Here is a 65056-nt window from a genome sequence, read left to right as displayed (position 1 = left end):
ATGAGACATGTCAAATCATGTATTAACTGATCATAGAGGTAAATAAAATAATCATTCTCTACCAGAGTCAGCTAATAAGAAAAGAAAAGCCCGATTTTAATTCAAATGGTGTTACTCCCTGAGGTTTCATGCTTAGGCAAATCATGTGGCACTCCTTAAAATGAATGTGAGAGTTCTTATTTTGAAAACCGCAGAAAGCGGGCAATAAATTAATTAAGCCCGATTTTAATTCAAATGGTGTTCCTCCAGTCAAATAAGTTATGTATAGTAGTTGTTGCTCGTCTACTGCTGCAACGAACTGTTGAATTGTTTGATTCGCCATTTCTTCTTGTTCGCTAAGTGTATCGTCAATTTTTTTACGTGTAAGATAGTGTTTCGTATTTGGATTCCTTTACTTGCTGTTGTTTTTCTCGTCAAGTAGCTTCTCTTCATAGTGATCGAACTAACTTCTCAATTTCTGGCACAAACTCTAAGGTCCCCAGTTTTGACATGGTCATAAGTAAAAGAAATGAAAAATTAGTATTATTTCCAATCCCCGGCAACGGCACCAAAATTTGATGGGTGTCAAAACCAAAAAATATAATTTCCTACACTCTAATTGAATTAAACTGTAGTATAGAGAAGTAGGGTTGATCCCATAGGTACTGGGACTCCTAATTTTCCTGTTTGTGTGACTAGATTCCTGAGTCTAGGCAATTGTCGTGCCCACGACCTGTACATACAGAGTTGAAAAGTAAATAATGGGGAATTTTAGTTGATAAAGGAAAAACAAGTATAGAATAAAATGAAATAATAATAGAATGATAGTTGCAAAATAAAATTAAGTAATTTAAATTAAATTGATAAATCAAATATGTGAATGCTTAGCCTTAGCCTCGGTAGACTCCGAACTCGAACCGATCCTTGAAAGTGAAATTTTCTCTTCCAATCCAATAAGTTGGTTATAGTGATCAAGGACGCCTCAACCGCCAACTCTTTCTTGTGTAGTTAGTTCTGGTATGACCTGCAAACCAACTATTACCGATTATCTAACCATGTAATACGCGTCCGTAATTTAAGATCTGGACAGGCTTGCGATCTAGAAAAGCCTAACTCAAATTAAAGACCTCAACCGTGTGGGTCGTTTAAATTCGACCACTATCTCTCTTGACAGAATCCAACTAGCTTTTTCCAACTGGACACACCAATTTGTTCACGGGAACTCGAATACGGTAGATGACCAGCTCGCTTTTCCAACTGTATGCCAAAACAACTTCCTCCCAATGTACACTTTGAGCTGAAATTGGATTAACTTTGAAGGATGAATGTGACTATCCCATATTCCGGAGAGATAATAAATATCGTGTTGTGAGATTTTAGTGCGGATTTATTTCTTACAATTCTCGATCAGAACGATGATAGGGCTAAAACTAAATGGGGATTAGTTGAGCATGAGATTAATCATGCTTTATTGGATTATGAGAATGAATTTAAATATAATAGTGATAGGTGAAAAGAATAGGGGACTTAATGAACAATTGCACCAAAATAAGGGAACGAAAAAAATAGCAGTAAGCTTGATAAGCTACAAATGCATGAAAAGGGAAAATAAAAAATTGTTTTCAATTCAATTTCAAATGTGTCATTCCATGCTACCTTTTTCAAGCTTTTATACACTTCTCATATGCTAATTTTAGCATGATTCCCTCTAAAATTATGCCTAACAACCAACAAAAATCCACATAATTTTTTGCATTAGGCTTTTATAAGTTTTGATTAAGGTAGTATTTGGAAAGTCACCTAATAATTGGATTTGGGTGTAATTGCTTGCAATTGCACAAGAGTGGCATGTTTGGATAACTATTTTAATTGATGGGTCTTACCGAATTGAGTGTAATTGGAGTACCCCAATTACACCTTTAGGGGGTGAGAATTGGAGTGATTATGCAAGTAATTACACTCAAATTCAATTCTAAAATAATTATTTTTATACAAGTTATAAAAATTATATTATAAGCATGAACACACATGAATATTTGAAATGATTATGGCAAAATATTTCTTATATTATAAATCTTAAAAAATTATTATAAAAACAATTGGTATATTTTATAAAGTTATAATAAAGAAATATATATTTAAATCCTAAATAATTTAAAGATATGGTTAACAAATTTATTATAAAAAATAATTTACATGTAATAAAATTGTTATAATATGTTTATTTATAAAAAAAAAGTTATGACTAAGAAGTGTGGACATAACTTATTTATATGTCCATGCTATATATTATAAAAATAATATATTTATTCATAAAAAATGTTATAGTTGTTTTTATCATAACTTATTTATAAAAAAAAATTTGAATTTATGAAAAAATATTATTTATAAGAAGTGTTATTAAAGGTTTGGACAATTTATAAAACAATTTTTTATAAAGGTTATATATTATAAATTGTATATAATTTTTTATTTAATTTACGTATTGTAGAAATGGATATAATCTAGCATAAGTTTTTCTCTAAATTAAGTTTAAGTTTTTATAATTAAAGCTATGAGGTATGAGGTATTTGGACTATGAACCCAAATATTATAAGGCTGATATTAATTATGCAAATAGAAAAGGTTATCTTGTACTATGTGATGGGGTATGATACTATTTGAGAGAATAGTGCGAGATACAAGCATCATAGTTACATTGCAAACTCTTTAATTTGAGACATTCAAGGTTTTGAAATATGGTTGAGAGAATATTTGTTGTTCTAAAAAAATATTTCTCATATTAACATCACCTTAGTATAGCACACATTATAAGTTTAATCATAGTTGAAATTGAGATGATTCATACTTCAAAGAGTATATGGAAGGAGGAGATCTTAATAATCTTAATTATGTATATTCAAATTCAGATAATAATGAACTTGATTAAGAACCAACAAATGGTGTGTTAAGGAGCATATGTTAAATATTAAAGAGGGAATAACCTAACAAATATGCACTAAAAAATTAGAAAAAAATTCATCTGGTGTTTATTTTTATTGTTATTTTTATTCGTAATCGTATTATCAACTACTTTTTTAAACTAACATAATACATATGATGTGTTTGAGACTGTGTGACCCGAATACCGTAACTTATTGAAGGAATAAATACACTGGCAAAATAAGGGGGTCTATGGGAACGAAAGGCCGAGGGTTGTAGACTCGAGCCCGTAGCCTACCATAGATCCTCATTAAGCACAAAACTGGACTGGGGTCCGCCCTCGCGGTACGGACCATACAACACAAGTTGAATCCGCATAAAACTATTCTTCTTCTATTTGACTCTGATTAGAACATGGTTTTTCAACCCTTAAATAGATGTAGTTGAAACTCCTCTTGTATCCTTTGTTTTTCAACATTAGTGAATTTCTCCTCCTCTACTCGTGGTTTTTCCCCGAAATGGTTTCTATGTAAAATCTTTATATTCTTATTTTTCCTTTTCTTATTACTTTGTGATTGTTCTACCGCTATTATCGACATTTATTTTAACATAATAATTTGATTTAATTTTTTAATACTTATTTAGAAATTATTTTTATCAGATTAATAATTTTTATAGTAATTAATATTTTTAAAAATATAAATTATTTACTTCTATAATTACAAATTTTACTATCAAACGTGACATGAAAAATTACGATATTAATTACACAAAAATTACATAAAATATTACCCAACCACAAAAATATCACATCTTTAGTAATGTTTTGTATAATCAAACAATTACACAAAACATTATCATATTGTACAAATTTATAATTTTTTTATTTAAGTACACAAATTATTATAAATATTGTAATTAATATTTTCTACAACATAAATTATCTAATTACACAAATTAATTATACAACCTTAAATCTTAGGAATAAAGAAACATTTATTCTTTCAACATGACAAATTTTTCAATTTGATTTTTAAATTTTGTTGGTTCACATCATTTGTAACACCCTAAATATTTCTAAGTCTGTTTTGTTAAAATTAATATAAATGTGTATCTACTTTAGTGGTTAAGTGTTTTGGTGTGTGTGAGGTCTTGGGTTCAATTCCCACTTTTAACAAAATTTTGGTTATTTTTTATCTTAGCTATACCCTTGTTGAGTGGGCTTATATAGAATTGTTTGTTAATTCATATTAGAATGAGCTTGTTGGTTCGAGTGGTAAGGAGGTTGTTGTGTTGGAGGTCTTATGTTCAAATCATGAGGTGAGTGGTGGGTGATATTTTTTGCCTCGATTGGTTGAGAAAGTTTGGATGGATTAGGAGTCTAAGTGAGTGGGTAGTTGTGGTTGAAATGTTAGTGGGGAGTTGGGATGTTGTGGTTATCTTATTATATTTTTGTTTTTTTCAAAAATTTTGGTTCTCTCTCTTCAAAATTTTGACGTCAATTGTTCTTCCTTTTTGTGGTACTCTCGGTTTTCCTCTCTTTTTGTTACCTTTTCTTTTTTCGTTCAAATTGTTTTCGGTCTCTGCTTTGGGTTTTGTGTTTTCTGCACGGGTTGTTTGGTAAGTACTCTGGAAGTTTTGTGCGAATGGAGGTTGTTTCAGTTGTGTTATTAATGTGTATCTTGGTGTTAGGTGCTGATCAAGGAGAGCGAAATTCTTCGTCTATCGTGTAGGGTGTTAGGGTTGTCGTAATTGTTCTGGTAAGTAATTGAACTTTTCATTGTGTACTTCGTTCAAGTATGTCGATTGGGGTTTCGATAATTGGCGTTTCGGTACTTAGATTTGATCAATTGTAATTCTGTTTTTAGGTGCTGGTAATTTCGAGAGTGGTTTGGCATCAAAATTGTTCCAAGTGTGCACCCAAAACACGAAAAACTGAGCTTCAGCGAAAACTAAAAAAACATTCTGTCGACGCCACACGGGCATGTGCCTGGCTGTGTGGTTGACCGTGTGCAAGGCACGACTGTGTGTTTGATGAAGGCGTGGCTGTACGTAGGACACGACCATGTGATTGTGTGAGTGTGACCGTATGGGCCACACGGGCTAGGCCAGATTGGGCATGTGGGCCCATACGGGCATACTATATGGGCGAACGAGTTTTGGGCCAGTCGTGTGGGCCACACAAGCAAGGCCAATCTGGGCGTGTCGACCCACACGGGCAAGTCACACGAGCATGTGGACCCATAATTCTGAAATTTTCCCTAAGTTCGCACGGGCTGTTCCGATCGACTGTCGACCTACTGTAGGGTCGATAAGGGCTAACCAAACCCTATTTTGTGTGTTATGATATTCTAATAGACTGATCTGAGTAGGATACTATATGTATGTTTGACTATACTATTTAAGTATGCATGATATTTGTATACAAACATGTTAAGCATGTTAAATCTATTAATTCTGTATATGTATTCCATATTCGTGTTTGGAGTGAGTTTTGTTTATGTAGAGGAAGTGATTTGTATGGCGACACTTCGCTTATATTCTGGCAGGTTGACTGCATATTATCTGTAATGTGTCACATCGACACTATTTGATGCGTAGGGATGGGTGGGTGTTTTTAACCCCACATGGTATAATGAGATGGTCAGAGATGGTATGTAGAGGATAGGGGTAAGACTCACTATATCTGTTCTGTTTATTTGATTATGAAAACTGCATCTGTTATGGACTTAGGTCCGAATCTGTATCTGACTGATTATGGAAATCTGTGTATGTTGCATGTCTATTTTTGTTGGGTTACACACTAAGTTTACGAAAACTCACATCTATTTGTCTGTTCTGTTCAGGTAATCCACAGACTTAGGCAGATCGGTGCGACGGAGTCTTACGGTGACCACAAGTTCGTGAATTGACTTTAAATATGGTTTTTATTTAATTAAGGATTATTTCTGGGAGTTTTGTAATTATTGGACTCTTCGGACTGTTTGGTTGTTATTTTGGATTTGGATTTTTGTTTTAACTCTTTATTTGTGACAGATGATTAGAAACATGGTTTTTACGAAAACAAAGGTTTCTTTTTCGAAAATATGAATTGAATTTCCAAAATATAACGGTTTTTAAGACTTTCGCTGTAAATTATGTTTTGACAAATGAAGTAATGAAATAACACTTTCAGTAATAGTTATAAACGAATATGAGTTATAAAACTTGGATGATTTATCAAACAATTTTACAAAGCTTTAACAAAATAACATTGTTTTCAAAACCCTTCCTTGTGACACTCCCGGATTCGACCATAACGTCTAGGCCATGTTTGTGGTGTTACATTATTATTAGAATTTAATAGTTTCTTTTCAATTTGACCCTTAAACTTGAATTTTGTTAAAGTATGATGAAGTGACATTCTGAATTTATGTCAAATTATAATTTGAATTTTAATATTTATATATTGAATTTCTTTATACTTTTAATACTTTTTGTATATTTTTAGATTTTATATAATTTTTTAAATTTTTTAAATGATAACATCTCACAACCATATAATATCATATTATTATTTTTGTTCGAAATTCAAATTTAAAAATCAAAATGAAAATAAATTCGAAAATTTACATATACCAAAGTTTTCTAAAAATCAAATTAAAAAAGGTAGTAAATTCAGTATTTTAAAAATCAAGATAATCCTTGGTAAATTTAACTACAGAATTAGGACAACTATCATTTAATTTGACAAATTAAACTTTGGCATATATTTCAAAGCCAAAGTCTCCCTATTTCTTATCGTATGATTGCTCACTACTCGGTTTTGATTCATTTCACATTGCATATTCTTCACACTTCAATGGTAAATTTGACATTATTATAAAAACATAAATGAAGCAATTGAAGTCAACCCAAACTTAAAATACACTCCTCTTTTTGGAAATAGGTATAGTTTTAAAAAATTGAAAAATTTTTATCTTTTCTTGAATTAAAATATAAAAAATTATCGATTAAGTCTTAACTCGATTGATATGAGTATTATTGTTTTTCTATTTATAAATTGAGGAGCAGAGGTGATTCTAGGGTGGTTGGCATGGGCCCAACCCCCCAAAAATAAAAATTTATCGTTTAGGCCCTCTAAAATTATTTAAAATTTTAAATTTGTAAAGGTAAAATTGTACTTTGGCTCCTCCTAAAATTATAAAAATTCGATTTAATCCTTTAAAAATTATAAAGATATAGACTATAAAAATTAAAATTTCATTCGCCCCCTTAAAAAATTGTTCTGACTTCGCCTCTGTTAAAGAGTGGCTATGAAGGTTCTAAACATTATGCTAAAAAATCAAATATAATTAAAATGTATAATTAGATTGTTAAAAAAATATAGAAAATTGCACAAGGATAGTGATCAAATTAAAAGATAATATGTTGCTTAAATGTCAAAAAAAGTAATTTAAAAAAGAATAAAAACTAATATAAAAGAGAAAAAGGAAAAGCCATCGAAGTTGTTAAGAGGTTGACTATTTCTGACATCTCCTTCTGTACTACGTGTTTTAGCCACGAAAATTGAATATTGTAGTCAGTAGAGAACTTTCACGAATGTCTTTTTATCCTTGCACGCGTTTCGACTACCTTACACGCTAAAAGTAAAACAATTATTATTTTAAATGAAATTATTATTTTTCTTTGTTTTTTTAGGTTAGTATGATGAGGAGTAGAGGTGTTCATGGGTCGGGCGGCCCGGTCCGGCCCAACGGCCCGCTCAAAATATGGGTTTGAGAAAAAAATGAGGCCCGTTTAGAAAATGGATCGAGCTTCGGGTATACTTTTTTGGCCCAGGCTAGCCTGGCCCGGCCCGGCCCAATGTAATAAATATATTTATTTTTAAAATTTTTTTAATTGTAAAATATTTTTAAAATACTTTTTTTTTATTTTTTAATTTTAAAATATTTTTAAAATATTTTAAAATATTTTTAATTTTTAAAATAAATTTTTGGTATTTATTAAAAAATAGGCCAGGCCGGGCCGGGCTCGGGCTTATGATTTTTTTCCCGGGCTGGGCCTAGGTAAAATTTTAGGCCATATTTCGGGCCGGGATGAAAATTTTTTATGGGCCCAGCCAAAACCCGGCCCGGCCTGGCCCATGAGCACCTCTAATGAGGAGTGAGTTTAAATACGCTAAAATACATTACTCTCTTATTCACTAATTAGAAAAAAGATTATGAGTAATTTTAAACATGGTGTAAAAAATATATCATAAATTAATTATAAAATACATTATTTTTCTCTAATTAAGTATCACCTTTCGTACGGATTATCCTCATAAAATTTACTTTTTTATCTAATTGTGTTTCAACCTAACATGATTGAAAATGTAGAAATGATGCAATTTTAAACGAATTTGAGAAAACGTATGAAGAAAATTTTACTATTTTATTTTATTTTCTTAGAATTGAAACAAGATGGAATATGACCCATTTTTTTTTCTTTGAGATGCAACGAAAGTTCTACACATCTCTCAAAAGTAAATAATTTTTTACATAAAAAAATTTATTTAAGCCATGGAAGAAAAGTTAAATGTATATTTTGTCTTGAATTTATTACTAATTGATATCTATTTTTATTTAATTAGTATTTAAACTTAAAAATTTTAAAAATACTTTAGTTAATTCTTTTTATTTTTTGATGATGTGACACTATACATTAATAATATAATGATACGTGGTGACTTTAAAGTAATATACTTAATAATCATTAAGAAATTATAAATTTATAAACAGTTATACAAATTTGAATGTTATATAAAATTATAAGAAATTATAAAACTATAAACATTCTAGAAAAAATTCCAAATTATAAAAAAATTAAAAATCTAAAATATCCTAAAAATACTTGGAAATTTTCTGAAGTTATCATTTTTTTATGTTATTATTGTTTGAAACTATAAAAAAATTATAAATTATTAAAAATATACCTCCAAAATGAATTTAAACAAAATGAATATTCTTCTATTTAGATTTATTTGGAAGGTAAAATAAAAATCTAATTTCTAATTGGTTATAACAATTATATCATAAAAAATTTAATATTGTTAAATGTTTGGAGTAACCTGAGGAAATCTAAATTTTTGTACCAATTTAATAAAATAAAGTAAACACAAACTAAATAAGTGTCTAAAATAAAGGGTAAAATATACATTAACTAGAAAGTCTAAAAAATTATTTTTAAATAAAACAACAAACATGGTTAAAAAATATTTATATTTTTTTAATAATTTTGTATTTATAAAAAAACTAATTAAAAAAACAATACTAAAGTTTAAACATTAAACCTTAAGCTGACAAAAAAAAAAGAGCCTCCGACCACTATTAAAATTCATTTTTTTTATAATTTTTTTCATTCATTTAAATCATAGTATCACATAATTTAATACTTTTTAATAAAAATAATTGGGATAAACTATAATACTACTCATCTAATTATTAGTAAAAAAATTTATAGGTTATAGGATTATGAAAAGTTATAAAATAGTCATTCAATTATTCAATTTTTTTTTTGTCACCAACTGGCCAATTTAGCCACCAACATATAGAAATTATACCAATTTAGTCTTTGATTCTAAAATTTTCAACTCTTAACATTTACACATTGTGTAATTTAATTTTTTTTATAGTTTTTTTTGTGGCATTAAGGATTAATTTTTAAAAAAAATAAGAAAAGATAAAAATTATAATCTTAGATTTTTGGGTGTTAATAAAATTGGTTTTTTAAAATTTTTAAGTGAAAGGATCACAAAAAAATAAAATTGTAAAAATGACCAATTTAAACCATGCGAAAATGTTGAAGATTAGATTTTTTAGAATCAAGACAAATTTTAATAGCGAATAAATATGAAGGGTAAAAGTTACTATTATATTAATTTTAAAAGTTTCCACCTTTAGTCCACTATGACGAAAAAATTTAGATAACTATTTTAGAATTTTTTATAATTGGGTGATAAAAAAATTTACTAATAGTTAGGTGGTTATTATTGAAATTTATCCAAATAATTTAATATATATTAATATTAGTGCAGGGGGTTTGAAATATATTAGACGGTGGGGATTGAATGATTAGAAAAAGAAGAGCCAATGATGGCGCCACATAAAAATAGAGAGCCACAAAGCATCATCCCATTGCGCTCTCTAAACAGCGTCTCAGAGTCAGACAAGTTGGTATAAACATGCAGACTCTGACAAAACAAACAAAATAAAATAAATAAAACCTGTTTTTCATTTTATGAGATAGAAGAAACACACACAGTCACAATAAACAATTTAAGAAAAAAGAAAAGGAAAGGAAAACACCCTTTTGGTTTCAGTTTGAGGGTGAGTTTCTCACTAGAAAATTGAATTTGCTTTTTCATGTCTGGTCTTTTTCTTTCTTCTCTTATTATTACAACTTGGGTCATAATGGAATATTGATCTGTTCAGATTCTTGTAGTCCTTTGAAGTTACCCATTTATTATATTGTATACATCCTTATCTGGGTATTCTTTGTTTGTTTGTTTATTCTTTTTTTCTTACAATTTTGGTTTTGTTTTTACTTCTTTGTTGGGTGTTTTTCCTTGTGCTTCGTTGATTATTTAATCATACCTAACCGCATAATCTAAAGTGTTTAGAATAGGTATATTTGCTTTAGGATTGGTATTTAATTAGTTGAATACAAGGTCAATCCCATCGTTTTCATCTCCATTGAAGCAAAGTGCTATAAAGCTCAGCTTTATCTGGAATTTTATCTGTTGAAATTGTAGGATTTTTCTGTACAAATAATGATCTTTGCCTCTTCTTCTTGAAGACCTTTCTCATGCATCAGGTAAAGGGAAAACCCTTCTTTTTTTTTTTTAACTTTTTGATGAGTTTTTTAAGCCCTGAAATGGAACGTCAAGAACTTGTTTTAGAATTGTTCAATGTTTTGCTGTGTCCTGTATGTTGCCTGTTGTTCTTTTTCCATCAAAATCAGTTCTCAAAACCTTGAATTTGATCATTGTTCGAGCTTGTTTAGGAGTTTCGGTTTTCGGCTATGTTTGTCCTTGAAATCGAGTTTTTTTGCTGACGGATCTTCATCTGGATCAATGCTTTCTCTGTTATTTGTATGTTAAGGATGATAGCAAAACATGTCTATGGCAACCTTTCTAAGATCTTTCTGGTCTGGGAATGCTGAAACCCAAATAAGTTATATTTTTGGCTCTTTCACCATACTCACAAGTGATTGTCCAGCCTGATCTGAACAATGAAGGGATCCCAAATTCCCATAATCTAAATACGGCGGTGACATGGTCCATTTCTTACATAGGGCCACTTGTTTTGTGCTAACACGTCTTGCTGCCAATGATTTGTCACATGATGGAGATTATTTCATGTTACTCATAAGCTATTTGAGTTCATGTCTTGCATCGGTGTTTGATTTGTGATTTTTTCTGCAGCAACCATTTTATAATTCGACTGTCCAGAGAGTTGGAACCATGTCTTTAGTAAGGTCTGCCGAACCAGCTACTGCGTCATGTAGAAATACGAATCTCTATTCAATACAGGATAGCAGTGATAGTACTGGCATGGCCATTCGAATGTTTGGTTCTGATAAGCATAAGCCTGTTTATGTTATGGATTCTTACAGCAGCGAGAGCTACGAAAAGTACTTCCTTGATTCTCCTACAGATGAGCTTATACATTCATCTAGTTCTGGAATTTCTGGAAGTTCGGTTCGCCTACAAGATGTCTCTTCTTGCCAGATAAGAGGTAGTTCATTTTTCTCCCTGACTGATCTAAAACCATTGAAGTCTTCTATTTCGTTAATTCAATGTTCTTATATTGTCCAATCCATTTTCTTTTAAAAGATTACTTGGAAATCCAAAGCCCAGATACACTAGACTCTGATTTGGATAAGATGAAACTGAAGCTTAAAGAACTGGAGAGAGCTCTGCTTGCTGATAATGATGTTGATGGGGATGATGACATGTTTGGCACTGGTCTAAGCATGGAAGTAGATGGTGAGTGGTCTGATCCTATCAGGATGGGTTCTCATCACGACTCGCCAAAGGAGTCATCATCCTCGGGTACTTATCTCGATAGCGTTAGTGGTAACAAAGAGGTTTCACATGTTTCATCTCAGACTCCTAAGCAAATGCTGATTGAATGTGCTGCTATACTCTCAGAAGGTCACATTGAAAAAGCTTCAGCCATAATAAACGAGCTTCGCCAGAAGGTCTCGATTCAAGGAGATCCGCCCCAGAGAATTGCAGCCTACATGGTCGAAGGCCTTGCAGCTCGCATGGCAGCATCCGGAAAATGTCTTTACAAAGCTTTAAGATGCAAAGAGCCCCCTTCTTCTGATAGGCTTGCAGCAATGCAAATCCTCTTTGAAGTGTGCCCTTGTTTCAAGTTTGGATTTATGGCAGCAAATGGTGCAATTATTGAGGCATTTAAAGGTGAGAAAAGAGTACATATAATAGATTTTGATATAAGTCAAGGTAGTCAATATATTACACTGATTCAAACAATAGCTAAGCTGCCGGGTAAGCCACCTCATTTGAGGTTAACCGGAGTTGATGACCCTGATTCAGTCCAACGTCTTAATGGAGGCCTCGAAATTGTCGGACTAAGACTTGAGAAGCTAGCAGAAATACTCGGTGTACCTTTCGAGTTTCGAGCAGTTCCCTCAAGGACTTCACTTGTTGCTCCATCTATGCTGGATTGCAAGCCGGGCGAAGCACTTATAGTGAACTTTGCATTTCTACTCCACCACATGCCTGATGAGAGTGTTTCAACGATCAATCAGCGGGATCAGCTTCTTCGGATGGTTAAGAGCATGAATCCAAAACTTGTTACTGTCGTCGAGCAAGATGTAAACACAAACACATCACCATTCTTCCCAAGGTTTATCGAAGCCTATAGTTACTACTCTGCTGTTTTTGACTCCCTGGACGCCACCCTTCCTAGGGAGAGCCAGGATCGGATGAACGTCGAAAGACAGTGCCTGGCACGGGACATAGTTAACATCATTGCATGTGAAGGAGAGGAAAGGATAGAACGATACGAAGTCGCAGGGAAGTGGAGGGCAAGGATGATAATGGCTGGCTTCAAGTCATGTCCAATGAGTTCAAATGTAATTGATACAATCCAGAAGCTTATCAAGGAATACTGTGACAGGTACAAGCTGAAGGAGGATGTGGGTGCACTTCATTTTGGTTGGGAAGACAAAAGCTTGATTGTTGCTTCAGCATGGAGTTAGGAAGTTCAGCTCTGAATGTTCATTGTAAACTATAGAGTTGTTCCAGAAAAATGACTTTAATCCTTTGTGCTTATGTAAAATTCCAGAGAAGAGTAGGTATTGCTAATTATCTAACATTTTTCTTGAATAATATATGTTTTTTGAAACATTTGAACTCTGTTCGCCTCAATAACTTGAGCTGCTTGAGTTTTTCGAGTTACGTCCAAGTAAATTGAAAAAGAACGGGGAAACAAGAAAGAGAACTGAACAAAACTTTTAATAACCATTAGCAGTATAGAAATTTGATCATTGTTTACAAAATTTTCCCAGTACAGCATCAAAAGAATGATTGTAATTTGTTAAAATTGTAACAGCCTGTGAACTTACATGAGCATTCCTCATTGCTCTAGGAAGTTGCAAGACAAACTAGTGTGTGTGTGTATATCTAATGCTTCATACCAACAAAACATAAAGCTACCTCAGCTTGGGCCTGCAGCTCTTCCAAAACCTTAATAAGTTTCTCACGTGGAATCATTGTTTCACTTTGCTCTGTCAGCATTTTCCTTAATCTTCATCCATGCACATGAAAAAGGGCAAGCCAAAATTAATATTATGATTGAAAATTCAATGGGAAAAGGAAAGCTAATTATTGACATGTTATTAGGACTTCATTTTTCTTAAAGTACTCATGTTTGACACTTAATATTTGGACATGAACATAAGGATATAATCCTCTAAATAAACGAAAAAACTTAGAAAAATTGAGCAGACCGTTTCTGGACACATATTTAGGTGCAACACTCACCTCCAAGTCCAGGTAACTAAAATCTCATTGGTGTCAAACCATATTTATGCAACAGTAATTGAATACTTACAAATGGATCAGGGTAACATTATTCAAAAGATTTAAGAGAGAGAAAGGTACATTGCATAGTGTATGAGTGACACAGGTTAAGTAAGACTTACCTATGAACAATGGCTATGTCCCCATGTCCGGTGCATATTATAAACATCGAGTTAGTGGGTAATGCAGTGTGGAGACTACGAACCCTAGCGTCGATGCGTGTTAAAATTTCCTTTAGCTCAGTTGAAATATTGTATTTTACTCCTTTGCGTTTGGCAGGTTTCTTATCACATGTAAGCAATGACATCATTTCCGCAAGCTTTCCATTCAACTTTACGTCATCCTCAGCTTGTTTTCTGAAATAGGAATTCAATTCTGAAAACTGTGTCCAGACAAAGTGAACACGGTCATTCTTGACCTGCCACAACAGATAAATGTACGAAGTTGATAAGCAAGCTTGGATAGAAGAAGGTATACCAGAAAAGCAATATAACGAAGCCTTACCTCTTTTCTAGCCTTTAAAAGTGCTTCATCATCAGAGCAAACTGGGATTGCATGGGATGACTCAGAAGCATATCGCTTCACTATGGAAATATCATCAATGAAAGAGGAGGTCTTGCCACACTCACCCAGAAGTGTAAGGAGCTTCCTACGCATAAAGGATGGTGGCGAACCAAAATCAGGTCCTAACACAAGAAGCAAAGACATTATAAGAATTTACATATGCGTTTCTACATTATAAAAAAGATAATCATATGATAAACCTTCTGATGCAAGGTATATCTGACTTCTTCACGTAAAAGAACCTAATCAATGTGAATGCAAAGAAAATAAGTACTTGCCATTTCTAATCTTTAACAGAGCCAAATCCATAGCAGCTCTTGCATCTTCAATGCTATCATGTCCACTCCCCGACTGCTGTATTTCCCGAGAAAGAAATCTCTTCGCAAGAACTCGAAGAGCACTTTTATAAGATCCACCGCGAGGGTGTTTGTATAATACAGATGTATCAATTATCAGATCATGAGAAATCTTCAAAGCTAATAAGTCATTCTCCAAGGAGTGCCCGACTAAGATGGTATCTTTGTGAACCAGCATCAGAAAATCTTCCTGAAAACAGGAAGAAAATATAAATAATTTGTACATGAGCTTTTTTTAATGGAACATTAATTCAACAATAGTGCAGTAAAAATATAACGACAATGATTAGTGATAGTCAACAAAGGGAGTAAAACCTGAACATTTTGAAGAGTTGTAGTCACTCCACTCAACATCTCGTATGTGATTCCACTAAACCTGCTTAAGCAATAAACAAAATTATGAAATTGACCTAATGATAAGAAATAATAAAGTGTATGCCTAGAGACAGGGAGAGTGATCTCAGAGTTGGATGACTGAAGATTTCAAATCTGTCAATACAAATTGAGTCGAACAATTCAAAGCATGGGAAATTTTTTCACACACATATTAAAAAAAAAAACAGCATAAACTTGACCAACTAATAGATCTTTTCCTTTTGTTTGAATGACACTAAGAGATAGTAGACAAAAGAAATATAGTTTTCATGAAACTCTACTTGGACCTAACTTCAACAGTTCCAAATTGCATTTACCTTGTGTTGTAATCGGTGATAGGGTTTGATGGGTTAACCAATTTATCCAGTACAACCTGTCAACAAAAATCATTGCACTTTTAGCCAATTTATCTAGTAAATGTGTTGTATCATTTACATGATGCAGCAATAAAAAGATGGTTTACTCTTTTCTTTCTTTTTTTTCCTCTTTCTTATGGGAGTAAAAGTTCATTAAAAAGATATAGGAGTATTATTTGTATGCCTTAAATGCCAATTATAGGCCACTATCAAAATTATCTAAAAGAAACTGATAAATAGTTGGCTAGGAAACTGATAAGAAATATTAGAACAGAAAAGAAAAGAGAGAAGAGATTCAATTCAACATGCCTGTCCTTTAATATCAACCAGGGTCACTCTTGTAAGCTCAAAACCCTCACTTGTTATACACTGCATGAACGTAAGCAGACAAAAAATAAGAGAAAAAAAACAAAGTCCATCATGATGAGCACACAGAATTAACTACATAAACACAAGAAAACTTAATAGCCAGAGCAGAAGGTAAGAAGCACAATTGTCCAGAGTATATAATAATTTATTTTCTACTTGAGCAAACAATCACATAAATTCAGATCAGAGATGAACGTTTTAAGCCACAGGTGGGTCTGGAGACAAAATTAGTGTACCAAGGAAATTCTAGGCAAAGCTCTTAAGCTTTATGTAGGATTTTATCTAACTTCTTCAGAAGAAAGCAACAATATCTTGTCACTGTACATTCTCCAACTAATAGTTTACATGATTTTATCTTATTTCACAATAAAGAAGCAAAAAGTCATCATGATCTAGTCATAAGCTGACACACAGGATTTACCATTTCACAGTCAAGTGCCAACATTTCATAAGGAGAAGATCCATCAGGAGCAGGACGAGTAGGAAGAAAACCTACATGTAACAAATCCAAGAATGAACCAAGGACATTTGAACAATGAAGAAGCAAGATTAAGATGCTAAGAAAAGTATATGTAACAGTCAGAGAAAACATTTAGCACACCTGGTTGATCATAACAAAATCCATTGTCTTCTAGTTCCTTTGCTGTAAGCATATAATATGAAATGGGGAAAGGAATGTCTTTCAAGATTTCTGCAGAGTCCATTGAAGAGATGGATGTTTCTGCATAAAGATGTCATTTTATAATCAACAGGTTATTGCGTTGGTAGAAATACTCAAATAAGTTAAGATGTTATTAAGCAAAACCTTGTAATGTTGTGATGCTGAAAGCAACAAAAGGATTGCCAAGCGGCAACATAACCTTTGCAACATAATAGGAACCATCTCATCTCCTAAATATAACTTTTTGATAATTGTAGACATTATAAAGAAAAAATCTTAATCAAGATAGTGAGTGATTACTATGATTTTGATTTTACAAATATGAAAAGTAAACTGGAACAGAACATAATTGTTTACGAATTTGCCTTTCTACTTATTTAAATATTTTCTTTCTCACAGAGAATTTACACTCCCAATAACCTTATTTGATATGATAAATAACCAACATGATTTAAGGATTGCAGCCCAACTCTGAGTGAATAGTAAAGAACTGGGAACACCATTTATCAACAAGTGTGGAACAGCTGAAATACCTTCATTCTGTCTCAATGAAAATTAGTTAAGACCACCAGAAGAGTACATGGCACACGTTTAAGGTCCCCAAAGCTTTTCTTTTCTAGTCACACAAGTTGGACTAGCAATCCTCTAACGAAAATCAACTAACCCTGTCAAGCACCTAATTCCAGCATACAAGTAAGAAATTTATGCAAACAAAGAAGTAGACCATGCAAAGACGGATTTTGCACCTTGCTCAGCTGATTGGCTTACATCCCTTGCTGAATCAATTACATTTCTCTTTCTCTTCACTTTGCACGTTAGGAGTGCGTCTATTGTCTGCATCCCATCTGATACACAACTATAAAAACAACAGAACTCATAAACACAGCACATTGCATCATAGACAAGAAATGCAGAAACAAAATCATTACGAACCTAAGTGCTAAAAGTGCCCGAGGATTGCCACAACTTTGTTTAAAACCAGAAAGTTTCATGGATTGAGCTATGTACAAAGCTGCATCCAAGCCAGGGACATAAAGCATAACAACTTTCGGTATCAGCGGCTTATTCTGCAAACAATGTAAAACAAGAACATGTTTTTTTATAAAACCCAATAATGAAAGACTTTGTTCCACTCATTAATGAGGAAACCAATAATAAAGTTTAATACATAACATTATATTCTTTACCTTAATAAAGACCCAGGAAGGCATGAATCCATCGGCAAGAACCCAGGTAACAAGTCCTTGAACATCCTGGTACCAAAACAAAAATCCCCAAAGTTCAACTATGTTTCTCAGAGTATAAATAATGGTTTTCCCCCTCACAACGTCAGTTTTAAGAAACTTACTTGCAAATTCAAAGTACTGTCAGCTTCTGGCGTCTTGAAAACAAGTTCTGCTTTTGCCTGCAAAAGGGAAGGCTTCAAGTTTCATTCCATTCCCCCATTATACTAAAGAAAATCAATATATTCTGTACATAAAACTTGAAAGCAAGCGAAAAAGGAAGAGTACTTGAGGTCCATAAATATCAAAATAATTAGAGCTCTCCTTCTTTTCCTCCTCTGGAATTGCCTCTTCACTCTTTTCCTTTAGAGACGCCATTTTCTTCTTTAAAAAAACAAATCTTCTTAGTTTCTCTCTAAATATTTTTCTGGGAACCCAAACAATTTTTTTCTTTTTCTATTTTTTCTTTTAACAAATATGGGCAATTCGGCAGAGAAGGGAATTGGAAAAGTACAGTAATGGAAAATGGTCTGAACCCTTGTGCTAATTGCTAACTAAGATGGGGCTTTGGGTTGAACCGGGTTTCTTTAAGGTCCAAACGGTGCGTTTTTAATCTTCTGCGGCTTTTAAATATAAAGTCAAAATTTTCTATTAGTCCTTGCACTATGTATAAATTACAATTTAATACTTTTTTAATTTTGAAATTTATTTCTTAACCTAAATGATAGAACTTAATTAATTAATTGAATAAGTTAAATTTTTATGTTAATCTCATACTAAGCATAATTTGTGAATTTAAATATTTTTCTCTAATTTAATATTTTTAATTTTAATATTAACTCAAAAGGTAATAATTAAATCCATTAATTAAAATAGTTATTATTTTATAAAAATTATGTCAAAATAAGAAGCTGGTAATATTTTTTACCTATAATATTTTAAAAATAAGAGAATTTAGATGAAAGAATTTAATATATACTCGATTAAAAATATCAAATTGAAATATAAAGATTAAATTTAAACTTTACGCATGGTATAGGGACTGGTAGCAGCATTTGTCCTAAACATAACCTGGAAAGTCTGGTATATAATAAGAGGGAAAGAAGCGAGGGGGCTAGAGAGATAAAAAGAAGAATGTCGAAAACGCTGGTGCAACCGATAGGGCAAAAGCGGCTGACGAATGTGGCCGTCGTGCGTTTGAAGAAACACGGCATGCGATTTGAAATCGCTTGCTACAAAAACAAAGTCCTCTCATGGCGTTCCCGGGTGTAAGTTTTTGTTCACAAATTTCACTTACTAATCGTTGTTATTGAATTTTGATTAAATTTTTTTAAAAAGGGAAAGAATTTTATTGCAACAGCGAGAAAGATTTGGACGAGGTTCTACAGTCCCATACGGTGTACTCCAATGTTTCGAAAGGGGTTCTTGCTAAGACCAAAGATTTGGTTGCTGCTTTTGGGACTGATGATCAGACTAAAATTTGTTTGGAGGTAATTCTAAAATTTAAATTATTTTACTAAGATAAAATTATTTTTGGTTAATTCTCTGTTTGCTGATTGTGGGTTTTTGTTTGGGTGGTAGATTTTGGAGAAAGGGGAGCTACAAGTTGCTGGGAAGGAAAGGGAATCGCAATTTTCGAGTCAGTTTCGGGATATAGCGACGATTGTCATGCAAAAAACCATCAATCCTGAAACTCAGCGCCCTTACACCATTAGTATGATTGAGAGACTAATGCATGAAATTCATTTCGCTGTTGATCCCAATAGTAGTTCCAAGAAGCAGGTCGTTTTTTTGTTGTTATTAAAGTATTTAGTTATGGATTAGCAAAAGAAACTGATGAATCTTCTTTGTTCAATGGAATTTTTCATGCCATGTTGAGTCATGCTTCTCCAATTGATTTAGCATCAGATATCTTATTTCTGCTTTAATTCATATTTAGATGTGCGTAGTTATGCCTGACATAAAGTTGTTCATTGGAGTAGTATTCTTTTAGTTGAATTTCATGTATAATATGATGGCTTTTTGTGTTTTCTTCTTTGCCTGATGGTTTATATTTCTCAGGCTCTAGAGGTTATTCGTCAGCTTCAGAATAACTTCCCCATAAAACGGTCGCCCATGAGATTACGACTCATAGTTCCTGGACAGAACTTTCATTCTCTTTGTGAGAAGCTGAATGAATGGGGTGCTACCATTGTTTCAAAAGATGAATCCGGAACTCAGCTGTCAGTTGTAAGTGAGCTGCATCTTCTGTTCCCTCAAGGAGAAGCTTTTGACTCTTGGTTTAGTCATTTTATCAATTTTCTCTTAACAATGGTTATAAGTTCATTACATTTTTAGCATTATTTACTGATATATTTAAAGGTATTTGTCTGGATGCTCCATCTGGGTAGTTATTCAAGCATCATTTTTTTCTCTAGTTATGTGAATGTCATGAATTTAATCCATCAAAATTGGAAGTTAGGATAATTTGTCAAGCAAGGATGCTTGAATAGTGTTGATGCATTTTTTTGTTAATTTTGATTTTTGTTGATTTTAATAATTACATGATTGAAGCCAAGTAATGTGAAGGCGTATTTAACCATGCATGAGCATAAACTTTGTCAAGCAGGTAGAAGCTTGTACCCGATTGGGAATTTTACTCTTATTTTAGTTCCATGCTTCTTGCACCCAAAGTTTCCGATTGACCTTCACTCGAGTGGTCATAGACACTAAAGTTATATGTGCATCAGTACATTTGAGAAGCATATCTGGAACTTTCTAATTAGCACATTATGTTTACCTGTCTGTCACTTCTGTGTTTATCATTACTTAATACTTTTGGGATTAAATTAGCTTATCCAAGTGACTCAGCTGCTGTTGATAGCTATTTAACTGTGTGCTTTACCTTTTATCTTACGGTTTTCTTTTTCAAGTGCTTAAGCTCTTGTTTGCTGGTTTTTCAGATTTGTGAAATAGAACCAGGGCTTTTCCGAGAATGTGACTCCCTTGTGAGGAATTTACAGGGTAGATTGGAAATACTTTCAGTGTCTGTACATGCCGAGGGGGATACGCAAGTGGATAATTACGATGATGAGGATATATCATCACAGCTGCCCAAGGATTCGGCCGAGTCAGCATCATCACGTTTACCCCCAGAATCTTCTGATTCAGTTGTCCAACTAAGTGAGAAAATACAAAAGCATACCATCTCTTCAGGAAATGGGAATGCTGAAGGGGAGGCAAAGCAACATAAGTGCAGCACATGCAATGCATTTGTGGGGGATTCCAAACAGTACAGGGATCACTTTAAGAGTGAGTGGCACAAGCATAATTTAAAACGGAAAACCAGGCAACTTCCTCCTCTTACTGCAGAAGAGTGCTTAGCTGATGTGGAATTGAGTGACTCAAAATCGGATTTGCAGGATTATTCATTTTGATTTGGGGCTAAAAACTAATGTGAGTGCATATACCATTTCTTTTCTTTTACTATCTTTCGTTGTTTTGATCAGCTGGACATGAACTCAGTTGTAAATTTGGCTTTGTATTACTTGGGTATGGCCATTAGATGCGGGTATTCGGGTGTGAGTTTCAGATACGAATATGTCAAATTTTGTTTAAGATTGTTATTTAGAGGATTTTTGAACTAGCACATCTCTATTAAGGTATGTCTGTGATTGGCTATGTAATGGACATGGATTAAGTATATTAATCTGAAGAATCTAGCTTATAAAACTGGTGGTGTACATGCATATTTTTAATTGCGTTTCAGCCAAGGTAGTATCATATTAGTGAACAGATTGTTTTTCTCTTAGTATTAGTACTGATATGTCTTAGGATTAGGGTATATTTATAATAATATGGATTTATTGATATTTTTAATAAATATTTAGTCTGAAATAATTTTTGGACTTTGAATTTACCAATTAGGTCCACTTTGGTATCTGAATTTCTTTTAGATCACTTTGGGATTTGTTTTCGTTAAGATTTGATGTTGTAACCAGTGTTCTTGGAATATAACTAGATTGGTTGGTTGATCGGATCGACTAGATTGAGAATTGATTGGTACACTGTTGAAACAAAGGGGTTGTTTAAATCGATTGAATCAGAAATTGCTCGAAATCAATAAAAGAAAAAATTGGAACAATAAAAAAAATTGGAACAAAAATTAATAGTTGAACAGGTTGAACTGATTTAATAATTTTTTTTAAAAATTTTATTAATTATTAATTATTGTTGGTTTAGCAGTTGAATCGATCAAATATATGTATATGAAAAATTAGTAGTTTGATTGGTTTAATAATTGGTTTGGTTAGGGATGTTCAAACGGTTGGTTTAGTTAATATTTGAACCAAATAACCATGACCGAATTACCTAAAATGGAAATTTCTTTAACCGTTAATCGGAACAAAGTTTTTTTTTTAAATACATTAAACTGAATTGAAATATTTTGGTTAATTAACCGAATTAATTGAAATTTATATATTTTTTGTCTTTTGATTAAAATAAGTATAAAATATTAAAAAATACATTGTTAATATTCAATTTTTTAGTAGTTCCAAAAATTTTAAATGGAGTGAAAATAACAAATAAGACATTTGGAACATTTGAAAAACCTGAAAGCTGACAATTGTTAACTTTCAAGATTTATGTAAGGTTCCAAATAGATTATTTATTTCTGTTAATTGGTTACTTCGATTAATTATCGTATCGAATTAACCAATAACTGAATTTCTAAAAAAATAATTAACCGATCTCCGATCAAATTAAATTTGTCCATCAATCGATTAATTCGGTTTTAACAAAATTATGAACACTTCTAAGTTTAGTTATTAGAACACTGTATGTGACACTTTAAAATTATTCCAGATCATCATCAAGTGTCATAACATCAACTTTTTTATAGTTTTTAAGTTCAGGGATAAAAATGAATATAGTTGTTAAGTTCGAGTATAAAAAAGAAATGTAAATACCAAAATGGATTTAGTTATCTGCAAATGAAGTCTTCTTATATATTAATATATTATAATTAAGTTCATTAAAATAATGTAATTAATCAAAATAGTCGTTGGATGAAATCAAAGGCGGTTGGACTATGATTTCAGCTGGGTAGCAATTGCTAGGTAGGTTTGTTTCATTCCAAAGTTGTCCCAAGATAAATACTACAATTTGACTCCTAGCTGATCCCAATAGCATAAACTTGAGTAAGACAAACTTTGATTCATAAATTTACTTTTTTTGATGCACATAATTCATTTCCGAAAACAAATAATTATATTAACAAATACAAAACCTCCTAATATGTACAAGCAATCCACTTTACATCTTCAAAGTCGACATTCACAAGACAATCTATCCCCTCATTTCTTGCTTCTCACCTCTCTGGAAAATTTCGAACATAATGCCTCTACTTTACTTACATAACGTGTGGGATCCCAGGAGATTTCTACAATATTGATGGTGAATGAAACCGACTAATAAGATGTTTGATAAGATGAACGATGAGAGCTTCCGCAAGCTGATTTACATTGTTGAGTCGAGTTCGAGCAAGGTGACTCGGGTAAAGAAGAAGCAAGTGATATTTCGTCCCTGCAATCAATAACAAAATTAACTATGAATTTACTCTCCTGCTTGTAAGACGCTTTTTGTGAGACAACTATAAGTAGGGACAAGGACAAGATCATGAGATGTTTAGCAGTTACCATGAACCCTTTGAAGGTCTTCTTCTATCATCAACCAAATTGAATTTTGTTGGTTCCACCATAGATTGGTCTTGGACAAAGGGATGCTGAAGCAGTTTCAGTGCTGTAGGGCGTGCAGTTGGTTCCCTTTGCAAGCAAAGTTTTATGAAATTCTGAGCATCCTTTGAAAGGTTATTAGGGATATCTGGAAAACCCTTACTGTTTGCTATCTTAAATATGGCTGCAACCTGGTTTATAAACAACATAAACAAAATTTAGGGGTCTTGGTTATAATTGCAATGGATGTCATCATGATCAACTACAATAAATATCGGTGATAACGGCGCTCGTACCCCTTCGTACTGGCTCCACGGAGGTTTTGATGTGGCCATCTCAAGAACTGTACACCCTAGGCTCCAAATGTCAACAGCTAAGCTATATCCATGAGCATTCATGATAACCTGGAAAGATCAGTGGATGTTAAGATCAAACAACTTCTAAAACATGGGAGAAAAAATAGTATAAAATAGATATGGAAAAATAGGTACCTCTGGTGCCATCCAATAAGGGCTTCCTTTAAAAGAAAGCATTGAAGAACAAGATGTCATCTGGATTTTAAAACACAAATTCATCAGAAACATCTTCCCTTACTAAAAACACAATGTTAATGGATAAGTCCGTACATGTTTAGCCATTCCAAAATCAGCAAGCTTGATTTCACCATTAGGATCTACAAGTATGTTGGCTCCTTTGATATCCCTATGTACTGTATTCCTTGCGTGTAAGTAAGCCAAGCCACTGAGTATTTGCCTTGTGTAACTTCGGATAACAGGTTCCTTGAAAGGTCCATATTCACCTAGTAATTTGTGGACTGAACCCCCTGAAGCGTATTCCAAGTAAACCGAAAGCTTGTCTGATCCCTGCATAAATTAAACTTGGATTGTTTCAACTTATTGACCAACCTTGTAAACAAATTGGATTAATAGACATGTAAAGGTTGCCAAGCCTAACCATTTCACTCCCATAATATTGGACAATGTTTGGATGAGACAACTCACTAAGCAAGGATATCTCCTGTTTTGCATTAGAAGAAAGAGAGTCTAAATCAATAACCCCCAAACATTGCCGTGAAAGAAACAGATGTTTTAAGACACTGAGATTTTGTAAAAACCAGACCAACCTGGTTCAGTTGTTTGAGACATTCTTTTGATGTTTGATCATCTTTAATGACCTTAACTTCCTTCACTGCACACATTGTTCCATTTTCACTGTTGGAAAAAGTAACATATAAAGCTTTTTCTTTTGAATTCATTCATATGAAAGGGCAATGAAATTATATCAAATATTTTACCTATTAAAACCAGCAAAAACATGTCCAAATGTCCCTCTTCCTAGAAGCTTCCCTTTCTTCCATTTAGATGGAGATTTCTTTGGAGGTTTATTAGGTGAAGTAGGAGGAGGAAGGGGAAGACGATGACATGGATGTTTCTCAGTTGGGGACTCTAAAGTGGCATCCCATGGTGACAGATATCGAGGTGATTGATGCATATACGAAGCTTTTGATCCTGAATTTGAGCCTTTTGACCATAAGTTGCTGTTATTTTCTTCATATACTCTGCAACCAAATCATAAACTATGTCGCTTATATATCAGAGTTTTTATATTAATATTTTCTAAAAGAATCATGTGAGCACCGTAGCTTTAATGATGTTAACAACAGGGGAACCACCAGATGACCTGTATAAAATATCCAGCTATTATATTTGCTTTTTCTTCATTAAGGCAAAAGAAAATACATTAATTAGTATTACAAGTTTGGTAGATGATAACCGACACATTTCTACACATAGCTTTTCTAATGTTATATGTGGCACTTAAATTATAAATTATATGTTAAATAATTTGTCATAAATGATAATTATATCTTCTATTTTACTTTTTGTTTTTCTTAATAATTTTTTATGCTAAATATACTCAATTATTTACTGTCACATTGAAGCAATTCATTTTATCATTTCTTTCTTTAATTTTTAATCAATTTATTTTTAGTTTAAAATACTTAAATTTACTTAAAATTTTAATTTTATAATAATTCAATATCTTCATTATTTTTAAATGTTGTATATAATTTGATAAAGAAATATAAAACAAAGAGGGTGAAGTTTTCTGAAAATCAAACCAGTATTGAGTGGAAATTTATGGAATTTTCACTAAAATCTGTATCAGATAGTTATTATTTGATCTTCATGAGCAAAACAGAAGATGAAACAAGTTTTTTAAGGAACTTGAGAATATAAGCCACAAACCTGAAGGAACTGAAATCCCCATGAATATCATCATCATCAGAAGAAGAAGATTCATTTGAGGTAAAACTTGAAACTGACACCCTTTCTGAACCAAAACTTGAACCCCTTTGATGGGACTCCATTGATGCCCTACATGAAGAAGCTGAAGGCTGTGGCAATGGATAAGCTTTCTTCTCCCTACTTTTACTTCCTAAATCTGAATCAGAATCCCACAACACTGAACACCCATGAAAGGAGATTGGATGAACTTCAATATCATAACTGTTTCTCGGAGATTTTTTACTCACTGCAGCTGCTTCATGCAAGCCGTTTGGCTTCTCCATGCTATGTTTATCGTTGTTCCTTGTTGTATAAGTTTTCTTCATGCTCTTTTCTTCCATATAATAAAGCACTGTGTGAGAAAGAACTAAGTAAGTTTTAGGCTGAAGTTGTTCTTTGTGAACACACTGGTTTATATAGTGGTTAACACTTAACATTAATGTGATACCGCGTGCTTGCCCGTATATACACGGGTGTGCTTATCTACCGGGGCCTTCCACTGGCTACTTGGTGGTTTGAAATGATTTAATGTACGTCCAATCCTACGGTAAAATTTTATGACAATCCATTTTTTATATAAAATTAACTCCAGGTATCTTTTGATTTTCGAATTATCTGGATGGAGTCAGGTCTTCTCCATTTTTGGTTTGTTTTTGGATAGGAAATCAATATTACTTGGAAGAAACTTCGAAAATAAGCATATATCTAAGGACATGTACTTGACTCTTTGATTATCTGCAATTAGCTTGTAAACTGTCTTACGGCCTCCTTTAGATGTTCATTATAAGAGCAAAAGATTGGTCAGATTATTACATAATGATGACGAATTTATGATTCCAAAGCAAAACAGAAAAACATATTGTCACTTCTTCAATTCTCCATTTTAAAACAATATATCACAGCAGATCAAATACATTCAATTATGAGCATCTTTTCAGCTGCGCAGCCTTGTCCTTAAATATACCATTAACCACTTTTTTCCTTAACAGTCATCCACTAACAAAGATCTTGCATCTTGTTGTATCAGACAACCTTTTCTTTTTATATAGGAAAGGATTGTAACTTGTTAATGGAGGGAAACTTGCTAATAGAAGAAAGTGTTAGAAAACCCAACAATTCCAACCCTAACTTATTAAATGTCACCTTTTGAAAAACAGACATAAGCTTTTTGGTTTTAATGCTTTGTCTTCTTCTGCACATTTGACTTATCTGCAACTTCTCCAATACAGAAAATTGCTTCCATGAGAAAAACACAGATTTGGAAAGTTCAAACAAGTGCAAGCCACGAAGACAACATTCAGTACTCATCAACTTGGTTTCAACTGCATGCATGCGCCCTGGTGGACATGGCAGTGGATAAATTATTGATGAAATACAATGCATCAAAACGCTCTCCGCTACATTTTAGATATTATTTGGTTTTGTGTCCCATTATAATAAAACCAAAGTGTCCTTACTGCATTGATGAATTGTCTTTGTCATCTAAACAATTTGCAAAACCAGCAACCCCCCCCCCCCTTATGGTGGAAAACCGCTGCCTTTCCTTTTCTGTTAAATGTCCACAACCTATATGATGATGTAAGTTTACTTATTTAGGGTGGACCCTTTAATTATGCATGAAAACATATGGAAACTTTTGACATTTAGAATTCACAGTTTTGGCCGTTGTTTCAAAGACATTAAACTCCGCAGATGATTGGTTATTCTCGTATACACTACAAGAAAAATGAGTATTTTGTAGATGTTAAATTTAATTTTTTAAGATACTAATTACAATAACTAAATTAAATTATTGCTAAATATTGACTTTAACATATGTTGTGTAATTTAATTTTCTGTCTATTAATAGTAACAACACGATTTGCCGTGATAAATTATTAGTAAAATGTATATCAACTGCTAAACCTTAAAATAGTAGCAAGAACCTTGAAATGTTATTACAACAAAGCGAATTGTTAATGAAGTTTGTAACGACTAAAAAAGTTGTTAAACATTAACATAATTTAATTTTATACTTATTTATTGCAACGACACAAATTGTCATTATGAATTATTAATACAATTTATAACAACAAAATAAGTTATTGTTAAATGTTAAATGTTACAATGTTAATTATAATCATAAAAGGTTGTCATATACTGATTACAACGATTTGTCGTTATGAATTATTAAATAAATTATTTAAAAAATTACCCGTATTCAAACGTGAGTATAAGAAAATACGTAAAAAAAGAAAAGAAAAAAAAACCCTGGAGAAAAGGGAACATGTGCGTGTTCGATAAATACCCGTCTCCCATCCGAGTCTGAGAAACATGGAGAGAAAAGCCCTTTGTGGACAATGTAGCTGCTTGCTTTGCCTTTCATGGAGCAAATGATTATGAAAATCTCAAATTCGATGTCCTTCTGTCTTGTCTACTCATAGTTAAGCTACTTGTTTCAGTTTCCCTGGCAACCCTTCCTAAAATTTCTTTATCAATAAAAAGAATAGGACGATCACTCATTATTTAGTGCCTGATTCATCGAACATAGTACAAGGAGCTGCTTCTCTAACAGTGTTTGATACCCTTTCACATTGAATGTCGGATATACACTCATACATTAAGTCGTCGATATTATCACCAACCTCTTGCCTGGACGAGATCGAAGAGATAGTGCTAGAAACAGCTAACTAGTTTGTTGCATGCTGGATTCAAATTCATTCAATTAAAGTTGTCAAAACTGTCCATTTTTAAGTCGGGAAGATTAGTTGACTTGTGTCGTATTTTTTTATGAGATTCAAGCATTGTTGGGTTGAGATGATTTTATACATATTTAAGAGTTATTTTCATATAGAATATAGGGTTGTCTATTAACTTTTAAATGCACTTTGAATCACTTTATTTCACATTTGATAAATCAAATTAGGGTTGTTTAGTAAAGATAACACAAATAAATTTTGCTGTATTACCCAAATTCGAGAATGACTACACTTTGGGTTAACTTTTAAGTCATATTAAGTTAAATTTTAATACTTAATTTTGATTATGTATAAGCCCAATTATGTATTAAGTCCTATAAATATTTTTGTTGTCTTTAAGATTCAAACTATGTTCTCTCTTAAAAATATAATGTGTACCTGACCATTACACTCAATAATTTATCGAATATAAATAAAATTTTCTAAATTAAAACTCAAATTTCACTCGAAATTATTGGAGATGTTGGTTGGATACTACTTATATCTAATCAACATAACTTGGAATTACACACATTCCAAGAAAAAGGTCAAAACGAAGGTCCTACCGGCAGTCGAACCCAGGTCGCTGGATTCAAAGTCCAGAGTGCTAACCACTACACCATAGAACCTTACCTCCATTGATCTCGATTTTATACTATTTATTTTTTTGTAAAATAAAAGATCAATCGTCCCACCCTGACAAGTTACTCATTTTGGTAACATAAGCTGGAATTCGATAAGATCTTGGGGTTGCAAGAGGAAGCTAGTTCTTGCTGGCAAATCTGTTGGATCGCGAATACACCCTGTTACGCAGCTAAAAAATAAATTTTGGCAATTACAAGTCACGACTTTACATGTGAGGAATGAATCGAATTGAAAATGATAATATATATATCTTTATATATACATTATAAAGTTGTTTAAATCACACAAGACAATGAAGACGATATTGTTGATGAAATAAAACAGTTTCAAGATGCATTGTGGGTTTCTCCTAAAGAAGCTTTATAAAGAATTTTTGAGTAAGAAATAAATGAAATATCTCCTGTAGTCATTAGTTTACACTTACACCTTCCAAACAAATAAATTCTGCGCTATTCCAAAAATCAAAATCTAGAGCATGTTTGGAGATAGGAATAGGATCATATATTAAGAACAATGCTCATAGAGTACTTTGCAACAGATGCAAAACATAACAAAGCAAGACAATATTTGTATAAAGAGTTTCCAAAGCATTATGTATGGAATAAGAAAACGGTAAACTATCAAAATAGTACTTTTGTCTGTCTCAGATTACATTTTAGTCACTTATGTTTAAAATGTTACGTTTTAGTCACTTACGTTATCGTTTTCTTATGAAATGGTAACTCTGCCATTAAAATATGTTACCTCCTAAACGACAGTCTGATGTGGCAACTAAAATAGGTTTAAAATGCCAAGATGGATGTCCACCTGAGATGAGAAAAGTTAATTTTTTTTTATGAAAATACAATACAAAATTTTCCCTAAAACCCAAATTATTCACGCCAGACATCCCAAAATTTTGTATTCTATTTTTATAAAAAAAAGTTTAACTTTTTTCATCCCAACTGAACATCCATGTTGGCATTTAAAATACATTTTCACCACCACGTCGGACTGTCATTTGAGAGGTAACAGATCTTAAAAGTAGAGTGACCATTTCGTAACAAAACGGTAACATAAATGACTAAAACGCAACATTTCAAACATAGGTGGCTAAATCGTAACTTAAGGCAAACAAAAGTTACTATTTTGATAATTTACCCGTAAGAAAACCCAAGAAGGGAGAGAATAACGAAGTAGAGAGTTCATTGATCATATACATAGTGCTAATCCGAAAGGTGAAAAATTGTACCTTAGATTATTGTTGAATTATGGTACGGGTCCAACTTTATTTCAAGATCTTTTAACCGTAAATGGTACTCCATATCATTTAAAGAAGTTGTAGAAAACAGAGGAAATTTGAAATCAAACGAGAGCACATCATATTGTTGAAATGAAGCAAGTAGATATCAGATGTCACAAACACTTGGAACATGATTTGCAGTGATATTGAAACATTGCGAACAAGGAAATGTAAGAAGACTATGGGATGCATGCAAATGGCGAGGCTGCAATTATATCAAACACTTTAAAAAGTATCAACTATTTCTCAGAAGACAAATAATGACAATAATACCCTTATTTATTTTAATAGTATTTTATTAAATAAATTTTTATTATTAAAAATAAAATTTAAAGTTTTGAGAAAAAATTCAGAAAATATAATCTTAAATAATTTTTATTTTTTCTAACTCTTATAGCAGTTATGGGCAAAACTATCAAAACTTATGATTTGCCTTCTTTAAAAATAGATATTATTGATAAAATAAATAAACAAATGCTACTGAAGATGAATTAGAGACTTACAAAGAAATATTTTATGAAACATTAGTGGAAATTCCTTTTGAAGATTATGAAATGCAAACAAAGTTAAATGTTGAACAAGAAATTGCATTTTAGATGGAATTAATTCAAGAAAAAGTGGAGCCTTTTTCATTGATGGACTTGGGGGAACAGGGAAAAACAAATTTATATCGAACCTTACTTACTAATTTTAGATCAAGAGGAATGATTGCAATAGCAACATCTGCAATAATGTCAGGTGATCGGACGACATATTCAAGATTTGTTTTACCGTTAAATCCCAAAGATACAGCTTTATGTGTTTTTTCAAAACAAGATGGTGTTTGTAGAATTGTTTACTGAAGCAATATTGAAGCTCAAACATACTTTCTTGAAGAACAAGACTTACATACCCAAATGTCAACAAAATTATCATTATAGAGGTTTTCCAGTTGACTGCATCAGTGACTGTTGGAACTGCTAACAGCAGTTACTGGTTCCTGGGGTTGTTCCCACGTTTCTGCCCACCACTTTCATTGTTGTTTGTGTGATAGTGGGGCATGAATCGGTGTTTTTTTTATGGAAACCACCGCTATAAAACATAAAAACAATTTCATCGAGTGAAAATTTTGCTGATTTTTTATGTTTTCTAAATTTCGTGTTTTTGTATAACTAAATGCGATACCCTCGACAAGTGGTACTACAACATCTTGATTTTAACATTTTGGTTTAGATGATAGTCGAAGATATTTTTATTTGATTTTTCTATTTCTTAAATTTTGTTTAAACCAATCATTTAATAACATTATGCAACATCTATTTTTTTTTCATTTTAGATATCTATCAAAATAACAAGGAAGTTACAATAACTTTATTCGATAGAGCAAAAACGATGGTTGGTTGTCCAATATCAAAATATGTAGTTTTTCATTATTATTAGGGTCAATAATTATTTGTAAATTTAAGTCCATCTTAAATATGAAAATTTGAAAATTTTAACGGGCTTAATAAATAAACTTAAATTTTAACGGTAAATAAGTATTTTAACGAGGTTAACAAATAAATTTAAATTTAAAAATTTAAAAATATAGAGATTAAATTTTTTAAAATAAAATAAAAATATTAAATTCCAAATATATAAAAAAATACAAAAAATTTAAGCATATTATAACCTTCAAAATTTTTACTCTATTATTTAATAATAATAAAAATCAACCCAACCTAAAAAATAGAAGAACCTAATAAAAGTAAGGTCATAAGAGCCTTCCCACATGACAGATGTGTAGCCTTTCTACATGACACATTTACTATATCCTCCTCCTTTTTGGAGGTGATTAAAAGATAATGGTAAATTCTCAGTTTTGGTCCTTCTATTAGTTTCACTATGATTATATTTGATATTTAATATTTATATTTTAATTTAACATGATTTGATCTTCTATTTTTACAATGACATTAATTAGTCCAAATAATTATTATCCTCAATTAATTCGGTTAAAACATTGATATAATTTTTTTCCTAAAAACACCTTTTTAACGCACACAATTTATCTCTACATGATAAATTAAAATGTATACTTTTGAGAAAGAAAATTTCGCCCCAACATTTTCATTGGAATAACTTTGGTTTAACATTTATATTTAATCCAGCTAAAATTTATTTTTGTTAATTATTTTATTCTTAAAATATGCATTTAAAGGTATTGGAATATGCCTACTTACAAATCAATTCCTTATTTGTTTTCGAAATGCTTAAGAAAAAAAAATTAAAAGCAAAAAATGATTTGTTAATATTTTTGTTTTTTATTTCTAAATAATATATTTTCTTGAGAAAATATTTTTAATAATGTATTATTTAAATTTTGCATTTAAATGGGTTGATTTGCAAGTTGATACTTAATTCACTTGATTTTTTAAAACTTTTATATTATATTTTCAAAGAGTTGATCCATAGTTAAGACTGCTATTCTTTTAAAGGGACAAGAATGCTCTAAGGCTTCCTTATTCATACATGTCCAAATAAACACTTTTTTTTTTAGATTATATAATAATGGCAAAATTTTAATTTTTATTCTTATACTATTATCAAATTTAAAATTTAATTTCTATACTTTATTTTTTTTACAGAATTTGGTACCTTAACTTTTATAACGTGGTTAATTAATGTACCTATGTTATTTTAATTAAAATATTAAATAAATTTTTAAGAATTGTTAATACCAGGTCTTTTGATTATTAAATGAGATTTTAGTTTTTTAAAATTTTATTTTCAGTAGGTCACATTAGAGAAATTAAAAGAAATTTTTTAAAGGTGTTAGTAGGTATATCTAAAAAAAAATCATTAAAAGCATAAGGATTTGATTAATAATTTGTGTAGGAAAGTACACAAGTTATTTTAAACACAAAAAGAAATGGCAAAATCTATGATTCTCCTCTGCTCAAAATAAAAATACGCACTAAAATTATCAAATGTTATCCAAATGAAATTTGTAATACTCTTTCCAGCACCTCATATTTTTAGTTTACGGAAAGCTAAAGGACAGAATAAGATCCAAGAACGAAGAAGAATAAAAACAAAAAATCCAGTCTTGAAAGGCCATTATTTTATTGCCACTTATCATCCCTTCCAACCAGACTATCAAGGATGGCTCTAAAAAATTGTTTCCAGTTGACCTCAGTTTGCAACACCAGAGCTAGTGTGCTTCAAAGCTACCATCATCATCATGTTTCTTCTGTTGACAAGATCCATTTCCAGACATTTAAAGGGTTGAAATTGAATAAACCCAATTTATCCTTCACTGCTGGTAGATGCCAAAAATCCAGGCTTATATGTAAAGCCAGTGAGGCTGTTGCTCAAGGTATGCATCTGTTTCTTTTTTACTTAAATCTTTTTGAGTCTTATTATTACCCTTAATGCTATATGCATTTTCCTTAAGTTTATGTTGAGAAAGCTCCGGAGTTTCAATGGTGGATTGTTGATAATGTCCCAGAAAAGAAAACCCTGTTTAAAATTTGAAGAAACTAGTGATTGTTAGAAACAGATTCATAATCTGCAATCTGCAGTTGAAGTGGTGACAGAAGCAGACTGGGAAGAGCTTGTGGTTGGCAGTAAGACACCAGTTTTAGTGGATTTTTGGGCACCATGGTGCGGACCCTGTCGGGTGATTGAACCAGTTATAGCTGAATTAGCCAAAGAATATGCTGGGAAGATTGTTTGTTACAAGCTCAACACTGATGACAGCCCAAATATTGCCACAAAATTCGGTATCAGGAGCATCCCAACCGTGCTGTTCTTCAAAAATGGAGAGAAGAAAGAGAGTATCATTGGTGCAGTGCCCAAAGCTACCTTGGCTGCCACCATTGACAAATATGTTGATGGCTGAACATGAAACGATGTCAAAGTTTCATGTTCATGCCATACTATGCCAGTTCTTTATGTATCATTCATTCACAATGACATATCTATGAATTTTCCTCTTTTAAATATTTTGTAAATATTATTTAATTAGTGTTCTGCAACAAAAATAATCCTTTCACTTTGTCAACCCCAATGCTCTTTTAAATTCAAAGCTGCAGGATTTGATTTAAGTGATCATTAATTAGGGAACAGAAAATAATAGGAAATTGGAGCAACTTCAAAGTTGCTTTTAACATTTCATTGATAAAAACACTATGCTATATGTTGTTTTTCACTTTTTCCTGAAATTAGTACACAGTGGGAGGGGAAGACCTTGATCTATCATTATAGTGTTTGTACCACGAATCTGGCAGGGCCACAGGCAAGTCAGCCGATTCCCATGCTGCACACAACAGCACAGCTGTAATCAAAGAACCATCAGCTTTTTGCACTCTTTCATGGGGAAGGTTTCCAATCAAATTGATAATTATTAAAACCATTAACTGCTCCAAGTCCATTCAGTAGCTGGTTCCCCATATCCTGTTGTTGGTGATTCCTTAGCTGATCCCGAGCCATCTGTGCCATTCCCATCCTTCCATTCATGACAGGGTTATTTCCCATTGTGGCTCTGATTCCATTCACCATAGCAGACTGCCCTAGTCCACCACTCATTGAACCAAACCCCACACCACCAATAACTGAATTATTGCTGATGGTTCCATTAGCGACCAAAGTGTTGCCACCGCTGAGAACCATGTTGTTACTCGGTGGCAGCATTCCATTTACGCTCTTCACATCATTGCCTAGAGTGCCAGCACCAACCATGCCGCCAGTGTTATTAAGTTGGCTAGACATTATTTCATGAATGATTTTCTGAACAGAGCTTTGGGATTCATTGGGATCCGCCTCACTGGAAAGAGCTGGCTGCTGCATAGGCATGTTCATTGCTGGAGAATTTGCAGAACTCATGTGACTTGAAGCTGCTAAGGCACCATGCGGAGCTTGAGGAGGATTATTAGATGAGGAAGGTGTTGGAGATTGAAATGGAGAAGGATTTGCTTGTGTTTGGGGTATTGTGCTAGAGGAACCAGGGGACGGGATCTGCACAGAGTTTCCACCATAGGAACTGCTTGCATTATTCATAGAATTCTGCTGTCTGGAGTTCATGGAATTCTGGTGTAGAGGCCCAGCAATGGTGCCAGCAGATGTTGATGCAGATGCTACATTAAGCGAGTTATTTACATTAGCCACACCATTGTTAGCAGCAAGCTGCATCCCAGAAGCCTGGGCAGAACTTTGATCACCATTAGAGCTCTGGGTCATCATTTGCTGTTGTGGTGTCTGCTGCTGTTGCTGATGCTGTTCCTCAGGCTGTTGAGATTGTGCATGAAAACCAGATGAAGTGCTCGTTCTTCGAGGGAACTTGGCCAAACTCTCTGAGGAAAAGCTAAATAAATGAGATAAATAACAAATGAATCTGAAGCTACACTCGTAAAGTTCTTATTTCTCACACTATTTCCAAAATGCAACTGGTAAAATAGAACACGCTATTAATAACCAGTTAATAACCAGTTAAAAAACACAACCCTTCACCATCAAAACTCAAAAATCAGAACATTTTCATACAGTCACAAGCTACAAAAAGGGCTACCAGATCCAAGACTGTCAACAAGCATATAGAACTCCCATTGAGACTATTTACTACAGGAAGCCTTGACTGGTACTTTCAAGCATTACAAAGTATCTTTTAAAAAAAAGCAATGACAAAATAAAAATAGATTTAGCGATGGAAATCTTGTCAAAACTTACCCATGGGTCCAGTCCTTGTTTCTCTACTGTAATCAATCAAGTCTTTCATACTATTAACCACTTCAGATATCTGTTAAAACCCCAATAAAATAAGGAAACATGAGTAGTTTGAATACAAGTCAATGCAAAAATTTTCGAAAAGAAGGTACAACTGTAGAACTCATCTTTACATTTTAGCTTTTCCCGTTGTCATAACATGATAATAAAACATTTTAACTATATTTCAATAATATTTTTTATTTGCTCTTAGACTTCAAAACAAGCAACTGCTAGAGCATTCCGATGATGCAAGTACATACAACATTGGATCCAAACAAACTTGAGAAGATCATAGAACAGAGTAATTTGTAGTGGAAACTTGCAAGCTAGTAAGTGTTAAAAGGATACAAATTTGCCCTAGAAACAAAAGAGAATTTTGGAAAATAGGTAGAGCAGATGCAGGAAATTACCTGAAGACACCTCACATATCTCTTTGTATAACCCAAATCATTTACCAATGGCACTTCCAAGGCTTTAGCCAATTGCCGAGCCGATGCTACAAACCTAAAGTTCATTCATAGCAAATTAGAATTCCATGAATGCAATATTATTATTTAATAAATCGAAAATAAGTAAATGGTATACTGCAAGTTAATTTGATGTGCCCAACCCAACCCAAGTGAGCATGTGTGTGTGTGTGTGACCAAGATCCTAATCAAAATCTATCATAATGAAGCATCTATCATAACCGTAAAGAGGAAAAAGTATAAATCTCAAGAATATGAAACAGACCATGATTTTCAGTAAATGAATTATTGGTCCATTCATTCAATTAGAAAAAAGTACAATATTAAAAAAAAGACATACAAGTTACAGTTATTCTGCAAATCTGGAGCAGATAAATTTGTTGATGCGTTTTGTGTTGCAGCTTGATACTTTTGAGCTGCAGCCCCAAGTTGACTAACCTGTACAACCCAACTTACAACAATCAAATACAACTAAAAACCAGAGAAGCAGCAGTCATACTCTTAGAATCCAAAGAATAAATATAACAATTTGCTCATGATTTAGGGTGAGAATTCATCATCATCATTGATATGACATTTTCTAGATTGCAAGAATGCGCAAAAGGAAGATTTCAAGCAACCAATCATAAAATAAAAAAACATCCCAACTTCTTGATATGATAATCTCATAAAAGCAACATAAAAAGAAATATTACAAGTCAACACAGGTTTCATACGGTTCAAACATACTATGCACACAGATCAAAAGCATATATTGGACATTCTCAAGCAATAGAGAATCACAACCTGAGGTATCAATAATCTTCTAGGGATGAGTTCCTCGTGACGCCGAGCACAAAATTCCCAAGAACAAATCTAAAAAGAATGGAAGAGCCGAAATTTAGTTAATGAGATCCCAAAACTTTGAGACTCAATAGAAAGCCACTACTTCAATTTGTAACCTTCAGATCTGGTGAGAAAACTATCCTAAGCTGACCATCACGAACAACACGAAGCTGCTCAAAAACACTTTCTTGTATTGCTTTTGCATAGTCCAGGACAATTTGTCCAGATGAATTCTGATACTCACGGGGCATATCAACATAAAGAAGTTCTTCCAAAGTACCACTTTCATATTTAATTTTGAAAAGCCTAGGGAGAACCTCAACAGTCGCCTCTGAAAGCACAACTGGGAGAGATTAGATATACGGTAGAAATGGATAAATAAAAGCCACAACAAACTTAATGTATACCACTTTACGCAGTAATAGGATATTGACACACCAATAAGAAGCACTAATACATGTTAATCAAATAATATAAGATGGAAAACTAGTTCATTGACTGTATCCCAAAAAAAGAAAGAGGAACAGGAACAAAAAGAGACTTAAAAGAAAAGGGCATACCAAAACCACGTCCTGGCTTCCTATTGCATATTTCACAGTGCCATACATCCTGTAACATTTATACAGCAGTTCAATTATCCTTTTGCCATTAATATATACCCAAAACCCAAGGAGAAATTCAATGTATAAGTATTTATCATCAGGTGAGCAAACAAACAAAGATGTAAAGTTCTAAAGATAACTGTCTTCATTCAATTACATAAGATGCCAATTGAATAAGGTTCAGAGTGAGAAGTATAGGCAAGTTTTTATCAGCAGACCTGAGGGAAAACACCAGTTGTTTGGCGGCCATTTCCATACATAGAAACGCACCACTTCTTTTTGGCATTTGGCGCGAAGTACTCAGCAACAAACTTTCTCCAGAATTCAATATTGTTGTCCTACATGAAAAAACAGAAATGTTACATCCAGAAAGCCACTGCACACATGTGGAAATAGATCTTCAGACCATGGAGATCTTACTTCAGGTCTATGTTGTTGCTGATACATGTAATGTGTCAATCGCCGAGCACACATCCCAGGCTCATATGCTGATTTCACAGGTGATCTCAAAGGCAAATTCTGCTGTTGAAACTGCTGCGGTAATTGAGGCCTTTGTTGAGGCATTGCTTTCAAGAGTTGTTGGTGGTGGTGTTGCTGTTGTAGCTGCAAGAGTCTTTGTTGATGCAAAAGACTGATTTGGGCGGCAGCAGTTTGTGGGGGCTGCCGTGACATTTGGAGCAACTGCTGCTGCTGTTGCTGCTGCTGTTGTTGTTGCTGATGCAAAAATGACTGATCTGAATGTTGAGGTTCCATTTTTACCTGTGCCAAAGTTCTTGAAGGCGGGATTTGTTGTGGTTCCAATTTCACAGGAGCAAGATCTCTCAGCGTTTGCAACTGCTGTGGCTGGCTGTGCTGATCATTAGTCAGTTGTGGCTCCAATTTGACAGCCCCAACACCAGCCATCCCTCCTCTAATAGATTGAAACTGTTGCTGCTGCTGCTGCTGCTGCTGTCCTTGTTGGGTGTTGTGAGGGGCAGAGACCTGTTGCATCCCTTGTTGACCATGTTGGAACTGCTGTGACTCCGGTTGTTGGGGCTGTTGTTGATCTGGTAAAATATGGTTACCAAAAAGGTTAGAATACTGCTGACTTTGAACTTGACCAGACGACCCAGGGTTTGCCATGTTCGATGGCACAAATGACGATGAGGCATTAAACCCCATCCCAGTACCCACATTCGAAAGTGGATCAGATTCAGCCCCTGAATCGATTCCTCCACGCTGGCCACTCCCAGGACCAGAAAGCTGAGGGTTCGGACCCCCATTCCCAAATGACTGATTAAGAAGGGAAGAAACATTAGGCACGTTCCCGAGCATATTCATATTATTAAACTGAGTACGAGGAGACACTAATGAAGGAAACCCAGATTGAGAAGGAAGGCCACCGCCTTGTGATCCTAGCATCCCTGAATTTGTTCGCAAAAGAGATGACGGAACAGACTGCGCACCACCTATTGGAGTAGAAGACCCTAATGGCACCATGTTTCAAGACTAACTACCTAAAACTCACTCACAAAAATGTAACAACTATCTAAAACAACATGAATTCAACTAAATAAACTACAGTTAATAACAAAACACAAAAAAATCAGCCGCAGAGTTCAAGAAATCAGCCCAACTTGGCTGCTTTTAACTTTCCAGTCCTCATTGTGGACAAATAACAAGGGATCAGTTCTGTGCCTGAGCATATAGCTTTCTGCTCCACCATACAAGCGGCCATTACCAAAGAAAACCGAAGCCCAAGAAGAAGCTCTGATTCTGAGCATTCTAACATTTACAGTCAAGCAACACTAGAATGGCTTTCCCTCGAATTCCTAATAAAAGAAAAGAAGACATAAGAATTTTCAGATCCACTGAAACATAAATCATCCGAAAAATAATTTTACTAACATTCAGCACAAAAAGTAATTAAGACTGTCAACAAAAAGAAATTTAAAACTGAAATCCGATAACCGTAAAATCAAACTCCAATCGAATCTTAAAGAAAAACCCAAATCTCAAAACCGTAGAAATTTCATTAAAACTCAAACAAAATTTTACTTAAAATTAGAGAAAGACAGTAAAATCAACTGACCAAGCTGAAATTTTTAACCTCCAAACCCCCAAAAAATTGCAACTTTATTAGAAGAAAAACGAACGTTTAACCAAATACATTAAAAAAGCAACTAAACTCGATCCAGCCACTAACAGCAGAAATCAATGATCCAGACTTAAACCCCAAAAAAAACTAGCAAAAGGGTCAAAGCTGAAGAGACTTTGAGAAGACTTACCAGCGTTGAAAAATTCTCACAGTTACTGTCAAAAGATAAACAAAGAAGAAGGGGAAAGAAAATAAAAAAAGTAAAGAAAGTTTCCCAAATCTCCAAAGCTTTGATTTCAATCAAAACATACCCAAAACAAAAAATACCAAAATGTCTTTTGAACTCTCTTTCTCTTCAATTCTTCTACTCCTTTTTTTTTCTTCTTTTTTGCTTCAATAATCTGAAGCAATTAATATGTCTACACTTCACCAAAAAAAAAAAAACCTTCTTTTTGCTCTCCTCTTAAATCAATTCTTCTGCTTTTCCTTTTTTCTTGTCTCAGTACGTGCCCTGTTCTTCTTCGCTGTATCTAGTGAGAGAAAGAGAGTGTTTGTATTGTCCTTTGCGGACGTCAAAATTTCATTCCATTAGATTGAATTTTTCTTTTATTTTCCCCCCTTCACTCCCTTCTTTTGTTTCCATGGAATGATGATGATGATGATGGCATCACATCCATCCATCCATCCATCCATCATGAATTATGGATGATGGGATGTATTAAAGTGACGCACTTGTTTCGTTGCATGTGTATGCTTACACTAATGCCACATGATTGTTTCAATTTTCTTTTCAAATTTGATTATTTTAAAACTAAATTACCATAAGCTTAGTATGGGGTTAAAAGTAAAATTTTGTTGCCATAAGAATTAATATAATTTACTTAAATTTAATTTAATCCAATTCAATTAAAAGAGACTATGATAAATTAATTGAAATTTAATTTTTCAATGAATTATTCAAAATTAGAAATTGAATAATTCGATTATCATTAGCGTATCGCTTCCATCTTGGTATTCATCAGTAGCTGCCTATATTTGTAGCAGTTCATATTTATTTTTTTAAAATAAAATTATGTTATTAATTTAATTTATAATTTATAATTTATATGTTTTACTAAAAATTTAAAAATAAATTATAAACATCTATATTATATTTAAGTTTTTGGCTAAGTGTATATCACAAGTCAACCGTATATTAATTCAATTGGAAAACAATTAAAAACTCAATTTCTTTATAAAGTAACAAATATTGATATATCTAAAAAGAATTCATTCTTGATGACCTATCTTAATTTTACTTTTAAATCAAAATCATATTTAATTATTTTTTTAGGAGAAAGGATTGTATGAATCTGTGATTTCATGTCATCTCTATCCCTTTCCAATAGGAAAATGACGAATTCGATTTTTCCTCTTGAATTTAACATTTTTAGTTGAATTTAAATTTTTTCAGGAGAAAAAATCTAATTTGTCATTCTCCTATTAGAAAGGGATAGTGATGACGTGGAATCACAATTTCATATAATCCCTTCTCTTTTTTTTTTAGTTACTGAGAAAAATATAATGTCGGTAATGACAATATATTTCAAAGAAAAATAAAAATAGAAAAATAAAGAACACACAAATTTTACGTGGAAACCCTTTCGGGAAAAAACCACGGGCAGAGGAGAAGAAAATTCACTATGTCGAAAACTTAATTACAAGAGGAGTAGACTATGCCTATTTATAGGCTTGTAAACCTTATTCTAATAGGAGTGAAACTCCTTATTCAAATAATATCAAATAGATGGAGTTTAATAAGGTTTAGAAACCTTATTCTAAAATAAAATAAAAGGGATCACTTTTATTTTATTTTACCACAGTATTTTATTTAAATAAGGATTTGGGTCACTTAATTCTAACAGTTACAAAAGGAAGTTGAATTATAACGCTCAACTGATAATAATAGACTGATTACTCAGCATTTATCCCTCAACATTACACATTGCACCATCAAAGGTGATTATGAGAAAAAATAAAACCACGTTTAGCAACTCCTTACTATCTTGTTCTATCATGAATAGTCATATTCGTTGTTCGTGATACATACCGAATCTCCACTTGCTAGTCCTCATTATCCTGTTACGAATCTCCAATGTCAATCTTGCTTAATATTTTAATATAGATAAATTAAAAAATGGTCGGAAATCCCAAAATAACGTCAAAACAAAAACAATACACGTACTACTCTAATAAAAAGGAACAATTTAGACAAAATATGTTGTTCGTTTAGCGGTCTCAATCGAGGCCGTTGAGGAGTCCTAGGCCCACCCTCCCTGCTATACATCCCTATATTTTTAAGGTATTTATTATAAATATAATAAGATTGATATCCGAATATATTAACCAAAGTGTAATCCAATTAAATTTTAAATATATTCCAACTTAAATTAATATATAGTTAAATTTAAATAATGAGAATTTACAAATATTATACAAAATGAAACTCAAAATACTGGTATTCAGCCAGTACTTTTTAAAACCTTATTTATTCACTATAAAGTGCTTTTTGGAGTAGTATATACTGTATTGTCATAAGCCATAATGTCATTTGATGCTTTGTGTTTGCCATTCCTTTTTTTTTTTAAAGGGTTATCAAGCATCATTTATAATATACAAAAAAAAAAGATATTATAATTAATTGTTTTTTAATGTATATTTTTTATTTTTAGCACAAAAATAGATTTAATAAAATTATTATGAATTTTTTAAAACTTAAATACATTATATATATTAAACTAGCTTACATCAAATTTTCGTATTGTGTTTAAAATATTTGAACCTAGTTAAGATCTATAATTTTAGTTATTAACCTATCATTTTCTCCCTATTTTAGCCTATTCTTAGAAATATTAAGTATAATGCATTTAATTTTACTCTTGTATGTCTTCTTTTTTTCTTTTTTGAATTATAGTACCAACTTTTTGAATTTGTTTTTTTTTTCTGAAAAGTAAAAGTTAATTACTGAAATTGACTTTTTGTGGTATTATTATATGCTTTATTTTTATTTATTCATGTAGACATTAAATTTTAATTAATTAAAAGATGGGTTTTTTATAAAAAAAAATTTGAGAGAAGAAAATGAAATTATTTGGAATCGAATTTCCCATTGAATTAAGAAATTGTTGACAACTAAGATGGTTATATGGTTCATAATGAAAACACTAATTTTAGTTTTTTTTTTGTAAATCATGATTCTGTATTTAAAAAACAGGGTCGACAATCTTAAATGCATCAAATCAATACAAAGAGAAGAAAATTAAATTCAAGTAAAATATGAAAAGAAAACTTTATGCCAATAGTATTTTCCATTTATTTTAAACATAATGCTTGAATATTTAATTATTTTAAACATAATATAAGTATTTATTAAAAGTAGATTATGACACAATTTTGTGGTATGGGTGTAAAAAAATTATGTAGATTTTATGTTTATAATTCTTTTTAAAAAGTAAAAATGTTTTGATTGAAATGGTAAAATTGAGGTGTTAAGAAATATGGTGTCATATTTTTTAAATCTATTGATCTAAAAAAAATCCTTCATATTCGGGTTTTTTTTATAGATTTTATATAAAAATATGAAAAGATAAAAATATTGTTACAGTAATATTTTTTAATTTTTTGAAAATTGATTTTTATATAATTTCTTAATTAAGTTGGTCAACAATAAATTTGTGACACCAACTTAATTAATAATTATATAATAAATATAAATAAATCATAATGAAAAAAAGGACAAACATAATTTGAATAAAATAAATTATCAAATTTTATGTAATATATCAAATAATTATAATTATAGTACTTTAAAAATAAAAACAATATATATTATTATTTATACTTGTATGATGTATTTGACTTAATTGATGTCACAAGTTAACTCAGCACCAACTCAGTCATAAAAATTACTTAAAAATTATAATTTTATAAAGTATTGAGTATTAATATAACGATTATTTCGACTCTTTTATTATTTTTATATGAAATGCTTAAAATAAAACAACTAAAAATGATGTGTTTAAAGATTGAATTCAAGCGTAAAGAAAACTTATTTATGAATGTAAGAATTAATTGTTAAGTAATTGGCTAAATAAGGCAAATATGTCGTTTTTTTTTAATTGGCCTTTTAGGTCATTTTTTTTAATTAGGGAAATAGGCCATTTTTGGAGAGAGTGTGTGGAAGCACGTCGTTTTCATACACACACTCTCTCTCTCCTCATCTTTTTTTTAATTTTGATAAGGTTAGGGTTACGGGTTTAAGATTTTAGGGGTAAAACCACGAAAGTTTATATATTAAATTGAGGGGTCAGGGATGCGATAACGCATCTCAGAACACATACATTTCATATGGCATGTCGAAATAGGACCATTACCTCAGAAATTAATCCTATGGAAGTCAGGTTTCGGGGTGGTAGTGCTTGATAAGGTCATTGGTCGAATCTAAGTGGAGGTTTCAGTCGGTGGTCGTTATGCAGTCACGAGTTCAAGATTTTGGATACATGATACCTTATATATTATACATAAGATTGAGGGCATAACCATAGGGAAAACGGAGGGCTTTCCGGTGTAATCAACATAAATTTTTTCTCTATTTCCAGGCTACCGGTATCTTTAACCTTTTACTTTTATTCAAAGGCTGACACCGAAATAGACACAAGAGAGCTCTCAAGCATAAAGCGAATGTTCCAGCACAGTAGACGTCAAACTTGGGTTGGCGTGGCGACAATTGTAGTTATTAATGAGTTGTTTAATAATGAAAATCATTGTCACCCTAAAAGGAGCATCACATTTACTCCACTGCAGTAGCCGCTGTCCGCCTGAAAGTCCTCCTATGTTCACAGTGGTGCTGGCCTTCAGATAAGAAGGAATGTTAAAGATGTAAACTATATGGAAATAAAGAAAAAAATGCCGATTATAGTGGGAAGCCACACAATTTTTCCCTATGATTATGCCCTCAAACTTCTGTATGGTATTTATAAGGCAACATTTCCAGATATCTGAAAAGTTTGAGCTCGTATCCACGTAATGACTGCCAACTGGCTCCCCCAATTATACTCTAATCCAAGACCACATAGCGGCCATCAATTGAGACCTCTATATAAACTTCCACCCGTGATCGTACAAAGCAAAATAACCACGGAACCCAAATTCCATAGGATAGGTTTCAGAGGTAATGGTCCAATCTCAAAAGAATATATGAAATATATGCATCTTGAAGTGATATCGCATCACTGACGACTCAAAAATACCTCAAACCGAAATTTTTATTAGCGACAAACATTTTTAATACTAAAGCGGGGAAGAAAACGAAAAGAGAGAAATATTGTAAACTGGAGAGATGAAGGCCAAGAGAGATGATGTTTTAGGGATGATGGAGTATAGAGGGGGGGGCCCCTTTTATAGGCGTAGGGTAAAGGAGAGATTGCAAAGGAAAAAATCTTCGTGGTTGAAAATCCGTCATAGGACCAGTATTTTCATCGAATATCTTCAAAACGTGCTTCAAATCTACCAAAAAATTCTCGGGGTTAGGGTACTTTTTTTGCATAATATATGAAATGTTAGTGAAAATGTGATTTAAAAAGAAAAGGTTTTTGATTTGATAATTTATGTTATATAAGTGATTTATTAAGTTCAAGTGGTTTTAGAAAATAAGGTATCGGGACCTTGTTTTTATAATCTAGGTCGTAAATATTTTTATAAATATTTACGGAGTGTCATTAAGGTGGTATTAAAGTTTCATTAAGAAATTTCAACGTTTTGATGGTTAATTAATTAAAAAGGATCAAATTAAAAAATGCATACCCGGGACCCTATTCCCGTAAATCAGACTCATAAATATTTATGATAAATATTAAGGAAGCTGGTTGTGTAGTTAATTAGGTTTCGATTAAGTGAATTTTCTTGAATTAAAAGTAATTAGGTATAAGGACTAAATTGCATATAGGGTGAAAGTTGAATTATAGATTAAATAAAAATTAAAGGGACTAAAGAAGCAATTATGCCATTGTTTTTTAATGATGCGGCATAAGATAAGATATTTATAAATCTAATATATATTATAATAAAATATGTTTTACTTAATTATTAAGTATATATATTATATCATATTATAATAAAACAAAATAAATAAAGAATAAATAAAAAGAAACGAAACGAAACGAAACAGAAAGAAAAAAAAGAAAGACAAAAAAGAAAAAAGGAAAGAAAGGAAGAAGAAAGCCACGACCTTAGGGGCTTCAATCGTTCAAAGTTTAATTCGTTAGTCAATTTAGTCTCTTTTTCTTTTAATTTTTATGTTTTTGGAATCCCGGTATTAAATACTACCTGACCCATGTCAAAATTTTAGAAATTATTGAGTTTTTAAATGTTGTTAATGTTGAATAATTTTAGTATTAGGGATTAAATTGATAGATTTTTAAGTTAGTAGTGAAAAAGGATTGAATTGTAGAATAAATTGTAAATTTTGATTAATAGGGACTAAATTGTGAAAATTAAAAAATTTAGGGATTTAGGAGAAATTAGAGAGTTAAATCTAGTTTAAAGTGGAAATTGAATGAAAATATAGAATTGGTTGTGAAAAAATAAAATTAGTCTCGGTTTAGGGACTAAATTGAAATTTAGACAAATGTTGAGTAAAAATTGGAATGTGCAATATGAAATTGAATTGTATTGTATTGATCAATTTTAATTGTTAATTCCATAGCAAACGTCATACCGAAATCCTTGACTAAAAAAGGGAAAGATAAAGTTGACGAGGAATAGCTCAGAATTTCTGGTTTGTATTTCTATAATTCGATTTAGTTGTTAATTGTTATAATTCAATTTAATGTATATGGTAAGTGTTGAGGTGAGAATTATTGTGTTTTGCAATTGAAATGGATTGATTTAGTATGTGATGAGTTTATTGAATTTATATTGATTGAATTGGTATATATATTGAATATATTGAATATATTGATTATTTGAATTGAAATGAATATTGGTTGTATTTGAAAAGTGAATCGAAATCCTATTAATTGTATCGGACTGAGTCAAATATAGATGGCATGCCATAGGATTGGAAGAGTTCAGGCATTTTTTTGACTTCGAGTCGATGAGACACTGGGTGTCAATTTCCTACTTCGTATTAATTTGATCAGACACTGGGTGCCAATTTACTTCGATTTAACCAAAGAGACATTGGGTGTCAAATTATTACTTCGAATTATCCAATGAGGCACTAGGTGCCAAACTGGTGTGTTTGGTTGGATCCGTGTATCCGATCGAGTCCGAGTCGTGTTAATAGGGGTAAATGAATAATAAAGTTATATAATTGATATTGAAATGACATGATATGAGAAATGGAAGTGAAATAGTGAATTGAAACTAGAATGTGAAATATGTTGCAAATATATGGAATATATGAGTTATATACACATGAAATGACTACGGAATGGATATTGCAATTGTATAATGGAATGTGAAATAAATTGTGAAAAGCTATTTATATAGCAAGTATGTGAATTGAGATATTTGTGAAACAAATCAAATATGATATGGTAGTTGTAATAATTAAATATTAATATGTGTTTATATTTCAATTGTATATTTGTAATTTCTTATCTTTAAATATTCAGATTATAGAAATACCACTAAGTTTATACTCAGCATACAGTTTGTTTCCCGTGCGCAGGTTAGGTACTTAACTTTTGATTGCCGATTCAGCATCCAACAACGATTTTCAACTCAAATGTGGTGATGTTTATCCTTTGTGTTGGCATGTACCTAGGGTGTCTAAATAATAGTTATTTTGTGGTTTGATTGTAAATGAGGTTATAAGTTTAATTTTGGTTGGTTTTATGCATATAAATATGTGTTTGTTTTTAAAGTCATATTATGGCATGATAAATTGAACTAAATCTAGATAGGTGCATGTGAATTTAATTCTATGTTTAAGTGCTCATGAACTAGGAAAAATTGATTTGGATTTGATATGTTTATAATTTGGATTAAAATGATGCTTTGATGACTTGTTTTGATGATATGAAATGTTTAAAATTTCTATCTGTTTGATTTGTAAACTCCTATAATGCTCCATAACTTGGTTCCGGCGAGAGATACGGGTTGGAGGTGTTACATTTAGTGGTATCAGAGCTTTGCAGGTTTAGCCGATTCTTAGACTAATTCGAGCTCGGAATTGAGTCTAGAGGTACATGCCATAATTGAGTCGAATTGAGTTGGGATTTGGATGTTGATATATTTGTTTTTATTTTATAGTTGAAAATGTCGAATGATTATAATGATTATGTTGATCATAAATGTTACGTTATATGTGTGTATATATGATAGTCAAATTTTGAGGCTTTACGACCTTTACCCACTAACCTGTACAGTCTTATACAATGAAATTTACAAGATTTATATTCATTAAGCTTACAAGTGTGAAACTAGAGAGTTCAATAGCTGAGTGAATAATAATGCGGCCAGAGCTGAGGATGGGTTAGTAAGTAAAGAGAGTTCTAGAAGGGATATCATATTTTTCTGAAGATTATTTGAGATATGCAATGTCACTATTAATGAAGAAGTTATTCACGAGTAATCGAATTATTCAGGTATGGTATTTAAAGAATGGTTTAACCAGAATTTTTTTGAATTGATTTCTTTAGTGATTGGGATAATATGGGATCTTTGATGACTGTAGTAGTCAGTGGGATAATGTTGAAATTGCAAAAATGTCTGAATGCAGCTGTTATAGTCGAGTATCTTAAAGTGATCTCTTCTGGGTATTTTATATGTTCTTTTATTCTCAAAGATATATGTAACTATTCATTTTTAGAGGTGATTCTTATCGTAAGAAAACGTTAGCTAATCATAATGTTAGACGGAATTATTATTAGTCTAGTTGATTCATAATCGACATTGCTCTATCTTTCTTTGGTTTTCTAATCCATTATGTTCGATAGAAGACTTGATGATAAGACTCATATGATGCTATTTTCTATTTCTATTGGTTGATGCTCTGAATTACATATAAGCAATTTACATTGTCTCTATCACGACTGTTTCTAGTGCGTATGGGCGATATTCTTCTTCTGGACTTTCTTTGGGATATTATTGATCTCTTTATCATTCAATGTGGTTTTTATTCTCGAAAATTCAGTATAGCTTCACATCTTGAATTTCATTATCTTGGTTTTCTTATCATTCTTATTGATTAATTTGTCAAACATGGTTCATCTGTAAAAGGTATTCATTGGCCGAAGGTAATTATATTTATTACTATTACAAATCTTGGTTCGATCATGGGAGCTCGGTGATATGGGCCTCAGATCAAAGAAGTTGTATTACTACACTGGTTGTTATTAGGACTACTTTCAGTTTTCCTCTTCTATTTTGGAGTGCACTATTGATGTTGAGGTATTGTTCTATCTATATGATTGAAACGTTGGTCCTATTATAGCACTATGGTTTTTAATCTATCTGATGGTTGTGGCTTCGGTATAGTTCAAAGCTTCGATGTTAATAATTGAAATAGCTTTATTGTATATATAATCATTTTCTAGCTTTCGTGAAAGGGTTGACATCGGCAAAAGAGTAGACAGTGGAAGATTGAGCTCAAACTTGTATATTGGTTTTCATTCCTCGGGTAATCTTGATTAATGTTAACAAGTTAAAATGGGATGTTATGTTTTGTTTAAGTTAATGCAGTTTTTAAGGATCATTGATTAGTATTCTGAGGGAATTGTGATAGATTGTATGTCCGGGTTGTCTTGACAACAAGAAGAAGGGATTATTCTGAAATTATTATCTGATAGATAAAATCGACTTAGTTGTTTTAATCAAAGTGGGTTATTCATTAAAAAGTTAATTGAGTTATACGCATTTTAGTCTATCCTTAGGTCCGAAAATAAATTTTGTGCATTCATGGGTAAAAAGACGGACAGTCAGAATGAGAAATTCAGATTCTAAAAGACTTGATACAGAAATATATCTATCATGTCCGTTCTAATCGAGAAATGTTATTATGGGTTAAAGTCGTCCTATTTGATGAAGTTATCGCAATTGTGTAAAATGATATTGCCTGATGCTTTCCTGGAAAAAGGGGAAAAATATCAGTTGAAAGTTACAGATGCAACCACGTTAGAAACATTAGTTAGAGTTTGATAATCTGGGTTTCTCGGTTATGTTTCGATAAACTATTACTGGGAATTTCTCGGTAGTTATACTACTAGTGATAAAGTGATAACAAGAGAACATCAGAGCTACTTAGTTAAGTTCAGGTCTAGTATCAAGTTCTAAAATGAGTTCTGATATGAGTTCGGAAATGATATGAGTTATGATTGATTTTTATGGATTTTGATTGAAAAGGTGGAAGGAAGACTTGACTTAATAGCTTGTACCAGGTAAGAAATTCCAAGGACGAAATTTTTGTAAAGAGGAAGAGTTGTAACAATCCGTTTTTTTAGTGGTGTCGGTAATGGTGGTTTTGGGGCCACCAAATCCGACAAGTAAGTTCATAAATATTATTATTTAATATTTACGAGTCAAATGTGATTTAAAAAAAGGTTTTTTGATTTGATAATTTATGTTGTATAAGTGATTTATTAAGTTCAAGTGGTTTTAGAAAATAAGGTATCGGGATCTTGTTTTTATAATCTGAGCCATAAATATTTTTATAAATATTTATGGAGTGTCATTAAGGCGGTATTAAAGTTTGGTTAAGAAATTTCAACGTTTTGATAATTAATTAATTAAAAAGGATCAAATTAAAAAAATGCATTCCCAAGACTCCATTCCCGTAAATCGGACTCATAAATATTTTTGGTAAATATTGAGGAATTTAGTTGTGTAATTAATTAGGTTTCGATTAAGTGAATTTGCTTGAATTAAAAGTAATTATGTATAAGGACTAAATATAGGGTAAAAATTGAATTATAGATTAAAGAAAAATAAAGGGACTAAAGAAGCAATTATGCTATTATTTTTTTAATGAGGCGGCATAAGGTAAGATATTTATAAATTTAATATATATATATTATAATAAAATATGTTATATTATAATATTATATTATATTATAATAAAACAAAATAAATAAAGAATAAATAAAAAGAAAGATAGATAGAAACGATTTCTACGCAATAAAATAAACGTGTAAGATTTCGACGCACAGCTAGTGGTGTCGACTTGGGGTCTTGATCATGATTATCGTCTTTATCTTCTTTTTCTTCACTTCCACCCTCATAGTCATCTTCATCTCCACTCTCGACTTTATCTTCATCCCCACATTCGACTTTGTTTTCGTCTTATTCTCCATCCCCTTCCTCCATGCTTGACTGCGGTGCCATCCTAGCCTCCCATCATATGTCCTCCACTCCACGAGAAAGTGGTTGTGCCGATGACCCACATCGGTAAAACAACAACGCAGTGGGTGTTTGTGATACTATCAGTGAATAACCGTATGATATTGCAAAGCTTGGATATGTCGATATTGACTCGGGGATCGATACTAGGATTGGTGTTGCCATCAATGTCAGTGGTTACGTCGGCATCTTTTTTGGCATCAATGTCGGCATGGGGGCATAGAATAATGGGGACGAAGATGTCTTCTGATGCAGTTTCCTACTTCTCGCCTCCACCGGTATCAGATATGGCTTGTCAACGACTCTGAACCAAGGCATGTACTCCAAACAAGCCGTCGTGTTCGATGAGAAAAAAGGGTTCGTGGATGGGTAAGAATTCCATCCTTCGATCCCAAATGCTAATATACTCCTTCTGGTAATCTCACCAATTCTTGTCAGTCTTCTCATGTAGATCTAGTATGTACAGTGAATTTGTTGTCTCCAGCCAAACTGTCCCATCACTCAGTCCAATTCATGCATTTCCACCGTCGCGTACACTATCAATGGCTCTTTCGTGTCCCACATATTTTGAATAGCCAAAAATTTGGGCGGGATGCATTTTATGATATTCGGATCGGCGTATGACATCTATTCAAACTGCAATGCATAATTATTATAGGTTTGAAAAAAATCAGTAACTAACCTCAACCTTCGAGTGTTGATCTAACAACATCCAGATATCTTTGAGTTGCTCCGGTAGTCCCACGTAACTTGGCCCATGGTTCCACCTATTCAAGCGACACGTTAATTCAAACATATAATAAAAAATAACATTTACTAAATTAACTACATATTATTATAAAATGATTTTTACCTTGTCACCAATAGGAACATATAAGGGTCGTTCACTTGGGGAACGTAGAAACGGTAATCACCACCACACATAGAAACGTCCTCGAGTGTGATTGTACACTCGCCTTATGGAAGATGGAAAGTGTATGTCTCGAGCTTCCATCTTTCCACCAATGCGCTGATGAGTGTAGGATCAAGTTTGCAGTCCTCGAGCATTTGAGACGCATGTAAAAATCCTGCGTCTTGCAAGTAACCACAAATCTGAATATATGGGCTCTTTGACAAGTTATGTATGAACCTCTCCAAAACACGATCATCCGCCTATTTATATCAACAAAATAAATGAATTTTAAAAATAAAAACTTTAAATTTAACTTAATTGAAAATAACAAAATTTAAAATTTCGTCTTACCATTATCACTTGAGCGGCGAAAATATGGTTGTCGTCGAAACGAATCAGAGAGCTTGCCATTCGTGAAAATTTAATCGAAATGAATAATATACGGAATACTTAAATAAAACTATAATATTTTTAAACAAGCGTATCGGAAAATTTAAAATAAAACTTGAGAAAATTAAGAGGGTTGAAAGGTTAGAGAGAATTGAAAGAGTTGGATTTGAATGAAATAAAAAATAAAAAATGATCTGGTATTTATAAGAAAAAGAATTACCGTTGGGGCATTAAAAAATTTTATCGTTGTCAACATTCAAAAAACTATTGGAGAAATGATTGTTAGAGGAAAGCGCATCCAGCTGAACAAGTTTTCACACACATTCTCTCAAAACGTTCTATTTTTCTAATTTAAATAAAAATACCGACCAAAAAGGCCAATTAAAAACAAAAACAACATATTTCCCTTATTTAGCTTAAGTAATATTTTTTAACATTAATATTTTCTTTTAGCTATACGAGATAAAATCTAATATTTCAATAATATTGATTTATGAATGACCTTTGTGAGTGAAATGACGAAAATGCCATAATCACAAACCGACAGCTGATCCTTCAATGTTATCGACTGTATCATTTCTAATGATGAAATATAGCCCACATATCCAATATCTCTGCTCCTATTTCTTGCAAATGACAATTTTACCCTTTCATGATGTGTGATTCATATTTTAATAATTTAAGTATCATATTTTCTATTCCGTTAACTTAAATCATGCGAGTCAAATTGTATGTAAAAGAATTTGATTTTGAATTAATATGATAAAAGTATAATATCATTTTGAAAATTTATAAAAACAATAAATACAATTATAGTAATAAATTTAAATATTATTTATTTTTTTAGGAAAAACATTTTAAAATTATATTTTTAAATGTTAAATTGAATTTATATTATAAAATTGTTTGGGTCAAAATAATAAGTTAAAAATTTTATTGGAAAATTTTTAATTAATATATATCATACAGTGGTAAGATATATTATATTCTCAATAAGAGTATATAAGTTTGAATCTTAAAAATGATATTATTGAGGGAACAGTCACAAACCTCAAACATAAACAATAAAACGTAAATAGAAAATAAAAAATAAAAAAATTGTATATTTTTTGATTTGATATTTTTTGTTAATTTGGAGTAAATTTGGATAAAAATATTCAAATTTGATTTCGTTTTTAATTAGATTGCATTTATTATTCAAATATATACTTATATTATATATTATAAAAGGAAGATCCAAGAGGTACCATTATTTGACACATGTCCAAAGTTCTTTCTTGCAAAAAAAAAAAACTTAGGTAGCATTATGTGCTTTCTTTATAAAATTACATTATCACATTTGATTCACTAAATGCTTTCTTAAAATATATTGATACTTTACAAATTTACTCCTATTAAATTAAAATAATATTTATGTATCCAACATTTTACAATAAACTTTATCATTAATAAATTTTTGGACTAAATATTTAATAATATTGCAATTTATAATTTTAATTGAAATCAAAATTATTTCAAATTTATCTTACATGTGTTTCCTAAATATAACAATGCATATATAAAATCCTGCATGTATAAAACTTGTTTTGGGAAAGAGATAAAAACAATAGAAAATAAATATCATATGTAAATAATATAGTATTTAGATGATTAAATATGCAGGTCGAAAATAAAATTGGAAAAAAAAAGGGATTACTTTTAAAGAATTAATTGAAATGACAAGAGAGTTGGTAGTGTAAAAGAGGTAATAGTCTTCTTCTTCTTCTTTTTTACGTTTAATAAATCAATACCCTAAATCAAAGTAAAATAGGGTTAATTTTGGCTTTGACATCTTTTTAACTTTCCAACCTATATGGGAAAGCAAATTTCTCATCATTTATTATGGGAATCACATTGCCATGTTTATGGGAAAGTAATTCCCAAAGGGAAGTTAGATTTCAAAAAAAGTAACTTTTTTTTTGACATATCAAACGTTGGAATAACTTTTCAACTGATTAAATTTTCAAGAAAATTATCACTTTCCATCATTCCAAATTCTACATTTGATTAAATATAAAGTTTACGCAAATTTCTTAAAATAGGGATCTCTTAGCCTCAACTTAGAAAATAGAAACTAAAGCCTTAGGGGGCTTATTACAATCATAAATAAAAGCATTTATAGACAATTCCTCTAAGAAGTCATTTGATTGTAAATTGCTCATTAGATTTTGATAACTCTCATATTTAGAGTTATTTTAATATAATATTCATAATATTTTAAAAGGTAATTTTAGTATTTAGATTAGTTTCTATTGCAATTTATAGTTTTTTGAATTAACTATATATTATTTGAATCTTGTTTAATTTTTATCATTTTTAAAGTTAGTTTGAACTTATTTGTTATTTTCCTTTTCCCATTGTAAGTCTTAGATGAAGAATGAAAGACTTGAAACATAGAGTAAAAAGTGGTGAAGAGAAGCCTTCAACTCCACCGGATTTAATTCATTCGGTGGAGCATGCTCTTTAATTTAAAAAATTTGGCAATAAGCAGTTCGCTCCACCACAACTCTTGTGCGTGATGGAGCAGAACAAATAGAAACCCTAAAAATAAGGGTGACAAAAATTGAGTGAAAAAAAAAAGGGGAGGAAATCAACTTGGAGGCAAAAGAAAACTTTCACACACCAAGAGAAACTTCAAGCTTGCAAAGAAGAGAAGAAAAAGATATCCATATAGCTTGACATTAATCCTTCAATTGTTTTCTCTCTCTCTCTCTATATATATATATTATTTTTCATTGATGCAAGTTTGTTTTGAATATCTTTTTGTTGTTGTTTTTTCAACTTAATATGAACAAAACTTTATTTTCTTGAAACAATGATGGATCCTATTTCTTAATTAATTTATTTTCTCTTCAATTGTTTTAATGGTTGTTAATTACTTATTCAATTTTGTACTTATTTAATCTGCTTGTCACCAAGTTGTATTAATTTGATCATCTTGATTTGTTTTGGAAGAGAATATTAAGATTTGGATCTAGACTAAATAAATTAGGATTAACTTTAATAGCGTCGATGAACGAATTAATTTATGGCTAGGATAGGAAAATATTTGCTGCCCTAATCAATCCAATAGGTTTGTTCTTTGCAACTTCACTCGACTTGCCTAGCATAAGAATATAACTAGTGGGGAAGGTGATTAACTTAGCTAAATATTGGTAGGATCTAATTAATGCCATTGAATCCTGGGTTAGTAATTACATAGAATGAACAATTGAATGAGAGATAATTGATTAACTAGATTAGTTGAAGTTAGAGTTCCAAGTCTTTACAATTGATTAAGAAACTTCAAAAGTTTCATTGTTATAGTTTAATAATATCTCCATAATTTGCCTAGTTTAATTTTAATAGTAAGTAGAATTTATTTTATTGATCCAAATTAGATACAATTGAATATTTGGTACTTAACAACTTAGAAGTTGGTCCTTATGGGAATAATACCTACTTATCACTTTATTACTTGATAGGCCAAGCAAACGTGAGGCCTTAGACTTGATTCTTTCACCAACGAGTTGACCGCTTCCTGACGTGTGAACGTCGATAGTGTAAATACTGCAACAAAATGTCTAGAATGAGGCGATGTCCACAAGTATGCGAGTCAGGTTGTAATATAGTTTTTACAATGAAACACAGAGTATTCCAAGGATCGTACCCAAGAGAGGCCTGATTAAACAACAATTAACTCCTACTTTACAAGTCTAAACAGTACTCAGATTAAATCATAGTAAGAACAAGGAGATAAAGATAAGCTGGGAAATAACATGCAAAATATGAAAATAGAATAAACAATCGAAAAGTACTCAAATACACAAACAGAAGACTAACTAATTTTAGTGTTCATAATTAGCTAACTCATTTTAGGGTTTTACTAATTAAATAATAATTAATCTAGTTATTGTTGGGAAATATGTCCATATTGTAGTAAACATGTAACTATTTTCCATGTATTTGAATTATGAATAAATAAAGTTAATTTCACATTTCACCATTGTGTCTTTTGCGTTTTTGTCTTTCATGTTTTGCATGCATAGCAAAATTGTGACAAGCAAATATTAGCTCATTGATTGTTTAAGTTCAAATTGATGATAAGTGGTACTGTAAGAACATTTATATTGCGAGAAAGATAGCTTACTTTAGTAGATAATTTAAACGAGTCCATAATCCCATAAAAGAATCAAAATGAGCATTTGATTCAAATACTTAGAAGGATTATTATGTCATCTATAATTCCAATTGAGGAGATAACTAGTCTTGGCTATTAGAACAGTTGACTTCACAAGTAGAGATGTAGATGTTTTCTTTGGAAGAATGATACATTTGACTAGACCCAAGATGAATTAATTCTAAATCCATTTTTGAATTAGTTCACTTGAAACGTTCATGGTGTGATTTACCTAAATCCTGAGTTAGACACTGATCATGCGTATGTAACTCACGTGTTTTAATATAAGTAGAGGCTTATGCTGTCACACTCAGATTCTTTCAAACCTAGTAATTTAGGACTTATTTAGGGCTTAGATTGAAAGAGATTGTAAGCTGGAGGTTTCTATTGAAAAATTAGGAAAAATTAGGAACAAAATGGGATATGGTTGAAAATCAATTCTGGTCCGATTAAGAGATGACCAATCAGTTCCTTAATGGGGGAAAACATGATTGTGAATGGGTAGATGTTGCACGATTGAGGGTCGTGTGGGTAGGGTTATAAATAGTTGAGAAATGACTTCTTGAAAGACTTCTTCTCTAGTCTATTTCATTTTTCTTCTTTAACTTCTTCCTTAGTAGCTCTTAGAGGAGATGGTTACAGGAAAGCTCTGCATGGAGCAATGATCAGAAGGTTTAAGTTGGGAAAGTAGAGAAACTAGTGAACTCGTATAGTTCTGAGCCTTTCAGTGTACGTAAGTCTTATAAAACAAAGTTAAGAGTTTCTAGAAACCATTTTTAAGGGATTCTACATGTTTCTAGAAAAATAAGTTTAACCCATGAGTTGGTTTTCTTTCTTAGCTGCTTGGGGAATGGAACCTCTGACATTTGGAAAAGCTAAGATGGTGAGACAAAGGAGTATCAGGTGAGTTTCTATACTCAAACCCCGAACTACTAAGTATGTTGAAAGGTTACATGGGTCTATGGGTACCTGCCATGGTAGTCTAGTGAGCATAAATTAGCTATAATTCCATGGTATTACATCTATGAAATACATGGAAGGAAAAACTACTGGGTTTAGGCGAAGTTAGAAAGGGAAAATGAGATGATTCTGTTAAATACCGTTATACAGTGTTACTATGTGCACCCGTGATAAGCAAAGCTTCAAGCCTTGCGGAGGGGACACTGCGGTGTTCGAGCATTAATGTATAGGATGATGAAATGGAGGAATGAATGGAATCAAATGAGAAGAGTAAAGATCATGGCTACGCCATGGGTTCGATCGGAGGCTATAGGCGTAAAAATAAGTAAGATCATAGTTGAAAGATGCTATAACATCATGACGAAAATGAGTAAGACCATGGCTGAAAAACGCTATGGCATCATGGTAAAAAAGACTAAGACCATAATTGAAAAATGCTATAGCATCATTGATAGTTCATCAGGATAGAAAACACGGGGTTACACATTGTAAGACCCTAGTTGAAGTTCGTGTATTAAGGAGAAGTTAATGTTAAGATATTAAGGGTAAGTATAGGAAAAGTGTTCGCCAAAATTATAGTACACCTGATTTGTCTAGAATACTGTACTATTTAAATTTTAAGTAACTTTGTTAGAAATCAAGTAAATAGTCAACTGGATAATTATGATTGCAAGGTATTTAATAATATTTATCACAGAAACTGTAGGCCATTAAGTAGGCAAATTTTGAAACATATGACACTTATTAAATTCCACTAAGTAAGTTGAGTCATATTTATATGTGGGAGATGGGTTCCAAAAGGGTTTTTCTTTATTCTTCCTCTTCCTTAAATGGTATGTACTGACACTTTTCTTAAGTTTGAATGTATCTTAAATCGATGATTTAAAAGCTATGGTTCTTTGATGATTAGTGGTTATTTCGCATCAGGGTAAGTGTTTCAGCTCTGCATGTTAAGTTCTGAATGAGTAAATTTGTATGTGATAATTGAACAGTGAGACTGTAAGTATAAGGTTTCTACATGGGATTGTCAATCATTTAGATGATGAGTAATTTGTATGTACAGGAGTAGTGGTAGTGAAATTATGTTCCTAAGCAGTGGTTGCTGCTAGTTCGAGATGAATATCTGGATCTAGAGCTTTGAACTGCAATAGGTGAGGATCAGGTGAGTTTTTACTCTGACTCTTGCATGTATACTATTCATACAAAAGTATATCTACTCAAAAGTGATCCAACTATGAATTGGAAATCGTGGATAGTATAGAATAAATATGATACTTATACAACATTAGGAATAAAGTTATGATTAGATTAAGAGATAAGTTAACTTGCTTGAAAATAATTTCTATAGGATGTATGAAAAGTGTTATGAAATTATGAAAGCTTGGATCTGGGATGTATCTGGTTCATAAAGTTTGTAAATTGAGTCGAGTCACCGCACTGGTAAATAAAGAAGTCTGTTGAGATTGTAAACACGAACTCTGATATAAACTCTGAAGTAAAAAAGTCTTTTACCATGGCATACTCTGAAAAAGAACTGTTGAATGACATTTTATCTAATAGGGTTCTCTGCGTGGCATCATGTCAGCCTTTGCGGCGTACTCTAAATGAATCGCCTTTGTGGCGTACTCTGTGGGAATCGCCTTTGTGGCATACCCTATATGGATCACCTTTATGGCATACTTTGATTAGATTGATTTAGAGCGTATTCTATAATAAGGACTTATAGCGCATTCGGTATATCATTTATTTTCCTCTGATGTGTTCTGTGAAGCCTGTTGGGACAGTAAATAAGAGATTCTGTATGATTACCTGTATGACGTGCTTTGTTTCGTCTACGCGGCGTGAAATGTTAGGAGTGTCTGGTATGATTTGAGTCTGGATGTTTGTTTCTATGGTAAGATATGAGTAAGTTCTTTTAGTTCTATAATAAGTACGATTAAAATGACGTATTGATATGTTCTAAGTTTGGGGTGAATAAGTCTTAATAGTTTCCATAAGAAATAAATATGTATTTGTATGTTAAAAAGGATATTCGTTATGATGATCTATAATTATGAGAAGTGAGGGGTATTGTATCTTTTTCTAAAATTATTTTGAATTTGGATTAGTGTTATCTTGTGTTATGGGATTCTGGTATAAAATGATATGGAATTCGTCAAAATAGTCTAAGAAATGATTTATCAGTATGGATGTGTGTGGTACTGAATCAGGCTATGTCTGAGTATAAATCGATGGTAGTAAATTATGCACAAGTATTCGCCAAAAATATATGTATCTGCTCGTGATAAATCTTATTGAAAAACTGTTTGAAATAAGAGAATGGGTTAAGCCATGGATTGTTGGAAGTGGTTTCTGGAGGTATGTTCTGTTAAGAATTTTTTTGTGGTACAAGAGAATTATGAAATGTTGGAAAGAATTCCTCAGTTAGTTAGACAATGAGGATTGAGTATGATAAGAATATGATAGCTGGTGTGTAAAAGAATGGTAAACTATGGTGGTATCCGCAATGATGCAGAATAATTGGCACCTAGTAGTTCATTTGCAAAGTATCCATCAATGTATTATTATAATAAACGCACTAAGTACTCCTATACTTACAAGATTTGTGTTTGCTTTTCAAGTATCTGATAAGAGACTTTTCTTGGAGGGACGACGCTAGGAGTACGCCAAGGTGGTGGCAGAGTGGGCTATTATGCATAAAGTGAAGTTGTGGTGTAGTCTAACAATACGCCTTTTGAGTCTATATTAAATAAACTTTCATTTTGTAAGGATTTGTATTGAGTATGTTGCTATAATATTATTTTAAGTTACTTCTCTTGATTTCAAGCAATAATTTTTTAAATAATATGTTGAAGAAAACATTTAAAGAAATGGAAAATTGTAAACTATTTTATTTAATGGCTTAGCTTTGTGAAGTAACACTCGAAATCCGAACCCGGTGAATCAGGTCGGGTTTGGTGCGTTACATTATCACACTACATGAATCGTCTATGTTAGTCTTTTCCCTTTCTTAATTTTCCCATACCTAGCCATTATTTCTTTAAAGTACTTAGCATATTATGAAATTTTCTTTATTAGTTCAATTAAGGTTAAATTAACATTAAGGGACTTAAAAATGTTTAAAAAACTTACAATCTTCGCTTCGTCCCTTCTTCATCCATCCTCTAGTCTAGATAGGAATGGTATGCTTTTCGTGCAAGGTTCATAATTCTGCTGGATTTCTGGCTAAGTTACTGATTCAGCTACCTTTTCAATTTTCTCAATACCATCATGATTTGAGGAATCCCTCTTTTATCTCCTTTTGGATGTTTTCACTAAGATTTTTAAGCACATTACTCGAGGAGAGCGCAATTGCTTTCACGCACTCCTTCCCATCCCTACGAAGGTTTTTCTTTATGTTGCTAAGGATGCCAGAACGAATTTTTCTTTGCATAATACAAATCATATTCATCATCTGGTTAAGTTGGTCACTAATGTCAGCCAATTGAGTGTAGGTTTGGGTGCAATCATACTGCACCTGTCAGATTTCGGTTCTCAATGATTACATCTCCAATTCCATTTTTTCCATTCTATGGCCACATGCATTATGATCATTTATCATGGGCCTCTCTTGAGCTCTCTGCATGTATGGATATTGATAAGAAGGATTCTGTCAATTTTGCATGTAGTTCCCCCCTTCTTGATTACCTCCCTACTTTAAATTGGGTTGATCCTTTTAACCCACATTGTATGTATTGGAATAGGGGTTTCCAACCTTATTCCCCAAATAATTCACCTCCTTAGGTTGGCTTTTTAAGTACTTCCCATTCGTTCAAGCTAAAATGGTTTACCTTGACTAAAATTTGCTGGTATTTGTCCTCCTCTTGGACAGCTTTAACCATTGGTGGTTTTGAAATATAGGTAAACTTTTCGTTTGGTCAAACACACGAAATCATGGCCATGTTTTCGATCAAGTAATAAGTATCTTTGTATGTTTTATTCATTAAAGCCCCTCCTAATGCTTCATCTAGCCCATACGTCAAATTTCCATCCAACCCATTCTAAAATATTTGCATTTGCAACCACTCCTGCATACCTTGATAGGGAAACTTCCTCAACAATAGTGTAAAACGTTCCCACGCCTTATATAAATTCTTACCCTCTGATTGATAGAAGTTAGCAATATCACATCTCGGCTGGATGGTATTATTAATTAGAAAGAATTTGTGCAGAAACCATCTGACAATCTCCTCCCATGTAGTAATCGAACTAGGAACCTGCGAATCTAGCCAAATAAATGCTTTAGCACATAGTGAAAAGGGGAACAACCTTAGATGAATAGCGTTTTCGGTAACCCCATTAAACTTAAAAGTATCGTATAATTGAAAGAAATGTGTCAACTGTTGATTCAGGTCCTCAGTGATGTTAACTCAAAACTGCAGTTTCTTTTGTATCATTTGGATAATGGTTGTCTTGATTTCAAAATTATTGGAATTAATTTACAGCATATCAATGTCGCATTGCACTGTATCTAGAATGGGTAGCGCATAATCGCGTTGAGTTGTTTCCTGTTGTGCCATGGGTGGCTTTATTTGTACCGATGTTATTGGTTGTGATGGCTCTTCAAATAATGAACTCTCGTGTGGTGGACCTACTACAGCTGGCGGATTATTTTGCATCTGTTGTTGTTGCTACCTTCGATTATGTTTAATTATTCTCTCTAGATCGGTGATTGCCTCGATAGGGCGCCCTTGCTTCAAGTCATACACTGAAATTAGAGAAAATTAAAGAATTTGGTAAATAATAAAAATTATAAATAAAAAATAAAAGTCGTATCTATAACTTAAAATTTTCCTATTTAGGTTACTAATTGTAGAAATCAAAAACTAATCTAATGCCAAAGCCTCCCCAACAACATCACCAACAACTTGATCGCCTATCGACGTGAGAACGTCGAGAATGTAAATAGGGTAACAAAATACCTAGAATAAGGTGATGTCCGCAAGTCTACGATTCAGATTGTAATATTGTTTTTACAATGGAACACAGAGTATTCTGAGGATCGTACCCAATGGAGGCCTGATTAAACAACAATTAATTCCTACACTACAAGTCTAAATAGTACTAAGATAAAATTATAGTATGGACAAGCAAAGCTGGAGATAAGTTAGGAAATAACATACAAAATACGAAAACAAAATAAACGATCGAAAATCACTCGAATACACAAACAAAAGACTAACTCATTTTAGTGTTCATAATTAACTACTAATTTAGGGTTTTACTAATTAGCCACTAATTAATCTAGTTTTTACCTCCCGACCTCTAACTACATTAACTAGTCAATAGGAACTACTTATCTCCCAACCTCGCAATTCAAACTAGGACAAGTTGAGAGATGCAATATAGGCTTATTCTCCCAAACTATATAACTAAATGACATCCTAGGGTCATCAATCCTAAGGTTTAATTTTACTCAACTTGATCCGACTAATTCTCGAAGAAACCTTACAACATTCGGTAATTAATCTCGCATCCACTCGTTAATCTTCCAAAGGGTTTATTTATCCATAGATCTAAATACCAACATCCCCAAATTTATTTTAAACATTCAAAGAAATATCAAGAAAAAAAGAGGGAAGAGAGAATTTTGGATTCGAAAATGTTGATTATACCTAGCAACGTAAATCCCTTAACAGATGTTGAGTGATTGGCGATTGGATGCAAGAAACACGAACAATTTAAGTGCTAATATTAAAACCGGAATTGGAATTGAAATTAAGAAAGTCGTACAAGGAATAACCTAAATAAAAAACCTAATATGAGAAAATCAAACTAAAATAAGGAAAGACTGTAACACCCCTAACATGTATCCATCGCCGAAACAAGGTTACGGAGCATTACCAGAGATTACAAATTAAATATCAGACATTTCATTTAATCTAGCATTCATATAAAAAACCAATCAAAATCAATTAGATTGTCCCTTAGGTGAGCAATCGAGGCTCAAAATTCATATCGGAAATAAGTAGGGACTAAATTGGGAACTCAAATAATTTTTCAGAAAGCATCAAAAAAAATTTCTAAGTTGTAGGGGACACACGTCCGTGTCTCAAGCTGTGTGAACAATTTGAGCATACTGACTTGAGTTACACGGCCATGCCACATGCCCGTGTGCTATACCGTGTGAGCATTCTGTTTTATGCAAATTTAAGATACAAGGGACACACGACAGTGTCACCTGGCTGTGTGTCACACACAGTTTAGACACACCCCCGTGTCTCTGCCCATGTGGACAAAAATAGGCCATTTTACAAGCTATATTTCTCACCCAATTTTGTGTCAACCTACAATGAACCTTATACATATCAACAAGCCATAATTAGGCATCCAAAACAAGCCAAAATAAGTGGCTAGTCTCAACAGTTACATATAGGCCAACATTGAACAAGTTACATATAGATGCCATTATAACCAAAATCAAAACATTCGAAAGTACCAATAGAACCGATGGATAGCGTGATATAAATCCGAATAGCTTCCAATCTAATCGAGCTTCCGGTAATCTAAAAAGTAAAGAAAAACAAATGCGTAAGCAATAAATGCTTAGTAAGCTCGAATAAACTTTAATCATATCCATTCATTTCAAAAATGAAATTTATAAATATCAAGAATAATCCACTATTGATACCACAATACTCATGTGGCTATATTCATCAACTCACAAGGTAAATAAATCCACAACATCACTTGTACATATTATCCCTAGCATAGTAGGATTTTAAACATCCTTTAACTCTTCCGAATTTTTTATTTTCATTTACATTTCTTTACTTTCTACACTCATTCCATGTGTATAACACACCAGTCATAAACATATCATTCAACCATAGCCACAAGCTAATGCATTTAAACATAGTCTTTTTCAAATTAATCATATAATAAGTCATTTCATAAGAAATTACATAACTTTAAACTTACCACTCTTTCATGAACACAAGCATATGTTCATTTGAGCACTTACCATTTCAATGCATC

General features: G+C 32.2%; 6 protein-coding genes, 1 long non-coding RNA gene and 1 other non-coding gene across 15 annotated transcripts; 4 read left to right on the top strand and 4 right to left on the bottom strand.

Moving 5' to 3' along the window:
* The first annotated feature begins 4343 nt into the window (after positions 1-4343).
* LOC121214613 (uncharacterized) lies at positions 4344-5906 on the top strand. Its single transcript, XR_005910193.1, has 4 exons — positions 4344-4521; positions 4594-4661; positions 4770-5571; positions 5748-5906. It is a non-coding gene; the product is annotated as an uncharacterized lncRNA (long non-coding RNA).
* A 4159-nt stretch (positions 5907-10065) lies between these two features.
* LOC107910415 (scarecrow-like protein 1) lies at positions 10066-13300 on the top strand. 5 transcript variants are annotated; one of them, XM_041088430.1, is made up of 4 exons: positions 10066-10250; positions 11348-11660; positions 11759-11977; positions 12077-13300. In XM_041088430.1, exons 2-4 carry the CDS (start codon positions 11387-11389, stop codon positions 13150-13152), a joined length of 1569 nt encoding a protein of 522 aa, XP_040944364.1. In that variant the 5' UTR covers positions 10066-10250; positions 11348-11386; the 3' UTR covers positions 13153-13300. The 5 variants fall into 5 exon arrangements, with proteins under 5 accessions (XP_040944364.1, XP_016693733.1, XP_040944363.1 ...); XM_016838244.2 differs by adding an exon at positions 10676-10737 and having other exon boundaries at positions 11759-13300; XM_041088429.1 differs by having other exon boundaries at positions 10066-10737.
* A 95-nt stretch (positions 13301-13395) lies between these two features.
* LOC107910416 (small RNA degrading nuclease 5) lies at positions 13396-18410 on the bottom strand. The gene is made up of 14 exons (XM_016838246.2): positions 18168-18410; positions 18005-18061; positions 17844-17909; positions 17590-17723; positions 17403-17512; positions 16597-16716; positions 16417-16487; positions 15936-15995; positions 15588-15643; positions 15211-15271; positions 14818-15085; positions 14480-14661; positions 14098-14393; positions 13396-13700 (listed from the first exon to the last, which is right to left on the bottom strand). The coding sequence occupies exons 1-14, from the start codon at positions 18255-18257 to the stop codon at positions 13577-13579; spliced, it is 1695 nt and encodes a 564-aa protein (XP_016693735.2). The 5' UTR covers positions 18258-18410; the 3' UTR covers positions 13396-13576.
* A 571-nt stretch (positions 18411-18981) lies between these two features.
* Positions 18982-21590, top strand: LOC107910417 (ribosome maturation protein SBDS). Its single transcript, XM_016838247.2, has 5 exons — positions 18982-19147; positions 19240-19369; positions 19461-19661; positions 19941-20108; positions 20822-21590. Exons 1-5 carry the CDS (start codon positions 19014-19016, stop codon positions 21293-21295), a joined length of 1107 nt encoding a protein of 368 aa, XP_016693736.2. The 5' UTR covers positions 18982-19013; the 3' UTR covers positions 21296-21590.
* A 1493-nt stretch (positions 21591-23083) lies between these two features.
* Positions 23084-26319, bottom strand: LOC107910418 (mitogen-activated protein kinase kinase kinase 3). 2 transcript variants are annotated; one of them, XM_016838248.2, is made up of 9 exons: positions 25843-26316; positions 24888-25151; positions 24717-24804; positions 24548-24610; positions 24220-24456; positions 24085-24144; positions 23890-23997; positions 23558-23784; positions 23084-23444 (listed from the first exon to the last, which is right to left on the bottom strand). In XM_016838248.2, the coding sequence occupies exons 1-9, from the start codon at positions 26220-26222 to the stop codon at positions 23330-23332; spliced, it is 1542 nt and encodes a 513-aa protein (XP_016693737.2). In that variant the 5' UTR covers positions 26223-26316; the 3' UTR covers positions 23084-23329. The 2 variants fall into 2 exon arrangements, with proteins under 2 accessions (XP_016693737.2, XP_016693738.2); XM_016838249.2 differs by lacking the exon at positions 24548-24610 and having other exon boundaries at positions 25843-26319.
* Positions 26320-29155: 2836 nt separating this feature from the next.
* TRNAQ-UUG (transfer RNA glutamine (anticodon UUG)) lies at positions 29156-29227 on the bottom strand. Its single transcript has one exon. It is a non-coding gene; the product is annotated as a tRNA-Gln (tRNA).
* A 4150-nt stretch (positions 29228-33377) lies between these two features.
* LOC107910420 (thioredoxin M-type, chloroplastic) lies at positions 33378-34488 on the top strand. Its single transcript, XM_016838255.2, has 2 exons — positions 33378-33862; positions 34068-34488. The coding sequence occupies exons 1-2, from the start codon at positions 33649-33651 to the stop codon at positions 34385-34387; spliced, it is 534 nt and encodes a 177-aa protein (XP_016693744.2). The 5' UTR covers positions 33378-33648; the 3' UTR covers positions 34388-34488.
* Positions 34489-34618: 130 nt separating this feature from the next.
* Positions 34619-40971, bottom strand: LOC107910419 (transcriptional corepressor SEUSS). 3 transcript variants are annotated; one of them, XM_016838252.2, is made up of 10 exons: positions 40532-40971; positions 38564-39954; positions 38362-38481; positions 38102-38150; positions 37658-37872; positions 37503-37571; positions 37057-37154; positions 36660-36753; positions 36211-36280; positions 34619-35837 (listed from the first exon to the last, which is right to left on the bottom strand). In XM_016838252.2, exons 2-10 carry the CDS (start codon positions 39620-39622, stop codon positions 34858-34860), a joined length of 2754 nt encoding a protein of 917 aa, XP_016693741.2. In that variant the 5' UTR covers positions 39623-39954; positions 40532-40971; the 3' UTR covers positions 34619-34857. The 3 variants fall into 3 exon arrangements, with proteins under 3 accessions (XP_016693741.2, XP_016693740.2, XP_016693742.2); XM_016838251.2 differs by having other exon boundaries at positions 40411-40910; XM_016838253.2 differs by having other exon boundaries at positions 40666-40805.
* Positions 40972-65056: the final 24085 nt, after the last annotated feature.

Source organism: Gossypium hirsutum, chromosome D02, assembly GCF_007990345.1.
Source record: "Gossypium hirsutum isolate 1008001.06 chromosome D02, Gossypium_hirsutum_v2.1, whole genome shotgun sequence".
NCBI classification, from domain to species: Eukaryota; Viridiplantae; Streptophyta; class Magnoliopsida; order Malvales; family Malvaceae; genus Gossypium; species Gossypium hirsutum.
The sequence above is the reverse complement of the archived record's forward strand: the minus strand, read 5'-3'. Positions and strand labels throughout refer to the sequence as shown.

What these genes read in the sequence shown, in the direction of transcription:
- LOC107910415 (XM_016838244.2), top strand. An exon ending in CTCTTCTTGCCAGATAAGAG is followed by an intron (nt 11,661 to 11,758) that starts GTAGTTCATTTT and finishes TTCTTTTAAAAG; the next exon opens with ATTACTTGGAAATCCAAAGC.
- LOC107910416 (XM_016838246.2), bottom strand. Translation starts at nt 18,257, where the DNA reads ATGGCGTCTCTAAAGGAAAAGAGTGAAGAGGCAATTCCAGAGGAGGAA. An exon ending in TTGATATTTATGGACCTCAA is followed by an intron (nt 18,062 to 18,167) that starts GTACTCTTCCTT and finishes TCCCTTTTGCAG; the next exon opens with GCAAAAGCAGAACTTGTTTT. An exon ending in TGGCACTTGACTGTGAAATG is followed by an intron (nt 15,996 to 16,416) that starts GTAAATCCTGTG and finishes ACGTTCATGCAG; the next exon opens with TGTATAACAAGTGAGGGTTT.
- LOC107910417 (XM_016838247.2), top strand. Translation starts at nt 19,014, where the DNA reads ATGTCGAAAACGCTGGTGCAACCGATAGGGCAAAAGCGGCTGACGAAT. An exon ending in CTCTCATGGCGTTCCCGGGT is followed by an intron (nt 19,148 to 19,239) that starts GTAAGTTTTTGT and finishes TTATTGCAACAG; the next exon opens with CGAGAAAGATTTGGACGAGG. An exon ending in AGACTAAAATTTGTTTGGAG is followed by an intron (nt 19,370 to 19,460) that starts GTAATTCTAAAA and finishes TTTGGGTGGTAG; the next exon opens with ATTTTGGAGAAAGGGGAGCT.
- LOC107910418 (XM_016838249.2), bottom strand. Translation starts at nt 26,318, where the DNA reads ATGTTAAGTGTTAACCACTATATAAACCAGTGTGTTCACAAAGAACAA. An exon ending in GTTTTTGCTGGTTTTAATAG is followed by an intron (nt 24,805 to 24,887) that starts GTAAAATATTTG and finishes TTTTTCCAACAG; the next exon opens with TGAAAATGGAACAATGTGTG. An exon ending in CTTATTGGATGGCACCAGAG is followed by an intron (nt 23,998 to 24,084) that starts GTACCTATTTTT and finishes TGATCTTTCCAG; the next exon opens with GTTATCATGAATGCTCATGG.
- LOC107910420 (XM_016838255.2), top strand. Translation starts at nt 33,649, where the DNA reads ATGGCTCTAAAAAATTGTTTCCAGTTGACCTCAGTTTGCAACACCAGA. An exon ending in CAGTGAGGCTGTTGCTCAAG is followed by an intron (nt 33,863 to 34,067) that starts GTATGCATCTGT and finishes TGCAATCTGCAG; the next exon opens with TTGAAGTGGTGACAGAAGCA.
- LOC107910419 (XM_016838252.2), bottom strand. Translation starts at nt 39,622, where the DNA reads ATGGTGCCATTAGGGTCTTCTACTCCAATAGGTGGTGCGCAGTCTGTT. An exon ending in GAAGATTATTGATACCTCAG is followed by an intron (nt 37,155 to 37,502) that starts GTTGTGATTCTC and finishes TGGGTTGTACAG; the next exon opens with GTTAGTCAACTTGGGGCTGC. An exon ending in AACAAGGACTGGACCCATGG is followed by an intron (nt 35,838 to 36,210) that starts GTAAGTTTTGAC and finishes GCTTTTCCTCAG; the next exon opens with AGAGTTTGGCCAAGTTCCCT.